Consider the following 72089-nt stretch of genomic DNA (forward strand, 5'->3'; position numbering starts at 1 on the left):
AATCAGCCAATATCATTAGTTCAAATTGAATTTTGAAACCCATCTGATGGGTGATTTTCAGGAGAAACTAATGGAATATAGACTTTCCACTGCACTGTCCGTTGATAGATACATATCAGTCTGATAAATATTCCTGTGGGGATTGTGTGAATCCACTTTTGCTGCAGCTGGTTGAGTGAAACCTACAGTGCCCAGGGGGTGACAACAAGATGTCTTAAAAATGATCAACAGTATTTTTGTAAGTTGCTGATTGTTGATTTGAATGTTGCTTTTTTTTTTTTTTTAATGGAGTAAAGAGCATGTGTGTTTTAATGTGCGGTTGTTTCCTCAGCCAGTAGTCAGTATGGGTTATAAAGTGCAGAGGAGATGCAGGTGTGCAAGTTTAATTCTGTATTGTAACTGAAGTAAGAGAGTAATTTGTGTGCTTCATTCTTTTGTTTTCATGGTTTATGAGAAAGTGGAATAACTTATTAAGCAGGTCTGTGTGTGTGTCTGTAGGGCATTATTGGTTTACATACAAAGCAGGCAACTTACAGAGTTTACAGTATTGTGTATTGATTGTTTGTGAAATATATTTACTTAAACAATCTCATCCTGTGAGAAATAAGCCAAACTGAACTGTGATATTACACCATACGACATAGAGGCATCCATGCAGGGCATCATGGGTATCAGAGAAACACCATGTGGGTGGTTTTATCTGGTTTAATGCTGTTTTTGTTTTTTTGTTTTTTTTTACATTCCTCATATATAGATGATCCTGCTCGACAGGACACAAACATAATTAATACCACTGCTTTAAATTCTGCTGAGACTCTGTTTCCAGTGGAGTTCAACTGTATTGGTGACCAATAAGGAGATGAATGTTTCCGATATAAGTGATGTTTACATTCTTGCCGCTCACTTGAGATAATCAAGATTAACGTGTTTAATGACAGAAATCAGCTGTAGTGACATGTTATGAGCTTGTAATGAAGCGTACGTGTTTTGTATATTTCTGGAACAATGAGGTTGATCTGACAAAAACAAAATGTACTTATTCATGACAAAGGCAGTTTATCTGCATGTAAATGAAGCCCCTTTGCTGTGCTTTTTAATTCCGCTCATTGAAGCAGCCCATTTTGGACTTAATTTTGACGAAGAGAAAGTGATGGTGGGTAACCAAACACATAATTACAGGGAAGAGGAATGAGCTGGAGCCTTTATACTGAGTGTGTAGAATGTAAAATATGTTTTTCTGTATTCATCTACATTTATTTATTTACTCCAGACAGAAAATAATTACTTAAATAAAAATGTATGATAAATGTATATTAGTCATTTATTTTAAAAAACAAAAAATGGCAAAGCCAGACTTAAACTGTAGTGTATTCCCAGAACACAGGCAGATTTTTTATTTTTTATTTTATTTTTTTTCCTGGTGCTTTCCTGGTGGTGGTTTTTTAGAGCAGGGTTGGATAAACACTACAAAAATGTGATTTAACCGGAACGATGTCAACAAACTTGCTAATTCTAATTCTAAAAATTCTAATTACAGATTTGTTTTTGCATAAGCTGTTTAACAGTGTCTGTATCTTGTTAATGTGGAAACATGACTAAATTGCTAATTTTTTAAAGGAAGCCTTGTAATGTTTATCCAGCCTCAGGAAGATTATGTAGGTAGTGATTACTTTAAATGACCATGAGTTCTCTTTTGTTTTATCTTCCCTTATGTTCAGAATTGTAGAATGTAATTTGATGCTATATATTGTTGAAATATGGAAGATGGTTTAGTATTTGGATATTTGGATATATAAAAAATATTTTCTCTCAGCTTTGTGAAATGTAAAATGTGAAAGTATTTGGCTCTAGCTGTTCCAAGGGGCTTTTTAGTGGGGGTGGGGAATGGGTGAGATGGAGGAACTGGGCTAAAGATTTTATGTTCAGCAAATGTTTTTCCCACAGATCAGCTTTATAGTAGCTTCAGTGATTAGAAACTAAAAGGTTTGATATAGATGAATTGTTTTCAGATGCTTCTCGGATCCAAATTGTTTGCTTCTGACACTGGCACCTTGTTCACAGGCTTTTTGGAGGCTCCCAACAGACTTGGCACTAAGAACTAGAGCAGTTTCAGCCAAACAGAGAGCTCTCATCTGCAGATTAATGAATCTTTATCTCTTCACTCCAAGTTGGCGTCGGGTGGGCTGATCTGTGGCTGTTGGGAGCCGTGAACTGAAAGGACAAGATTATGTGTACTTTTGATAGAACCACAGAGGAGGAAGACACAATAAATTATTCAGCAAGCTTTTTCCAAACTCTGTTGTTCAGTGGGATAAAAACAACATTTAATATGGTGTTCTTAAAGTATCAGCCATTAATTCCACCTATTCAGAAAATCCGGCCCAGTAGTAGCCACACCTATCCATTGATATGTTGTAAGAAATTTAAACCTCTGTGTATACTTGCGTTGCAGATACATGCATGGAAACATGAGCTGTAAAATATTAATGTTAATATAACAATGCTAAATATTTGAAACCTTGTCTCCTCTTTGGGAATACCATGTTGCTCTGATTCCTCTGTCACAGCATCTCCTTGTTTTTCTCCCCCGGGGTCGGAGGTGGCAGGAACTAAGATCTGCCTCCTGTGGCCTGTTGAAAAGGGATTTAAAAGAGTGCCGCTTAAACCTCTGCCACCCAATCACAAACAGAAAAGTAACTGATTTTCTAAGTGTGTTGGCGAAGGAATACACAGTCTAGGTCTTTTGTTGAGCACTTCTCCTCTCTGCAGAGTTTCTGTGCTAAACAAAGCACTTAACTATTACCAGGTAGCTTTTCCAGAAGCCCCTGAACGGTGACTCACTACAGTCAAACTCCCACATTAGAAATGGAAGGAAACAGTCTTGGCCTACTCATTAACTCTAATCTATAGCTCCTCATTAATCCTGGTTCTCTGTGTTTTTTCTTTTCTTTTTCATACTTGGATGTAGCTCTGTGTCTCTGGGAGCCTCCAGTCAGTGTGACCACCACACAGCAGTCAGGGGGAGATGGGATCAGGTGCAGAGGAGAAAACTGTCAAACAAAAAAGGATTTTGCTTTTATTTGTTTTGCCATCGTGTAAGTGCACTACAAAGTACCTTTGAATCATTATGGAAATCATTATTAAAAAAAAAAAAAAAAAACAGTTTGACTTTCTCTCCTTTTGTCATACAGAACATGTTTTCCACCACTTTCAATAGTGCACAGGACTTAAAAACATCTGGTCAGCTGATATTTACAGATGATATGTTAAGTTTGCATTGATTAAATATGGTCACTGGGCAGTTAACATCGATGATGGTCAACATACCAAACAAAATTTCTTTTCATGAAGAAGACTGAATAGGTGATAATGTTAAATCTATGAAATATTAAATCTATAATACCATCTCCCCAGTGTCGGTCAGGCCTCTGCAATCTTTAAGAATTTCTCTTTATTTTTCTGCATGGATTTGCTCCTTAAAAAGTCGCTCCGTCCCGCCAAGCACACTTCTTCTTGGCAGTTTCATGACTCAATTTCCACAGTCGAACGGTGTCTTACAGAGTTCTGCAGCAAGTTGTTCAGTTTTTTACTTAGGAAAGCAAATGGATTGTTCCTCCGCAGATGCACTTTAAATATCACGAGAGAAGAAATTGGATCAGTTCTTCTCTACTTCTTAGATCCATGCTGCTTCATTAATTGTACATTGTGCCGCATTCATGGGAGACGTGAAATGTATTTTCATCCTTCAGTTTGAAAAATATCATGATCGTGATTATCATTGCCCTTCATTAGGATTGACGTCAACAGTGTCCGGTCCAGTCTCTACTGGGTTAATTAAACCTGCTAGTTGAACAAATTCCCATTTTTAGAGCCCAAAATGAAAATGAACTGTCTGGTTCTCCTGACAGCCCGGTGGACCTTCTAAAGGGCACCTTGACAGCTCTGGTTATATTTGCTTCAACCTCCATCTCCTTCACATGTCAGCATGACATGGCAACCGATATGAGAATGATATCAGCCGATGGATCAGCTCCCAAAACATTTCATTCATTTAACTGAAGGCAAACAGGTCAAGAAAATGAAGTTAACCAGCTTTCCACCATTCACTTTCTTTTATTCTCTCCCTCAATCTGCTCAGCTCTTTTTGTCTTCACCTCTCTGTACAGAAAATTCTTCAAATAAATGGAAGATGAAAAGGCAAATGGCAGGAGTACAAAAATAGAGGAAAATAACAAGCATAAGAGGCAACAAGGGTAAGAAGTCACTGATGCAACACATTAGCAACAGATAAACCTGTTCCTCTCTGGCACTGATGGATTCATGCAAGTCAATCTATTTCAATGGATGCTCATGTGTGCTCTCTCTGACAAATATGGATTGATTTATTGCACAGTATCTGTCTCAGATTTGAACAATGAGTGTTTAGGCTCAGGTGTCATGGGACAGCAGCTTTGTGCCATTAAGTTTGAATAATAACGCTGAAAGGTCACAGAATGGTCTGATTGTTTTCCTGTTTGCTGACTATGCAGTTGCACATCCCCTTTTTGATTATTTGAACAAAACAGTTTGGTTAAATACATTTTGTTTTCTTGCACAGTGTCAGATTATAACGTTGTGACTTTAAGTACTACTACCCTCAGGCAGAATACGGCTACCTGTTTCGCTCTGATTCCAGTCTTTATGATAAGCTAAGATAACTGCTGATGGTAGTTTCAGATAAAATCGATCTTCTTAGCCCCCCCAAAAGAAACAAACAAAACACACACACACAAACAGCCGAATGCATTAATGAAATGAAATTTATACATTCATTTTCAAAAATTTTGGAAAGAATTGGCCTCATACTGCATGAACGAATATCATATTCTTTCATGTTGATATTTCAAGTGAATAAAACTAAAAAGGAACACACAGACAGCACAGGTTTGATATCTCTTGTTTTAAATTGTGTACGTTCTGCTGTTGCTATACAGCCAACATTAGCATTAAGACATCTTCACTAACCTGTCTGGCCCTGAGCTTTGTCTTTGCTGCCCGTACAGTAGGCAGTAGTTAGACCTATCCTATCCAAGGATTTGGATATCATTTTATCTCTCTTATTCACATTTGCAACATTTGAAAATGAATAAATATGCTCATGCTGATAAGAAAGACTTTAACGAGGCGTAAAAACATATAAGTGAAAATGCTTTCCCCAGCCCACAAATTACTCACTCTGAGTTGTTTCTTTGATCTAAATGGCATACTGTGATTCAGCACGGTGGGCCCTATATATAAATACTGTGTGAAGGAGGGAGTGTCATGGCAGCGTATGGTTAACGCTGAATGTCAGGCTGTGCATTCATGTGCATGGGCACATATTTGCTGTGCGTATACATAGTGTTCATGTGTGGGCGTGAGCATAGGTGCATGGAAGGTGGAAACGTTTTGCTGCACGGCGCTCTGCTTCCTTCTGTGTGTAGGTGTTTGCATACGGCAGAGGTAACTGACCATGAAGGCACTCCAAAGGACGTAATTTAAATGTGAAGGGTGTAACGTTAACACCACAAGGTTTAAGTGGCCAACAGCACTCTGCTATGGAGGGGCTCCACCCACGCCTCCGATTCAATGAAACACTGCCCTGGTAGATCAATGCTGTTGACAAAGTGAGATAGATGTTAGAAATGACACAAACACTAAAACCCTCATCAGGCCAACGCACTGATAAAGAGTGAAACATTTATCTATTTTGTCATATTAATTCATTTTTCAACCCAAGTTTGGCCACGAACAGCCTAAATTACTTCTCTGTGGCATGAAAAACATAAGGAGGCTATTGACTTTTAAACTGTGTTGATAGATAAATGAACAGCAATTTAGTCCAAAATATTCAGCAGGTACTAAACCACTGTGAACATGACTGGAACAGCCTGAACCAAGGACTGGAGGAAACAGTGTGTGAGACGATAGGTTATAACTCTGTGTCCCTGAGGGGAAATCAGTGGTGCTGCAGATATAATAAATCAGGGGACAACACATGAGATAATCCAGTTAGTGAAAATGATAAAGAGCATTAAATAAAAACACATTCACTAAATAAACAAGTAATAGTTACAATTATATTAGTGGGTGCAAATTAATAACATTGGCGTAAATAAATGATGTTGCACACGTGGCTGTAGACTCTGAACTCTCATATTGCACTCCTGGAAATTTCAGACTGTTACCTGTCGTGTTATATATGTCGGAGGTTGATGGAGAGAGGCACAAATGAACTTTTAAAACACTTCTTCACACACTTGGGGATTCTGAATCTCCTGATGGGCCGTCTTAAATCCTCTGTGCTCCTGATAGAGCTGATTGCTTGTAGAGTGTTTGGAGGGATTGAATTTCTTCTCTCCCTCTTTTTTTCATGCCAATCTTTTTAAGTGGAGCCGGTTTAGACTTTCATTGAACAGATAAGTTCCCATACTGCCTATATTCCCCAATCTACCAGACTTTCTAGCACTATCTGACAAAAAATAGACCGTAGTCTCTGGTTGACACTGAACCGTCTCATCCCTGTCAGGAAACGTAGTGGCTGCTGAAGTTTAGAGCACAGTCTGTGAATGTGAGTCTGCCAATTTAGCATGCTATTCAGTTGAATTCCCAGATACGTAGAGACCAGACCTCATGGATGGCCAGAGGACTGTTATTATCACGCATATGTTGCTTTCATTCATTCATTCATTTTGAATTTAGATAAACACAGGCCTGTTTTTCAAATTACAGGGGTGATCAGGGGCAAAGAAAGGATTTTTTCCACATGAGAGGAAGTGAAGAACCCAGACAAAAGAGGTTTAGGTTCTATGTACCGTATTAAAAAGATGAACACACACGTGTGAATCTGTGCTGGAGGCAAACCAATTCTTCTCAAACAGCACTTTTGACTTGGAAAGCTAAAATTTGGCCTTTTGATTTTTATGTAACTATATAAATCTTTGATGGTGTTTATTTATTATAACACCACAGAACATACTGCAGTCAAACCTTTATGGCTTTTGAAGATAATTGGCTCTGCTTCTGCATATTTAAACACCTAAAAATATGTGACACGTGAACATGAATTCATTCATAATAAATAACAGAACAAACTTCAAACAGCCTTTGTAGCACAGGTCAAATTAACAGACAATGAAAGGAAGAACACACAACAGCGCTCATTCCTGTGCAGGTACTTGGATCTTGAGGTTGCAGTGTGACTGCATTGACAGTCCTGGGAGCTCCCATTTAATATTTCTATTACTGGTTAACAACTTGATAAGCTTTGAGAACCAGCACAGCATACAGCCGGAGTTTATTTGTGAGGTATTATTGCTGTTGTAGTTGGAAATGTTGAGTGTCTAAGAAGCGGATCTCCAGCTTGTGTTTGTAGGAACCGTGCATGAGAAATTAGGCGAAACAAGTTGTGAGCATGGGGAGCAACAGTAATGGGATGAAAGACTGAAAGGACTGAAGGAAATGTACGACAAAAGAAGATCAATTTGTGCGACGGGGAGAATAAAACCCAGTAAGCGGGGAACAAATCAGTAGCAAATATGAAAGAAGTGAAAGTCACTTCAAGTTTAATTTCCTGTCAGTGGAGGTGAGAACAATATCAAGATTGAAACATTAGTTTCGATAAGTCACTGTGAGAAGGAGCTGACTAGATGTGGGCTGTTAGCATTTAGAACATCATCTCTCCATCTCTGCCTCTCTGCTCCCTGCTCATCTTAGGTTGTGTTGTTGTATAGGCACATAGCCACACAGACACACATACATTTAGAAACATTCACCATTTTGCATCAACTCAATAACACACATGTGCCCACACTAATGTGCACATACAGTCCCCGCCACACAAACACAGTGTAATGGCACTAATGAGACTGCATGACTAATACATCTTCAGTCCCTTCTTCAGATGAGTGCTTATTATGGTCTGTCAAGGATGTGAGTCAGTCTATGTCACTGTTACTATGGTGATCAAAGCCTCAGGCACTTTGCTTAAGTGCCCGCTGGCTAAAAAAAAGGCTCTTTAACCCTTTTAACAACAGACCAATCAGGATCCAACTACACCCACACACACCACCCGCAGCCAAGCAGGCAAGTTGATGCTGTGATCTCCCGTCAGAGAGGAGCGGAATCAAATTCCCCCAGGGTAATTATCAGAACAGGACAACATTACAAAAATGTTGAGAGTGTGACAAACAAGAGACAATGAAGAAAACCTTTCTGACATATTGACACAAACTGACAGAGAAGGTCATGAACTGTGCTGGTACATTTAAACCTTCAAATTACCTCAGTGCGATCTGCGAGCTTCCTACGTGATGGGCAATTTTCTGCTCCTGGTTTGGTGTTGTTTGGTCTTTCTGGCTCATCACACAGGGCACATAAACCCTGTTGTTGTTTCAACTTTGCTACATGACCAAATTACCAATACAGATTTGTTTTTCTTTTAGCAGAGCTGTCCTTTATAAATTCACCAACCTCAGCAAGTGAAGTGTCAATTCTAAATTACCAAGTGAGAGATAGATTCCTTTTGGCATGTCACTCATAGGTGTGACAAGACAAAATCATTTTTTCATCTATGAATTGTGTTGATACTGAAAAATAATGTACATGGGCACTGCAAGGATATGGACGTCCAAATTTTGCATTGATGGCACAACATACGCAGGTTGAACAAGGAGTAGTAATCATTGCTAAGTTTTATTTCAGGCTCAATGTAAGACAAGTTTGTGGGCTTTGGAACAGGCACATTTTGAATTAATACTGTCACTAAAAAATAAATAAACAAAACAAAGATTCATCCCAGATTATAAAAATGCATAATTTACTTTTTAGATGGATATAAAGCAGTTGATGAGTTCACCGTGTTTTATGACATGGATTTCTAATTTAATCAACAATATTAAAGAATCCACATACATCGTAACAGTAAATTAGTTTGTGGGCCAACTATTTGAAAAATAAAGCAATCAGCCAGAACTTGCTGGAATCACACAGTAAATGTCAACTTTGAAATCGCTCACACACTTTTTAGTTGCACTTTTAGTTCCACAAACAATTCAGGACTTTGAACATTCAAACTCGTCGCGTCTACTGCGCATGCTCAAACTGCCTGTCATGTGACAGCACCACCGAATCCAAGAGGCGAATGACCAGAGCAAGAGAAACACTGTCCTGTGCACCCGCGTTCGCCCGCTGATATCCGGGTAAACAGAAATGATAAGAGAGCGGCTGTGCGGTTACAGAAGGAAAGACAGAAGCCCAGGTAGTGAAAAAAGTCTCTTTTTGTATTGATCAGTGAAGTGAAAAATGTCCTCTAAGAAGGTCGGGTCAAAGAGTCTGCCGGCTAACACTGCGCAAGTGCGGCGGAGTGTTCCTGCCCGGATGCTCATCTCGTCGCGCAGCTCTTTGGTTAAAGTTTCGGTGTGCATAAATAAGACTCAGAGCACGGAAGTCAGCTGAGGACTGCAGCACTTTGTCTCAGAGGAGGCACACCTGGCTGTGTGTGTGTTTGTGTTTGTGTGTCTGTGCCGACATGAGGCCCGGCTGTGTGCTGCTGTGTGTGCTGCTGCTCTGGGCCGGAGGCTCCCGAGCGGACACGCCGGCCAACTGCACCTATGAGGAGCTGCTGGGGACCTGGCTGTTCCAGCTGTCCAAAGTGGGGCAAGAAAAGACCATCAACTGCTCCTCTGAAGGCAAGAGCGGCCCAAACACCCCTCTGGTCCAGAGATGGAGCCCTTCAGTACTTTGGAAATCATGTGGCATGTTAGTGAAGGCGGAAACTGCAGCAGATTATTCAGATTACTTCCTCGTTTCTTAGTCCGAGTGAATTTAAGACTCTAAAAAAGCTTGATCTAGCTCTTTTATTTAGTCTTCTGAGCTAACTTTTATGGCATTTTGTTCATAAATGGATCTTGACGTGGTGCAGGTCCGCCTCAGTTCTTGGCCAAGCCAAGCCAAGCCATTGGTGATTTGAAAGGTCACCATATTGTGGAAATCTTGGTAATGTTTGCAAATGACTGTTGATGTATAATGTCCCTCCTCAGCTGCAGTGGAGAGCTCGGTGACAGTGACTCTGGAGAAACTATCTGTAGCCACAGATGAGCTGGGGCACACTGGCTTCTTCACCATCATCTACAACCAGGGCTTTGAGGTGGTCTTAAATGGGTACAAATGGTTCGCCTTCTTCAAGGTAAAGATGGCTTCACACAAGTCATTTCTGTGACTGATAATCTGGTGTAAAAACCTTCCACTTCATGGCTACTCAGTTTTATCTGGAGGCTTGCCGATGTTTTGCAAATCATTATCTCGGTTGCATTATTTGTACCGTGTTATTCATTGGGCTTGAGTCGTAGCTCAATTATTTTTAAACATTCACTGACATTAAGGGCTTAGTTTCACTATCACTCAGTTTCCTGGCTCTACTGAGACTTGTGGGATGAACAATGTTGGAAAGCAGTTTCTTCAAGGTGAATCTCTTAGTTGTGTTATTTTTCCTCCCTCACATGACACTGACTGGAAGGACGTGTCACAGTCTGTCTATCTGCAAACCAAAGTTATGTTTTTGGGGTTTTTTTCGTCCACATCTGGTTCAACTTCCTCATTTTTTTTTATTCTTATTATAGACTTAACCAGGATCTTGTAATTCCTTCTCCAACTTATAAATCATGCTCTGACTAATTTACTGAAAATAGATTTTACTTTGTTGAATAATCTGAAGATTATTTGTTGCTTGTTAAAATTCCTGATTATTTGGAGAACTCTGAGAACAAACTCTATTCTCTTCCTCTCCCTGCGCTTTCAGTATTCTGAGGAGGGCCGTAAGGTGACCAGCTACTGTGGCCAGACCCTCCCAGGATGGGTCCATGATGTCCTGGGAAACAACTGGGCCTGTTTTGTGGGGAAGAAAGTTAAACCTGTACCACCACATACAAATTACAAACCAGTCTTCAGCAGTGGGTAGGTAAATTTATGATGGCTCGGTGCATAAACAGAATTAAAAGTATCAAAATAAACAAATAAAATCTTCTTCATGATGCCTTGGAAATTACCTTGGCATCTGACTTCCCACCTAAGAAGTGAACCATTAAAAAGCTTAGTCATTACTGAACATGTGATACAAAGGAGGCAGATTTGATGATTATGCTGAGTTGACTTTTTGACTAAGTTTCTTGTAAATCTGTGTCCTAGGTCTATTTTTTTTTTTCCTCACTTTGATTTTTTTTTTTTTTTTTTTTGAATGCCATATAAAAAATACGCCTGAACAAATAGTTTTCTTACAGTTATTTTTCAACGGATTAAATGGCCAAATCATTTGCATTGACTTTGTTGTCCAAATGTCTGAGTTTGGGGCCAATAACTAAATGAACAGCATGATAAAGTTTTAGCTAGTTTTTAGTATCTTTCTGATAAACATCTGCATCACAAAATGTAAAACATTTGTATTTTCAATGTAGAAACGTCTGTTTGCTTTCACCTCTACCTCATCTTGACTCTGAAACATTTATTGGTTTTTGCATAGTGAAAAGGATCTATAATATTTCAGCTTTTTGATGCAAAGGTCTTCACTAAATGTTGGCTCTCCACTGATAATGGCGAACTGTGGAATTTCTGTCTTTACTGAACTCTTGTAGTTGAACATTGAATGTTCGTCTCGTAGAAGGGAACTTTTTTTTTGTTTTTTTTAAACTACTTGCATGCAATAACATTCACAACGAAAGTGTTATTTCCCTTGATCAGTGTGCCAGTAAAACTCTCAAACTCAGGAACAGTAGCACTTTTCCTTACATACAGGAAGCTGCACAACTGCCACTGAATTAAAACACAGAGGTTCACATGAAGTCTGAATGTTTGTTTGCCAATATTTTCATTTCTGCTAAAATTTTTGATTTTAAACTGCATCACTTGCATGAAGACAGCATACTTGTAATAAAAGAAAAAGGACCCCCTTCCTATGTCTTCATTAACTAATGTGCTCATTAGAAATTTTCCCTGTATTGGTCTGAATGAAAATGTAAAACTTTGGCTTAGGTTAGCTGTGGCTCTCGAGGGAACAATTCAGCTTGAAACAGTTTACAAAGCTATTCCTGACATTGTTATGAATAACTGGAAAATGGCTGTGCGAGGCTTCGCTATCTAGTTTAACACTATCCAATTTAAACTAACTCAGAAGCTGAAATACATCGAGCAGCAACCTGAGTGACTGTCTTAAGTATGAAAACGCCAAAACATTTCACAACATGTGTTTGTGGCGCAGACATTAATAAGGCTGGTTATTGATATTTGGATGAAATGTTGATGAGCAACAGTGAGGAGAGCCCCTGTCAGCTGAATCCTGAAGGTAGGCAAACTAATAAGAATATAATACTTCCATCACACAGTCTCGTATAGCGCTGCTGTCATAACAACCCTTTTTAAGCTGGCAGTGAACTTTGAGGAGTGGGTCAACAAAATAAAACTTTCTTTTTATTGCAGTCCAACATGGCAACAAAATGTAATCTATACTTCAATAAAAAGACACATGACTAGTTTCATTATGTTTGTTATTTTGGCACAACTGTATAATTTTATATATTTTATAACCTTTATTGTATTCTTTTATTAAACCCAACATTTCCTGTCTCCCCCCCCCCACAGTTTCTTTTAAAAATAACCTGTGACATTCTTCACCCTGCAGGCTGCTGCAGAGACCGTACAAACACAACATGGACTTCATTGATTCCATCAACTCGATTCAGAGTTCCTGGAGGGCTGTTCACTACCCAGAGTTGGATCAGTACACACTGCAGGAGCTGCACTACAGAGCCGGCGGGCCCGCATCCCGTATCCCCATGTGAGCATTTGACGTATAACTTCAGTTGACACAAAGAGATTAATCTTAAATCAACCCTACATTCATTTCATTTCCTGGGTTATTAAGATTGCTGGAACCACTTCACTGCAATTTCTACTGTAAAATACTCCAGTGATCAAATGTAGTTCTTTCTTTTTACTCAAGACGTGCTCGTCCCATGCCTGTGACAGCCGACATAGCCAAGATGGCAGCAGCTCTACCTGAGTACTGGGATTGGAGAAATGTTGACGGCGTCAACTTTGTCAGCCCTGTGCGAAACCAAGGTGATATTAATTTGTTTATATTATTTACTGCATATTTATTCACTGCATTTAAAAAGAAAAGCAGTTAACATTGCATGTACAGAGATTAAAGCAGGTCACTTGTGCACACATGATGCAAGCTGGGTAAACACGAACATTATGAATCAGGGGATAGAATCATACCTTTCCACTGGAGCAGCCATCAGTCTGGGCGGGGCAGAGACTGACTAGCACAGCATCAGTTTCTCTGGTTCCCTCTTGGCTTGGGCTGCTTTCTCCTTCTCCCCTGTGTCTCTGTACAGCCTAGTGTGGTGTGAGTGGAGATTATATGTACTGAGTGTCTGAGAGGGTCTCTGAAGGGCTCGGTTTAAGGATTTGGAGAGGGCTGAAGTGTTTCAATTGAAGACCTTTAAGCCACTCTACAGAGCCATGAAGCTTATTTTGCAGGACTGTTATGAGTCAGGAGGATTTTGAAGGTTCCATTTCAGTTCACAAAACCAGAGGTTATACTGGTCAGTCCGGTGAAGACTTTTAAAGGATGATGCATGTGTGACTGAAATTGGAGCAAATTAAAGCTTCCTTATAAAGTGCTACAAGAAAGCTTTTTAACTCTTGTAACATTGTTTCCTCTAACTCGTTTCAAAGACTGATTACAACTTTCATGTTAGACAATATTAGACCTGCAAATGTGTTGTGCTATCACAGAGCTTGACATTAAATGAATGGTTGTTGCACCTCATTAGTCCTGAGACGTTAAGCCCAGCACTCTTATAAAACTGTTCGCAATATCACCCCGACATAAGTCTTTATTACCATTAAACCACCCTGCAGGTCTCTTCAGTCTGTTCTGACCTAATTTGGTTCTACAGAGCTTTCTATTAAGAACTCGGTGTGTTTCAATAAAGATGGTCGCCAGTGGCTTCAGTCAGTGCATCATTTTCTGTGCCTTGCTAACACAGCTAAGTGTACTCTGGAAGGATCATTACAGAGACTTCAGTTAACAGAATACATTTTATTAATGGTGCCCATGCTTTTAAAGTGCATGTAATGTGATTAAGGGAATATTGAAGTATAACTCTTTACTTGCAGCCATTTAACGTTAACTTGAGGGGGAAAAAAAACAAAAATTGCATGATTTGTTTGCGTCTTGTTAGGCTGCACAGCGGTTTGTTTTAGCTGTGCTGTGAATCTGTTACAGCTTCATGTGGTAGCTGCTACTCCTTTGCCACCATGGGAATGCTGGAGTCTCGCATCCGGATCCTCACCAACAACAGTGAGACCCCCACCCTCAGCCCACAACAGGTGGTCTCCTGCTCTGAATATTCTCAAGGTAATCTGTTCTCTCCTGGCCACAGGCGTTCATTGAAAACTTAAAAAAAAATTTTACATGTCCTGATCGGCAGCTGGGGTAGGCAGTATGAATGTTCCTGGCGCTGAATCAGTTTTACTCTGTAAAGGAGGAGTCTGACGTACTGGGGGGGGGGGCATACAAACACAACAGCAGCAACAACAAAACATTCACTGAAAGCATTTGATGTCAAGTATTGCCACAATTACCCAAACCAGAAGCATTCTGGGTACAAAGTTTATCTTAACGACCTGCCTAAAGGGTTTCAAAACTAAATAAACTAAACTAAATAAAAACTGAATAGAACTTTTCCATTTTGAACAACATGAAACATTCTTTTATGAAAGTCAACCAAATCTTAACACCCATCTTTCCTCTTTAAGGTTGTGATGGCGGGTTCCCCTACCTGATTGGAAAATATGTACAGGATTTCGGCATTGTGGATGAATCCTGCTTTCCATATATCGCAAAGAACAGTCCATGTGGCGTCCCTCACAACTGTGGCCGCATTTACACAGCAGAGTACAACTACGTTGGAGGCTTTTATGGCGGTTGCAGTGAGGCTGCCATGATGTTGGAGCTAGTCAAAAATGGGCCCATGGCAGTGGCCTTTGAGGTACATCACCAGCTCATTTTTTCTCTTTACTGCTATTCCTGTATTTGCATTTTGTGCACTCTTTTGCTCTTACAATGCAGCTTCCTGTTGCAGAAATTGCCATACTGCCCATTTTTATATAAATGTATAGCATGTCATCCACTTTTGATGTAAGCTATCTGCTAATTTGTTATTATATGCTTGTATAACTCCCACAAATATTCCTAATTAATTCCTTACTATGCACAATTTTGTTTTAATCTCTTATAACATTTGAGCTTCACAGCTGTAGCTTGAATTTACCACAAAGTAAAAATGATAAAGTGCCATATCTCTTTAATAGGTCTACCCTGACTTCATGCACTATAAGGAGGGAATCTACCACCATGGAGGCCTGACAGACTCCTTCAATCCTTTCGAACTGACCAACCACGCTGTTCTGCTGGTGGGGTACGGCCACTGCCACAAGACGGGACAGAAGTTCTGGATTGTTAAGAATAGCTGGGGCACAAACTGGGGCGAGAACGGCTACTTCCGAATCCGCCGTGGAAGTGATGAGTGCGCAATAGAGAGCATCGCAGTTGCAGCCAAACCTATCCCCAAACTGTAAACACAGGACGGGAAGAATGGGTGTTCTGCAACTCAGATGTTCTCAGTGTTTTTGTTTTTGTTTTTTTTTTGTTTTGTTTTTGTTTTTTTTTGCAAATTTAAAGCTCAAATCATTTGTTTTATTTTCTTTTGTTTCATAGCAGGTGAGATTGTGCAGATGTCGGTTACTGCAGTGCATGAAAAACTGCATAACATGAAAATCCAGACACAGATTTCAGTATTCTATAAGACGACAACATAAACAAGCAGAACAAAGCAGCTCCCTTCCTGCAGTTCAGGTCTTTACTATAACGCTGTCAAAAAGGCAAACCAGGCCAACGCTTTAGTTTTCACAGTGCACCACTGCTATGAAATCTACAAATGTGAAATCCACCCAAAACCAAAAGAGCAAGTTCTGTTTCTCCAAATTTTTAAATCAAAACCACCAATAATATATTTTTAGATTCAGTCACCCTGACTATATTTCAAGTTTCCCTCTGATGAGCTGAAGTGTTGCCAACAAAGCAGCTCTGCTAGCTCAGAAAATGGGAGTATCATTAGCTACGAGCTTAAATGGGACACAAGTTTCTGTTTAAATTTTTAATTATATTGGCACATATTCTTTGTGGTGTTGGCCCTTTTGCCTAATTTCACCTTTATCTGATACCTGTTGATAATTCAATTTGAGGTCTAACTGCCAACAAAGGGATGAATGCCAATGGATTGATGCAAACTGTGACAAATCGAGATGTACAAAAAAGGGAATTCACATCATTTGTTTGTTTGTCAGATGCAGGACTTTGACTTTTTTTTTTTTTTTTTTTTTTGTCTCAGGGAAGCACAGGTTCTTTTACCCTTTCTTCAAATTGAAATCAGCACTGCCATGTTTCTCTGTGAGCTAAATTTTAGTTGCTGTGGAACATTTAAAAGGGATTTTCTTGATTCATGAAGAGATATGACTGACTATTATCTCTGTTCTGCCTCCTTTACCATTATCTTCTAATGGAAGCATTGCTCTACATTGTATTGTAAAATTTGCACTGTTTTTAATCTTATGGAATAAAAGCATTTTAAGAGTATTGGTTTTTGTTACATCATGTTTGTAAGACCAGAGTTGTTTGCCTTCTTTGCTGCTAACATCTCTGTATGTTCAGAAACCAGTCCTCCCTGAAGTGGAGTCACAGTAACTCAGTTTATTTGGAAAGAAACTTTCTGCATTTAATCTGAGTAAGACAGAAATGAAGCTGTGACTGCTGGAGTAAGCGTACTTAGGTTTTTCTGTTTCATGACAGTAATGTGACTTTTTATTCACGTCATTTGCCCAAAAGCTATTTGGTTTAAACATAAAAAAGATAATTTTTTTTTCTATTCCACTATCATTAATTTACAAAAGGGCCGTTTACAAAGTCTCATTAACATTTGATTGGAGGAGTATTCTGCTGAAGTCTTTCTGACAGACTGAAGCTGTCACAAGGTCCGGACTTCCCGGTGGGGGCCGGCTCGTCCCTCCGCCCCCCGCCCTGATGGGGCTCCATCAGCTCCGGTCCTCGGTCCTCTGCTCTGCGGCGGATTCATGCCCAGTCCTCGCCCTCCTCGGCCGCCATGCAGACCAACCACCACAAGGAGCGCCTCTATAAGATCCTGGTCATAGGGGACCTCGGAGTCGGCAAGACCAGCATCATCAAGCGGTATGTCCATCACAACTTCAGCCCCAACTACCGAGCCACCATCGGGGTGGACTTCGCCCTGAAGGTCCTGAACTGGGACCAGGAGACGGTGCGGCTGCAGCTCTGGGACATCGCAGGTACAGTCCCCCTTTGGCTTGTTTATTACAGGAAGTGTGTTCAGACGACTTACTTTTTCTTACTCAAACTTATCCAAGCGATAGCAGAGAATATTTAGTTTCTGAAAATGAGATGTAAAACAGTGTGCGGGGATTTTTAAAGGAGTCGGTGGCTAAAACAGATTCATTCGTTTCCCGATCGAGATACTTTTAGAAAATGGTGCTTTATTATAATTAGAATGATTTTCCTTTTTCACATGCAGCAGAGAATGGCCCCTGTTTGATAGAAAATTCAGTAGAATCAGCTGGAGGGTGTTGATTCATTATCATCATGTCTCAGGTTTAGTGGTGGTGAGAATGATGTTCAGATTCCTGTTGATGCTCAATGAGTGAATAAATCTGCACATTGAGATGGATGTAATATACTTTAACGTGGTAACTGAAGCCATGGGAGCGGGGACAAAGTTATCCCAATAACACACGATTAAAAACAACTACAGACTGTTTTTCTTCTGGAGTTCAAGCCAGAAAGGCCTGAGAAAAAAGCAAAAAACAAAACACTGCCTCGTGGATGACTGACTCATTGAGGTCCAGTGATAATTTTGTCACTGTCTAGCTGACCTGTTGGTGTTAGTCCACAACACTGGTCTACACATTTCACCTATTTTTTTTATTTACGTTCCCAATGAAAATAATCAGAAAAGCCATGAAGCCAAAAAAAAAAAAACACACTGGTCTGGATTATTGAAATCATTAGATCGGTTTTGTTGATATAAACAAAATATTTATAGCTGCTAGCTTCTGCAGGGAAGTTTCCTAATGTCATCGCTTGGAAAGTAACCCCTTACTGAGAGTCACATGACCTTATGAAAGAGCATCATGACACCACATGATAAAACAGTCATGGCACATTATGATTTTTTTTTTTGTATAATCTACTTTAACAGCTGGTTGCTTTGATTTTGAAATGGCGCAGTCCTTTAAAATTTAGAGCTAACAAGGAGCACAAAACATACATGTTTATTATCCTGGCTCTGGTTCTAGACTGGATGTATTTTAACCTTTATTTCACACACGCATCCATTCTGGCTTACACACATCCATTTTTACATTAACAGGAATTTAATCTCGCCCCAATTTGCTGCTCATTCCTTCTCTGAAAGCCTCCTTCCACTGGTAATCTGTGTTGATTTGAGATTTTGATCTCAAAACGGAAGGCTCCGTCTGAGCAGACAGAAACGTATGAGAGTGAGAAATCATCATCTCTTTTGAGCAAGGAATGCATGCAGATTGCCTTTGGCAGACACAGGAATACCAAATAATGCAAGCTTTTGACTGAGATAATGTCGGGTAAGATAGCAAACCTGAAGGCTACAGCAGTCTCATCTCACATGAGTGTCGGCTGAGGTTTGGAAGAATCCTCCGACCTGCTGCTCTCCCCTTCTGTTCGCCCTCTCCAGTAAGTGCAAACAGTCATGTGTCTCAAACTCATGTGAGGGAGATTTGAGGCCCAAGCTCCTCTGTACAGAAAGCTTTTATTTTGAACTAATGATGAGTGTCTCACTCTGAGTAACCTCCTATATACTTTGCACTGTTTATGCTTTCGAGTGTGCATTGGGAAAACATAAATTAAATAATTTATTTGAGTGCCGTCCATTAACTATTTCTGACTCTAAAATTAGTCTAAATGTACTTTGTGAAGGTTATGTCAAATCAACAAATATGCAGAGCCATATATATCTAAAGTAATATGTGCCTGACATTTATCACGCACACGGCTTTTGTATTTTACTTCACCCAGCACTGCTGCACATTTTTTCTCATACTACAGATGTAAGAACTCACTTGCTGTTTCCCAGGACAAACTAAAACTTCAGCTATTCTATTTTTGTCTGCCGTATTTCTTGGACCTGTATTGACACAGAGGCGGGGCTATGGCTGCACATTCCTATAAGTGATGTGAGTGAGTTGGGTCTGCTACTTCTCTGCTTTCATACACTATTCAGCCTTCTGAAATCCCACAGATACTTGCGTTGTATGTATGTGGTGGCTGTGGCCCAATTGATATTTAGACTCAGCATCTGTCAGGAACTTTGGACATTGTCAATGACAAATTGCTCCCTTTCATCCTCATTATTGCATCCATTCATATTCTTACCGAAGGACTGTTTTCTGCTTAAGTGAAGCATTTGTTTCGTTGTTTCACATAAGAGCTTTACGGATGAGAGTTTGTGCTTTCTTGGCTTCTGACTGGCTCCGTTATTGGTGTGTGCGCCAATATGGGTTTATGAACATTTGAATCAAAATGGGTGCAGTCGAACTGCTGTCAGTCCAATGAGATGATCAAACTACACCCACACAATGTTTTCAAGCAGAGTAACTGAGTTTTTACCACTTAAAGTCATAATAATAATAATCTCAATACATCTCGATAATAATAATGTACGCTTGGAACGCTTTTGTCCAATACACACTGGTATGTTTGAGTGAGCTAATACAGCCAGCTATAAACATAAACAAACTCCTCTTCAGTGTCTTGTAGCTTTGTTTTGAAGGACATGCTTAGGTTTTAGGTGAGCCCACAGTGTGGACCTGCCATTCGGCCACAGAGAGATTATATTCTGTAAATCCGTAGCTGGTACTGTTGGAGCTCTAGCCGGAGATGCGGATGGGAAAATCTACATGGATACTGCATTCCAACACGGCTTATCAAATAAATTTTACCCTCAGGAATTTCTACAGAGAACTTCTCTCTGCAGCTCCTGTAACACTAAAACTTGTGAATGAGTGTGAGTAGAAATGTAGAAAACACATCAGACTGGAGCGTGATAAAATGAGTCCCATGACTCGTCTGTCTGCTGTATGTGACACTGGATCACTTCTCTCTCTCTCTGTGTGGTACTGTCCTGTATACAAAGTGAAAAAATAATTATAATAACTACCATGATAGAGACACCAGACTGTAGTCATTTCACTCTTGTGTGTCTATCTGTATTTTTGTTTGTATGTCTCTTACAGGTCAGGAGAGATTTGGGAACATGACCCGTGTGTACTATCGTGAGGCCATGGGCGCCTTCATCGTGTTTGATGTCACACGGCCTGCCTCCTTTGAGGCCGTCACCAAATGGAAGGAGGACTTGGATTCCAAACTGACTCTTACCAATGGGAAACATGTAGCCACTGTGCTACTGGCTAATAAATGTGACCAGGGTCGGGACGTACTGACAAATAACGGAATAAAGATGGAGCAGTTCTGCCAGGAGAACGGCTTTGTGGGATGGTACGAGACATCCGCCAAGGTGAGAAAGATTGGATACACTCAGACCTAAAAACAAAGCAGTGACATAGTAAGTAGTATAGTAGTATAGTAGTGTCAATACAAAGGCTGCTTTTCAATATTAGCATTGACGTCCTTCCTGCACAAATGTGCTTTGGAGGCAGCTGACTCCAGATCAGCTTGACTATAACAGACCCACCAGCAGATCACACTGTGGAAATGCCACCCCAGGGGCACATTCAGGATCCAATGAAACCCTTTAAATGTGCTGAGTTCAGCAGGCTCTCGGTCAGTTCAGCATTTGCATATGAATGAAAGCTCAATCATTGAGCTTGACTGTGTTTTCTCAGAGTTGCATCATGGTGTGTGTTCTCCACATCTTATCCCAGCTCTGGAGCTCCATCATTCAGACAGGACGTGCAGAAATCAGTCCACTGGTTTAACCTGACGAAGAAAGCAGAACTGCAGCAGCTTTACTTTAGATGAGGTCTGCCTGTGTCACGTTAGCTCAGCCTTGCAAGCGCTGGAAAGAGGGAGAAAACACAGTGTGATGAAATGAATTGACCTTCAGCGGGTATGTGATGCAGATGCAGTTATTGCAAATGGACAAATATATTGAACAAAAGACCAAGAAAATTGCATTTCGCTGGTCAATGAAAAATAATAAAGCAGATGTTTGAACTAGAAAGATATGAATTGAACTTGTATTGTTACTGCGTGTTACAGAGCCATGCTGCCAGTTTCTGTGTATTTCAGTCTGTTTCAAGCCCATTTAACTTTTATATTTTGAAGAGCTGCAAAGCAAACAGGCAAACACCTTAAAATGTGCAACACAAAATATGAAAGCAAAATTTTTTCTGAAAAATCTAAAAAAGCTTCAATCAACTTGAGAATGATTCAGGACCCTTTGACGCAGACAGAAATGGGAGTTTCAGTTGAGCTGAGGATTCACCCACCTACACACTAACACACTGACACACCAGCACAAGCCCCAATTTTAGCACCTAATGTGGAGCAGGAATCTCACAGCTGAGTGGCAAGAAAGAAAAAGACTATGACTTATACACAGACACACACAAGCGTGTTCATATTCAAAATTTTAATGCATCAATATCCAATTATAATGTTGTATATTATTGTGTTTTCACCAATTTAGTTCTTGTTTGCCCCTTTGCCCCAAAGAGTGTCCTCACTAACACAGCAACCAACGCTGATTTTATTGATAGAAAATATGAAAAAATTTGAATGAGGCTGATCGAGAGAGGATACAGGTTGGGTGTGTGATGAATAGAAGATTTAAACTGTTTTAATTTAGGCTCAAAACGTGTCGGTTGTATCCGTTAATGATTTTGTTATAGTCGATGTTGGATATGCTCTATGCACAAGGCTACGCGGGGAAGAAGGAAAGTGGGCAGCAGGTAGAGAGCAGCTCTTTTTCTTGTTGTTTTATTTTGATTTAGCAGAATTTCGTTTGTCAGATCGAACACCAAGGGTGTCACATTATAACATGGCTCCCTCAGAGGGGTTTCTGTTTGTGTGTGCGTTTCCGTCTCATCATCCTTCTCGCCTCATAACAATCTCACCCAGGATCATTTCTATAGTTTGCTCCGCTGTCAGCTCTCATCCAGTTTTAAATCATTTGTATGGAGGCTGCACGATCTCTGGGTGTCATCAAAAGTTGACAATTTGTTCTTGCTTTTCATTTTGATGAAGGTCTTGTAAATCAAATAAGACAGCTTTCCCAAAACTATTACTGAAGTCTTTCGTGTCGGCTGTATTAAAAGGCCATTCTGACGGGCACACAGCACATACGACCTTCATTAAACGTCTTCTTCCCTTCTTCTTCTTCCTTACTCTATCTGACTCTATCTGACTAAGGTGAGATCCCTTGAAAATAACCTTCAGCAGGATGGCATTAAAATTACTGTCACTTTGGAAAATCAAGTGCAGAGGAGTAAAAGTATTTGTATAGTTTATACAATATACTATTGATACTACTAGAAGAGAAGAGAATGAGCAGCATTTTAGTCAATTATTCCTTGAACAGAAAGAATTTTGAAGCACTTTTTATTCAAGCATTTTATGTGAAAGACTGTAGTTTAGACACAACTTTCATTCATGTTAGCATCAACTCTTGAACACAGCAGTCATCCCATGCTGACATGCACATGTAGAGATATTGAAAATAAATAAGCAATTCATTATTTCCTCCCCTTTTCATTCTTACTTTTTTATCTTCCTTTTTCTTCTTGTGCTGTTTCCTCTTTTCAGGAAAACATCAACATTGATGAAGCAGCCAACTGCCTGGTGAAACACATCATTGCCAGTGAGAAGGACATGCTGCAGTCAGAGGTCTCTGACACCATCACCCCCCAGTTAGAGAAGGACAAAGGTGGGACATGCTCCTCCTGCTTCAGATCCCAATAACAGATCCCGACCTTTGGGAGTCCTTTTGTACTTCGTTACACTCAAAGTTGAGTTTTTCTGGGAGCAAGAGACAGAGGGGATAAAACTTTGGCAGATTTTGAGAGAAAAAAAAAAAAAAAGTATCACTACCGACATTTTCCTCTTGTAGCAGATCAGGTGGTGGGCGGATCGTGTGTTTGTGCGTTTGCGCGTGCATGCATGCTTATACGTGTGTGAGAGCAAGTGGATGACAGAGAGGCAGCAGGTTTCAGGAGGGGATGGCCTGAAGCACAGAAGGAGTGATATATGGATGAGAGCTATGGACCTGTAAAAGGAGAGGTCACCTTCTGAGTGGCTTCAAATTACAGCAGCCCGAATACCGGCCTTCTCTTCCAATTCAGCACCTCCCTGTCCACTCCCTCTTCTCTCTTGTTTCTGCCTCAGCAATCCTTTACAACACAAGATGTTTCCCACCAAGTATCCAAAGCAGTTTATCGTCAGTCTGGATAACACTACAGTGACACCATATTATTTCTTTAGCTCTGGTTTAAGCTTATTTTGTGTGCTTATTTTTGTGGTACTGACTTTTGGTCCTTCCTTGTGAACAACTGGCTCCAATAATGTAATGTACAATTTAACTGATGCCTTTTCAATACATCCGTTTATTTAATGTCTACAATAGTTGTATTCACTATATATTTAATTTATAAGTGCATATAAAAGTAAATATATATGATCCTTTCTTCACTTATCTAGAAAACAAATAATTTCATTTGAAAATATACTGAAACCTCTTTGACAAGCATTGTGAATGTGATACAGGAAGTAATGTTAAAGCAAAGATAATGTCTATTTTTTAATGATATATATGCACACACACACACACTTACATACAGGTTATGGAACCAAAGACATACCAAGTTTTCAACATGTTAATCTAAATAAAGCAAATCTACTGATGTACAGTTTGCGTACATGTGATTTTGTCCTTTTTAAAAAGGCTCTGCACTTTCTGGTGTTAACGTTTTCTCTGACTAATGATTAGCTTCACCGTCGTCGCGTAGGGGTAGGGGCTATGAATCTAGCCCTTCAGATCGAGGGTAATATATCCTTTTTTTCAGCTGTTTTTCAATGTATGTGTCACTTCTCACTCCTGCTAATATGCTGGAAATCCGATTTCACATGTAAAAAGTTGGGATTCTTGTTTTCCTTCAGTAAACTTTCACTGACCTCTCATGTGACCACAGCCAGACAGCAGACTATAGACCTCTGTGCAGTGCTGCCGTAGGCTTTTATTCTATCTGACAATACACACCTTCAAAGACACTGAAGGTCATCTCATATATTAAGAATTCCTGCCTTTGGCGGACCATTTCTCTGACACCAAAATACCTTCCAGTTTGGATCTTGGATTGTCCAACATGGAAATCTGGATCCCAAACAGAACAATGTCACTACTTTCCAAGAATCCTCAGGTCAGGGTACAATATGTAAGATTTAGCTCTTAATTGCTCTAAATTGTGATTCAGATTTTTCTCAATATAGTGGAAGATTGTGTTTTCAGAAGAACATCGCTGTCCTGTTAACCTTTATCATTATTTTGCCTCCGCCAGCTGACTCCTTTCTGCTGCTGCAGACAGGAACTCTTTCTAATTGTTGCTCTCTGAAGATGGTGTTGTACGTTGTTGAATACTGATTTATTTTTTTACCCCGAGGGACAAAGACACAATCTATTGTTTAGGCGAGTCTCTGGTGGGTGTTGATTGAGGGGTTAGGGCATGCACTGAAGAGAGGCACTGTCAGACTCTAATTTCTCATAATTGGAGCTAATTTTCAGCATTGATGCAACAATTTCAGAGAGAAAACAAGAAGGCGAAGGGAAAGAAAGGTTATACGCAGAGCGATGAGGGAATTTTACTCAGTTGTGTGGTAGAAGCCAACCTGCTGCCCCTGTGCACCCGCCCACACACACACACACATATGATCAGATGATCAAAAGATTTCACAGATTATTATCTCACTTGCTGCTGGTCTCTAAGACAACAAGCCACCATGAGCGTCACTGTTTTGTTTGTCTTTACTCACAGGCCCTGTCCTTTAATTTTTCCTCAATTCCCTTTCCCATGTAACAGAGAGAAAGAGAGATCGAGGAATCATAACAGGGGACCATAATCACAAGACTTCTCAGTCTTACAGGATAAGGAGGAAATAAGCTGCACATGATTTCAGGATGACTTAAATTTTTCTCTCTCTCAGCCCCCCCTCCCGCTCACGCACATACACATATAATAATTTACAAACAATGTGCCCACCTTTAAACTGTGCTATATTTTTAGCCTTTATCTGGAGTTTCCAAACATTATCTCTAACAAACCTTTCATGAAGAATCACATTCACTCTCCACTGATCCAAAATACAGGAGCCCCTACTGGACATTTATACATTTGTTTATACATTGTTACATTTGTTCCCCCATGAGAGATAAAGGATATTTATCTTCCAGATGCATTAGAATAAACAATAAAACTTTACGATGGTGGCAATAAAACAGCCACATTAAAAATACAGGCTCTGAGCTCAGATGCAGTGCTACTATACGGTCGTTAAACACTGAGAAGTGTTAGAAGTGGAGGCTTTCACACTACACAGGATCAATAGCAGCAGCTAGGGGAGACTCTGGACGGATGAAAATAGATACTGCATCTCCAAGTTTGATCGATAAGTGTGTTTGTTTGTCTGTACGTGTTGTAATAGCTCTGTGTGTGTGTGTGAGTATGAGACCTCACAGCAGCAAAGGTCTCAGTGAGTTTTAAATGGAGCCCTTTTTGGAATATCAAAGATGCACACTGAATGACTCATCATTCACAACCAGCTTTAGCACCAGACCCAGGGCTCGCAGGCGCACAAATGCAATATTGATCGTGCTTGAGATTTTTTTTCAACAATTGTATCAGGTACTATTTGACACATTCATGCAGGCTTGGCATTGTTTGTGAATTCTTCCCACCCGTGTCAGCACTGTTACTTTTAGATTAAATGCTAATTACAAGCTCGCTTTGTTTTTGTCTCATAAAGCCATAATTAAAAGATACCAAATGGTCAGTCATGTAGAAATGGGGCTTGATTTGCGGTGGCTGAAACTATGAAATGGATCAAGGGCAGGCGTGTCCTTCTGTATCGTAAAGTACAAATGCTCAAACATACCTGCTGGTTAACCACATCATGGGTCAGCCTCCTGAGAAGACTTGCTGCACTCACTATACAATCACATGACTGTGTGTTAGAAACATGCACATGATCGCGACCGAGAACTTGAATCACAAAATAAAAGCATGAGATATGTCTCTGTCTGGGCTCCCAGACTGTGCCCACATCCAACACCAGATGAGGCGAACAGCAGTAAGGCTGTAAGTGCATGAAGGTTGTAGGAGGACAGAAAGACCTTCAGACACTCAAATCTGTTTTGTTTTGTATGCTTCCTTTTTCCAGCTCCAACTTGGCACTTGTGCCAGTCTGTGGGCTGAGAATACATCAGCAGGTTTTTGGTTCAGATCAGACGCTCAGGAATTTGCCATACTTTAATCATATCTTTTCTTCGTAACGTTTAAGTTTCAGACCTGTGTATTGCTGATGAAGAGTTGCAAGCAGTGTGGTTTTAGTTTCTCTTGATCAACATCACTGTCAGAGCAAAGAGACATTTGAATGAATAAAATAAATTTACAAGTAAGTTTAGCTCAAATGTGTTTACTATCCTGACCACAGTCAGGATGGTTATGGGCGGACCCACAGTCCTGGTTCAGCAGTTTGGAGAGCAGTGTGACACTCCTTAGTGTAGAATAAGAATGAGGCTGTGCCGTGGCTGGAAGATGCAACATTGAATAAACACATTTTTTTTGTCACATTATCCTACATGCCCAGCTATTGTTGCAACAGGAAAGAGAAAATGTCAGAATAAATTATGACAGTGCCAATTTAATGGTCTTCTTTTCACAACAAGCGTCTCTCTGCTCAGGAAGTTAATTGCTGCTGCCGTGTTTGTCTCTGGAATGGGTCTTTTGGCCAAAGCCACTGTGTATGCATATATGTGTGTGTGTGTATTTGTTTGAGGCAGAAAAATGTTTGCTGGTTACTCTTTGCCTTGGCAGGAAAAAAGCTGGTTGGTCAGCGATGCACTTCACCTCTGTGCCAACTGTCTCTTCTCTGGTGGAGCTGCACAGAACAGCATGTGAACGGGACATCCATGTTAATGTGACCTTGTGGTGAGGTGTTCTGTCCGAGCAATTATTAAAAACCCGATAAATTCTGCTGTGTGCAAGTGTGTGTGCCTGGTTTCACACAGATGCAGAAACTGTGTGAGGATTTGCAGACTAGAGCAACTCTCAGTGTCTGTACATCCAGCTCAACAGCTGCGCTTTAATATCACTGCACACAGACTGCTAATCAACAAACATGGCCTCTACATCTTCTTGCTCTCTTTGATCAAAAACCGGGTTAAGAAGTTAAACTCTGGCTAATACACTTATTCTCTGTAAAACCAGGAAGAGTCAATCCTTTGAAGTATCCTGTCAAACGTTCAGCGCAGTGCTTTCTTCTGTGATGAGGAAGTCCTCCCAGGTAACCACATTTCAGTATTGCATTCAGGAATATCCCGGAGCACGGACGTTGATGCGTGGGGAGGCAGACAGGATGGATTGACGGGTGGTCAGAGAGTGGGAGGACAGGGGAGAGGGAGGTGGGTGGATGAGATATAACTTGCCAAAGCAGCGTGGGAGTTTGAGGGCATGTTCACGTCTTTGTGTTTCATTTTCTCTGTGTGGGTGAGCGAGCATGGGACAGAGTGATGGCTCACGTGGAGCCTGTTGTCATGGCAACAGGGGATGTCGTCTCCTGCAAGATCTTAGCTGTCCCACAATCCTGCAGACCTCTCTGTTCTGTTTGTCTGTCTTCATCCTCTTTTCTTCAAAATGTGGTGAAAGATTTCTTTACCTTCCTCCTCTCTTTAATAGAGGTAGTAAATTACAGTGAGGCTGCCAGGATGTATATTTCTGCCTGCATTCTGTGTTTGGATTTCTGCTCCAGTGACCTATATAGACTCATTGGTGTGGTATCCTAAAGGGAGCTATAACTCATTGTATCCTATATCTTGGTGTCTTGAAGTACAAACACATGGATCATTAATTCTCAGCTTAACAGCTTTGGCATCAAAACACAAAGGCATCTTAGCTCTGTTAGATTAGTGACCCTAATGCCACGGAAACAGGAGCTGATTTCAATGCATGCACCAAGCACCAAGAATATTTTGTCATGTCAGTTTGTTTTTCTATAATCTACCGTTGGATCAAAAGGGTCCAGCCTATTTAAGCCCAGTATATCACAATTTTCCTCTCACATCTCAATTGCAGTAATTAATCCACAGACACAGATGCTGGCCCATTTCAATTCCCTGTTGCTGCTGTTTTCTGCATGGAATAAAAAGTCAGATCTAATTCACCGTACTTTACCTGTACCTGAAGATTGGAATGACATAGTTCTCTCAGGAATTGGTGGAGAACAAAACAGAGCCAAAAGGAGATTGAAATTTGGATGTATATATTTTAGGATGACTGAAACATGTCTTCACGTGAGTGCTAATGTTGCAGCTGTTTCTTAGCAGCTTGTGTTCACAACTTGTCCTGCTCCTTCAAGGTGGAAAATGAATTTAAGTAATTTTTCTTCAATATCACACACACATTAATGGAAAAGTAAATGCTTGCAAGCCAACCAAGCTTCCAGCTCTCATGGTTGTTTGCTTTTGAATGCATGTCATGACCAGAGTGGATTAGGGCATTACTACCAATGCTACACAACACAAGAAGGTCAAGGAATTTGACCTGAATCAGTCCAAACATATAATCTCTTTACAGTCGCCAGTCTGTTACAGAGTCTGGTGCCGTGTTTTTTTATTTACATCCAGTCAGCTGACAAGCTGGATTAAATTCGCGAAAAAGATATTTGTACAAAGGTTAAATTTTTCAGTTTTACTGTATAATTACTGAACATGGCAACAAGCATGCCTTCTCATGATAGTTGAACCACATCTATAGCAGACGTCAATAAAACAACAGGATGGGACAGAGTCATACATAAAATCATTCAAACGTTACATTTTAAAAATCTCTCTATATTGAACCTATTTATTGGCACATGTTAAACATACTTTTGTATGTCTAAGAACATGCAAGTAATGAGAGGTGTGCACAGTTTAAAATTACATAAACTTAATAAAATGATTGAGAGTAAATCTGACATCAAAAGTTCAATTTTATTAAAAAAAAAAAACAAAAAAAAAAACAAGAAGAAAAACTGAATTGTGTCATGTGGTGATGCAGTACCCAACTGCATCATCAGACATTTTATGAAATGTTGTCTCTCATTTCCCCTCTGTCTCCACTGTTGACTCACTCTCTGCTCCTAAATCAAGTCTCTCTCTCTCTCATGGCGCACACACAGACACACACACACACTCACACACCAATATACACAGAGAGAAGGAGAGAGAGAGAAAGAGACTCGGACATTCAATGTGATTTATAGCCGTATTAGCCAAAATCTATATACCTGGGAGAGGGAATAAGGGAAAAACAGGACGAACACTGGAGACCACCTGAGACCAGACAATGTTCTCATCTGTCTGCATTGTGCAGCGTAGAGGGAAAGAAAAGACAGATCGTGAAAGGGAATAAGAGGCAATGTCAAATATGTGAAAAGTTGTGCTTGGTTTTGTTTAGTGTGATGCTTGTTGTACGGGGAAATGACTAATGAAAAATATGAATATTTGAGTCCCTTTTTCCATTTATGACAGTATGGACATTTAAAAGTACTCAACAAAGTTGATATGTGGTGTATTTTAATCTACAGTCACAACACCTAAATGTTTATTTTGGACTTTTTGTTTCTGATTAATCCAATTACAAAAAAACATCTTAATAAGACAGTTTTAAAGATCCTGACAGCAGACTAATGATCTTTGGGGGTGGTCAGGTGAAGAGCTTAGTTCAGTTTTTTCTCATGTGGAAGGATTCTGTACAGAGGTACGATTATGAATCTGACAAAGCTCTCAATAGCTTATGATGTGCAGGCCCTAAGATGGAAACGTATCTGTATTATTATTATCATCTCCATTGGTAACATAATTAGCTTTTAGTGAAGCTTGTGTCTATTTCTCCGCTCTTTTGGTTCATTTCTTCCTGCTTTTACCTTCGTCTAAGATATTTCAGTCAGTTGTCTCCATTTCGTATGCTCAGGGTAGGCTAATTGCCTGCTGGGTCCAGCTTTGTTGTTGATGTACAGACATGAGGGTGATATCACTCTTCTCATTTAACTTTGGCAAGAAAATAAAATGTATAGCCTAAAATGTTACAACAGTTAAGCACAGTTCTCTGTAGTTCTCACAAATCGAGACACATACTCAATGTATGCATGTAGAAAACATATTGTTTACACAAAGGCAAGCGACACAGTCAATGAAGACGAGCCTGGAGGATGAGACGGCAGAGCACCTTTGAAAGCGTGTGCCCTCTCCACACATCTGTCTGTTCATGCCCTGGGGGGGGTCTCCCCATTGACAGACACAACAGTACCTGCATGCGCTCCCATCTCCCCTCCGCACAACAACATCTGTCTCCACACATATGCCTCACAACATAAGCCCTCTCTCGTCTCCATCCCCGGATCTCACTTTCATGTCTCTTTCTGTCCTCATCTTGCGGTCTTTGATGGAGTGCCAGGGGCTGGCAGATGCTCCGGCTGCACAGCTTCATGGGAAAACTCTCTCCTTCTGCAACTGTCCTTTACAAACTCGCTCCAATTTAAATACACTGAGATACATGCTGAGAGAGTGATAGATTTGCTGTCATGGAACGGCACAGCTGAACTCGCCCTCAGCTGACAATACAAAGCTCAGGTTTCCATGAAAGTATAAAGACCCCTTAAGATCTGCAATTGTTACGCTGCATTATGATGCAAGACAGCATCTCTTCACAATTCCCAAAGGCACTGAGACCGTCAGTGCTAAAGGAAAAGTCCATGTCATGCCAGTATCCTCTTTCACTGTACATTACTGGAGACCTTTTTATTATTGGCTGTTGCTGTCAGTCCTGCGGTTAATGGAGTAAATGTAGATGACATCAAATCAATATGGTCAGCAAAGTTTGAAAGCACTAATACATCAGCATCAAGTTTCAAGGTGCCTTAGAATTCAATCATTCTTTTTGAACTCGACATTTAAAATCACATGGAGAAAATAACACCACGGCCTGAAAATACTGAGTTGAACTAAGAAAAGAAAATGCAGCCTGAGGCGCTTTTGTATCCTGATAACTTGTGTTGAAAAATATTATGTGAGGTCGATGCAGATATAAATGTGAAGCACTAACTATGAGCATGAATTATATCTTTATTATTTCCTTTTTTTTTTTTTTTTTTAATCTTTTTCAAAGACATTTACGCTTCAAGTGTTTTGTTGATTGTCTTCCTTCCTGAGGTTTTTAACCTCAGTTGCCTTGTTTTGGTTTTAAATTTATGCAGCAATTTTCAAAACCAATGACACTTTAATGGACAAGTAAACAGTAAAGATGCTAAACTGCACTAAAAGGCTGTAGCTGCAGATGGAGGGAGAGTTAAAACTGGTCCGTTTATGGTTTCGTTGGGGAACACAAGCTGTTCGTGTAGACACTTCACTTGTCAGGCAGTGTGCTAGCTGAGCACATGGAGTGAGATCCAAAGTCACATTTGTTTTTTATTCATTTTAAATTGGCTCTGTAGAGTGTCAGGGCAGCCTGCGGCCCGAAAGTCTGCCAGTGACTTCTCAAAATGAAAAGCGAATGTGGTTTGATTTAAATGGTCAACATTGACGGTAACATTGCTAAACTCTGCTTTCGTCAATAACTTGTTTATTTAACATCATTTAATCATTCATTTAACACGCGGGCACTTCGGCACCACCGCGGGCTCGCGACCGAAATCAAATTTGACTGCGCAGGCGGCAGGCGCGTGCGGGTTGACGCCAAAATGGCGCCGGCGCAGGTGTGGCTCAAAATGCCGCATTAAAACAGCAGCTGACTGTCCGTGCTGGGAAAGCTTTCGGCGGAAACGTATTTCCTGGAGCTCACCTGTGTGTCACCTCAACAGGTGAGTGAAAACAAACACAACTCAGTCTGCAACACGCTACACAATTTACCAAACCTGCAGGGCTGTTGAATGCCAACTGTGCAATTTGACATTTATATTTACTGCTTGATACGTTGGTGCCTGATGCTGCTCCAGATGAACGTGACACAAGTAATTGGTAACGTCATCTATTTGGAAATGCACGTAGCACTGTTGGCCATTGTTTTGTACTTTAGTGGTTTGTTTGAGGAACAAGGTTGTAATAAATTTAGAAGTGGTTTGTTTTATGCAAACGGGATGTTGCGCTTAAAAGCAATTCAACTGTGGCTGAGACATAAAAGTTTTAAGGTTTGTGGTGTTGCACTAATGTGTTTAATATGCTCAGAGTGATCTTCATGAGTTCGTGTGACGGCCACGCACAGTGAAAATTAGCTCTAATGCTGCACAGGTTGCTTGAATAAACCTTGCCACAAACATCTGAACTTGGAGGAATAAACACCCAGAGACGCATTTGTCAGCCAGACACTGATTTATTATGCGCAGATGGACATGAAGAGTGAACCACAGATGTGCTTGAGCACACGCATCTCTTATAAAACTGGGGATTCAATCTGAGCCATGCACCTGTCTGAGAGCGGATTTAGACCAGGAGTCTCCCACCAATCAGTCACACTGCACTGCCCAGCGCACAGTCACAAACCCAACCTGTCTATTTCCTCCCCTTGTCCACATTCATACATATTGCATGAAGCCTGTGCACTGCCACTGTGTGTGTGTGTGTGTGTGTGTGTGTGTGTGTGTGTGTGTGTGTGTGTGTGTGTGACCATGACAAAAACATGTAGGAGTGAGAAGAGAAAGTTTCACTCGTCTTAAATGAGGGCCACAGATGTCTTAGATTGCCAGTGCAAATGCTCCTCCACGCCTCCTCATTGTCTCGCCTTATATACACACACACACGCGCACACACACACACACGGTCTTTCAGTTAGAGCTGCCTGTTTGCCCTGTCACTCTGCCTGTCTCCTGCTGTCATTTCCCTTTGGACCCAATCAGAAGTGAGTAATGGAAGACAGCTTATAGCCTTAAGACGCACACACCATGGGAAGGAGAGCGTTGGAAAGGGTGAACAGCAACAAGGCAGAGGTGGAAGGAGTGGTTGAGCATGTGTGGAGATTACAAATGTGGAATAAGGGGTTGTGGGAAATGGGAGAGGAGTGTAATAGGAGGAGAAGGGAAAGGTTAAATGTTAAAATGGGCTGATTATTGTGAAATTGTGGAGAAAAGAGTGTGAGGAAAGGGAGTGTAAGATGTAGTTGCCAAAGTTTGCGACATTCATTATACCATCAAAGGCAAAAAATTGAAGAACAGTAAACAGCTAAAGGGCTGCACTTGTTTGAACTACTTTGTACTAACAAACTTTGTTTGTATAAACTAGTTCAAGTCAGCTCAACACTTTGTTGTACCAAATGTGTAGCTGAACTAGAATTAGAAGTGGTTTTGGCTATTTAGTATGGCTAATCTCACCTAGATATTTCCAACTATTGGTACAAGTTTCCAGACTAATGTGTTTGTATCAAAGCATTTGTGTGCAGAATGAAACAGAAGTCGCTGTTCTTAGAAAGCATGGATTCTGTTCCTGGAAAGTGGGAACAAGGGGTGTGTTATGGATGATGTTTGGTAGTCTGACAGTCATATAAAAAGAGAAGAGATATGGAAAAGTACTGGTGCGGTGTGTGTGTCCCTGCGGACTGACCTGGGAAGAGAGAGTCAATGTAAATTTTCCTGACATTTTAGTTATACTGCCATTAAAGCTCAGTCTGACATTTGAATTACCCATTGATTTTTCACTGACTGCTCCGCTGTCATTGCTACAGAGTCAGACTGATAGCCCGGAGTGTGTGGTTGTTCGTGTACGTGTGAGAGGCATTGTGTCTTCCTGGAGAATACCCCTTCAACTGCATGAGTGTGCTTACGTGAGTGGTTTTATATCCAACTCTGTGTGTGTCCCCATTGGCTTCTTCTATCCAACCTAGCTGTGTGATTTCAATCGTGTACATTCCTGTGTGGGGAACAATCGGTTGATGAATTAATGTTCCCCTCCTCCTGCTCTCATTCTCTCCTTACTGTCTGTTGATCTGTTGGGTGTCTTTAAATAATTTTATAAAGAGTTTGGTCTAGACCTGCTCTATATGTAAAGTGCCTTGATGTAACTTTGTTATGATTTGGCTCTATACAAATAAATCTGATTTGATTTGACTACCCACTTGCTCTGTCGGACCCCAATTTTCCAGGTTTCATCTAGGACTCTTCAGGCACAGAGAGAGAAGATGGTATTAGCTCAACAGTTGTAGAAAAATGGTGAAAGGGTAGAAAACATATCTAGAGGCACAGAGCACAAATCCAGCAGCTTTAAAGGAAGCAGAATGTGTTGCTGAAGGTGGTGAGTTTAACAGGTTCAGGGGGTTTATACAGCATCATTTCTCTGGAGAAAAGTGCCAGAGGTGGCGTGGGAAATTAAGCATACAATAGCCAGACTGGGTGGACTGTTGTTTTAACACATGGATTATAAGTGCAATTACTGCCTGATCTCCTTAGGCTAGTGATTAACATTGTCATTTTTAAAGAGACCAGAAGCCATATGTTCTGGATCATTGGAAAACAAGAAATGCAGCTCTGCGGATCACTTTGTGGTGGTGCGTGGGTTCAGATAGCATGGAAGATACCAGCCTGGAACAAACTTCAACATAATGATGGGATCCTAGCCCAACGCATCTATAAATGTTTCTGAAAGCAGATATTCCCTGCATTAAATTCTAAGCATTATAACAAAACAAAATTAATAGATGTTGCATAACTTTCATATCGCTTAATCAACAAAAATAAGAGGAAAAAAGCAGAAATGTGTGTACATCAGTGTATCAGAGACTGTAACACAACCATCTTGTATATCATGTAAATCACTGATTGATTCATTCACTCGTCTTCTACCACTTTTCCTTTTCTGGGTCACAGGGGGTGCTGGAGCCAATCCCACATTGGGTGATGGCAGGGTACACCCTGGACAGGCCGCAAGTCCATCACAGGGCCAACATACAGAGAAACCTATAAACCTATAAAGTATTCTTTACTTTCATATAAGAAATATCCAGTAGGCAGCCACAGGTGAGCCATTGCCTTTCAGAATCTGATACTTTCTGTAATCTCCGAACCAGAGAGCTCTCAGCTTCAAGGGCATGTTGTGTCGGTATTATCACATCATCCCTGGGCCAGGGGCGCACTAGCTGACTGGGAGGTGAAAGAAAGTGGGGGCAGGTGGTGAGCACAGCAAGACACCTGCAAATACAATACATGACTGGTTTCATTATGCGTTAGTCCCACTGAACATGTCTTCTCAAGATGAATTCTCCACCTTCTGTAAACCTTCTCTCGAGGCTAATTACTTATCTTGCATCAGTTGCTTAAGCTACACATGGCCAATCATCTTAGCCATCGGGTTTCTAGGAGAAGGCAAGGTGGATTTTTGGAAATGTACTCAGGTCAAATAATAAGCAGCACTTAAAGATGAACCGATCAGAATATGATGGTCAAAGATCAAGGTTACTTTGATGTAATAACAAATTTGGCCAGAATTCATCCTCAATAATAATGTCACAATTTGACTTAAATGTCTTTTAGGATAAGATAAAAATGATGGCATTATTATATTCAGATGGTAAAAACAAATTCATTTTGACACTACAATATTACATCTGTCCATTATTTAATGCCATAGCTTGAAGATAAGCAAAAACTTCCATTCACTCAAACAACACAATTAAATATTCCTTCTAGGCAGGTTGCATTAGCTTAATAATACGCCAAAACAAGTGCTTGAGGATGACATCAGCACTATAGCAGCACTAAGGCAACTAGTAGAAAAGTGAGTAGTACATTGAAAAACAACTAATATTTGTAAGCACGTTTATTTATATAGCACCTTCCCCACTGGTGCAGGTAAAGATCCGTTTACTGTCCATGATGCATCAGCAGTCACAGCTTCCTCCTGCCACGCTCCACACATCTGCCCAGATGGTGTATTTTTATCCATTTATTTTTTTATATGGGATGTTGACATGCTGAGGATTGTGCAGCCTGGCTGAACTCTGTTTGTCATGGCGATGTTCACATATGGATGTCAACAGAGAGAATTGTCGCAGAAGGCAGCAGTTCTGGTTTGTAATGGAGATAGTGTTTTCATCTTTGATAGTGACACAAGGAAAGTTTTTTATTTTTTTTTGGTCTCTATCTCTGAAGTCAAATGTTCTCAGTCCCTCAGCAGATGTGTGTTAGGCAGGGAAAAAAAATACCACTTATGGTCTTAAATCTCTGGTCCAGCATTGCTCTCACTGACATTATACACGGTGGTTTCAATGTGGACAGCCTCAGGTGCGCTCCTTGGTGGACTGCAGTTATTCATCTCAATGAATCTCCCCATAGGAATGAATATTGAATCACTTTTGACAGTGCCATTCCTCTGGAGCCACCCACCATCCTCCTTTTCAACCCCAAGGTAGCATCAGTAACTGAAGGACTTACCTGGATTGTTATTTAGAACATTAGTATTCATACTTGGACTGGTTTTTTTGGCAATAATATGTGAAAGGAACTGTTGCAGTAGGTGTGTGTCCAAGATAAATGTAGACTGGTCATCACACGCAGCTTACTGTGTAAGTATCGCATTGGACAGGTCATATTCGAAAAGATGAAATAGGATAATATTTATTTCTGTGGGCACTGTGGGAGTTTCCGGTGTATGTTCAGTATGAAGTGGTATGCATCCGTACTCATGGTGGTGTATTATCTGGTGGGCCCAATTAGAGTCTTTAAAGGGGAAGAGGATTGATTATGTAATTAAAATGTGGAAAGTTTTGTCTTCATATTGTACTGTATGCACACATATGCCCTCTGGGGAAAATTAGGCTGGAACAGCTCATCATTTACTGCTGTAGCTCTCCAACTAAATCTAACAGTTACATTCTCCTGGCTCCATTGTGTGTGTGAAATAAACCAATTTTTCTTCTATTTACTGCAGAACTGCGACCCACACCACACCATTATGACCACTGAGAGTAAAATAAGACATCAGCCATTAACTGGCTTCACTGTTTCAGGTTTCTGGCTGAAAATGTTGAGTGTTTTTGATTTTGCTGTTTATTTTAGACTGCTGAAAGTCTAGTCTGCTGAAAAGAACATTTCTAGTTGTTATATTTACACTAAGGCAGAATGCCTAAGCCATCAGGGTGGATGTCGGTTTATGCAAAGCATATGCTCACTCATCTGATACTAAAAGTGACATGTCTTCAATTTTGCAGAAGTTTGCAGAGTCTTAGTAAAACTGAAATTATGCACTTTTTGCTGGACATTTTAAGCAGCAGCAGGTTTTGGCTCTTCCTGTGGAAATTACCACTTGGTGTGTGCACATACTGATTTATGTCTTTGTATAATTATCTTATGTATGTCCGTTTTGGTATGACCAGAAAAATCACTTTAGTATCACTCCAACAGCAATGTAACATAGTCTGGATATAAATTCATTATTTTAACTTCAGAATAGTATTGTAGAAATTTTGGAGGTGCAATTCCTGTAGATGCATTATAGTAGCCAATATCTGTGTCATTTGAGGAAAAAATATAGGTCTTGACAAATCAATCTTCAGCTTTATTTTTCTTCACCCTCACTTTTTAGACATCACAGATATGTCATACCCTGCTTATTTTATAGCATTGCAAAACCTTAAGCAAAATTATAAGCAAATAAGCGTTATTTTAGAGATGAAGATGGAAATAAAGTTGATAAAGTTGTAAAATTGGACTCACTAAATATGTCATTAAAACATCCTTACATATACTAGTTTAAATAAAAAATGGTGATGCAATTTGTATCACAGTAAATGTGAGTCAACAGCATTTTAATTGCAGCATGAGCATGTCAGCTGACTTGAAAGAAGAATTGTTCACTCACATCACTTTTTTCTCATCTGCCTTTTCATACTTGATGAATAGATGAAAATGTACCTTTGACCTTGATTCGCTGTGGCATTTTGAGGGAGCATACAGTTCAAAAACATTTGCAAAACATATTATGACTCTTATGAAGCTTAAAGCAATGACACAACTACAACATCACAACTGGAACATTTGATTTTATAGCTGCGGCTTCAGACACAACTGTAAGAAAGCGACAGTTTTTCAATAATCAATAAATTATCTAAATAATTGTTATGCATTCTCTGCTTGTCAAAACTGCAGAGATGCAGATTACAAAACACAGACCAACTGTATTCATGCGCCATCAGTGCTGAATGCAAATCCCCTCATTGCAGTAAGTGAAGTTCTACAGTTGCAGTTCGGCTTCTCATTCTTGCCTGCGTAACTGTGCTGAATGAATAATCTTGGTACCACAACCATTTATTTTTATGTCAGACTGCCTGCTCATGGGGAGGATTGTTTGCATATAAAAGAAAATCTATCCCAACCACCTGGATTTGCATTAAAAAACCCAAAACAATTTCAGTTGTATATATTTGATATGAATTATGAAATACCAAGATTATAGATTAAGCTTCCCGGAATTTTTAGACTTTTAAGTCTCAGTTTTCCCTTTTTTTTTTTTTCAGAAGTAAATAACCAAAAACTTTTTTTTTTCTCTTCAGAAGTTCAAAAAGTTCATTCCTGTCAATTATTCCTTAGCTACATTTCCGAGATCAGAAACTGCCTGTTTGATTTGTGCCATGTCTTAGAAATAAGTCCTACAAATGTCATCAATCTTAAACTTATAGTTCAGTGGTTATTTGTGTGCTGGACTTGACGTTGACTCTAACTTGGCACTTTATCAATGCCTTTTTAAAAACCATAGTTTAATTGTTTGGAACATATAGTGAGAGTATGTGATTTTCCTTTAAACTACCAAAGTGTAAATCATCTTACAACTGCAGGAAAATGTGTTATATTGTCATGCCCTAAATCTGTATGCATTTTCGGTGTGATCTGTATCTTTTATTTGAGATTCAGTGGTCTGTACTGACTGTGGTGAACATATCAGTCTCTGACTGGGGACAGATTTGTCTGTTTCTGCCATTTAAAGATTTATATGTGAAGGAAAAAAAAACATTATACCACTTGAGCAAATTCCTATAATCATTTTAGGAAGAGTATCATCTTTGATGGATTATGTCAAGTAGTAATAATTTCCTGAAAAGGGGAAAAGAATTGTCCTTTTTTTTTTTTTTTGTGGAGCACAAATTCTTGGAAACTGGCGCTGAGTTCATTAGTCATGTGGCTGATGAAATATTAAAGAGCAGTAGATATAATTTATCCTCCAGGCTTCTCTTCCACCCATGTTGTCTATTTCCCAGATGTCTGCCAGCATTTCTGTTTCATATCTGATGACCTTGTCTGTTTGTGTGCATGCCGCAGACTGGTGTGACAGAGTCAGCTGTAGTCTGTTAGACTATTTCTAGTAAGTGCAGAACAGTGAGTCCTGGATTGTCTAAATGTCTCATTGCTATTTGGGCGTTGAGCACAGTTTAAAACGGCGCAGTTGCTGAGGTGTCAGTAAACAAAAATACAGAGACACACAAAAAAAAACACTCTCAGAAAGGAAAAGGGACACAGCATGCAAACACCACATACAGATACGCAAAAGAATCAAAAACAGAAGTACAAGCTTTAAAGTTTCTTTCTCAGCATCTCTGAAAATTCAGTCAACCAAATAAGCTATGCTCTGATTTGGGTTATTAGCCATGGGTCTGGATATCAGATTTCATAAATGAATGAAATCCACGATTTGGACACACTTTCCCATTATAATGAATAGGAAAGTGTGTCCAAACTTTTGACTGGAAGTGTAAATGACATTTGAGATCATTTATTTTTAACAGTACTTGGCTTGGATCATAAGGTATCAGAAACATCCTGAGTAAAGGTTAGCAGCAGGTCAACTTCCAGCTCCTCCCCTTCCACCCAGTTCTCATCAATGAAAATTGTGTTCAGTTCGTTTCGGCGGGGAGGCCTACTATGGCTTCAGGTCAAAACCTCCTAAATGACGTGACATTGAAGGAATCCTATCTGGGAGTATTAATGGTGTTGAAGAGGACATCATAAACGCCACCTTAATGCTTTTTTAATCCTTCGTCTCAGAGGTATCAAACTAAACGATAGTAAATTTATGAAGTTTGATAAATAGTAAAGCTATAGAGCTACCCTACCAGGTCTCTCTGTGGTTTCTAGAGCTATACTCCACGAGCTCTGATGCACAGGAAAAAACTAATAGGAAACAAACCCAGACGGGCTCTTGGAGATAGATTATGTTGTATGAGTCATTTCCAGTCAGCCCACTCGCCAAACTGGCTTTCTGATTGAGGAAACAAGGGAATCATTTACTATGTGCTGCTTGTTACCCTTTTCCCATCTTCTTCTATATAATCACGTCACCACCAATGCTCTCAGTTTTTTGTCTTCATTTTACCTCTTTTCTAACCCTGCAGCTCAGCCTCACCTGTCAATCTACCCAACTGTTTTGCCCCTTCAATGTGTGTGTGTGTGTGTGTGTGTGTGTGTGCGCGCGCATGTGTTGCTTCGTAAGGAAAAGAAATTATATTTTCTTGATGGTGAGGACATTTTTGCAGGTCCTCGCTCTCTGTCAGTCTTAAATGTCACTTCGGTTTGGGTTAGGATTACTCATTCAGTCATGAGAATCGAGGCAACGGACTGAAGCATGCATTATGTTGATAAATATCCTGGATTAAAAAAAGAAAAGAAAAAAACTGAAAGACAAATGTGGAATCACTCAGTCTTTCTCCCACCAACAGTCCCGTCTCCATATACAACAACTAGCTCTCTTGAAGTCTCTATATGTGTGTTATGAGACACAAATTACATATTCAGTTTCATCTTTCATCAAGACATTTACCAGTAGACAATCAAAATGCAGATTTTTATTTTCTTATTTGTGTGTGTGTAAAGTATTCACTTGCTTCACTTAAGCAAAGGTGGCTACACCACAGTGAAAAGTACATCATTGTTATATCTATACTCTATAAGTAGTATTTTCCAGGTGCCTGATAGAGGAGATCTTTGCAGGGACGCGTGGACATATGAAGACTGGCCTTGACAGACATTTCCCTGGCTGAGCTGTTGGTTTCATTTGTCGTTGGAGCAGAACAACTACCACCCATGTTATCCCTATTAGTGCACAGAGTTTCACGGTAATTTCCATCATAGCTCCATCCATCTTACGCCTGGCAGGAGGTCTAATCAGCCTGAATGATTGAAGGCACCTATAGTTCTTAGGTGCCAAGAGACTTTAACTTACTAATTAACGTCTGCCGTTTGTTGTGGAGTCAAAACATAATATAGTAAAATTTAATATTAAGTAAATGAATTACCTGCGTTGAGGTCAAGCAGAAGTAAAAAGTTGCATATGATGAAAATACTTCAGATGCAAAAGTACTTCAGAATTATACTTAACTTCAGTACTGCACCGTTCTTTTCTGAAGAATTATTGTTGCTACACACAAATTTTTCAAAATGGTGAAATACTCAAAAACAGCATTGACAATGAGCCTCAAGTGAAAAACTTAAATGATGACATTTTTATCAGATGGAGGGTTGCAACTAATTATTAGTTTTCACTATGGAAATGGTATCATTACTATGGTATGTCAGCAGAATGAAAAACTATGAAGAGTACAATTTTATTTATTTATTATATATATTATATTTATTTCAAAAAGCAGAACCTGGAAGCAGATTGTTTTCTTGTTGTCATTAGTCGTTAGTGAAACAATGAAACCAATATAGTTGCTGATAGCTTTCCTAATTTTTGGCTAATGAATTAATCACCTAATTAGGATCAGTTCAGTCTTATAGAGATGATGGCCTTAGGACCGCAGTCCTTCTAGGAACCTGATTTATTTAATTTATTTAAAATAAATGTTGACATATTTCCTCACTGTTGGAATTGGCTCATAACTTCCAAGTCACAGTTGCAGTGATACCAAATGATCTGGACCAAGAGTGTCATCTAGTGGCAAAACAAGACAATGTTGTGTTGTGGCGTAACAGTCATCACAAGTAAGGCTTCGCAGCTCAAACTGTTAAGTCTAATGTTAATTGTCTCAGGAATCGAAGGGATGTTTTGACTCCATAATGAATATGTAGGTTTGCTGGGACAATAGTCCACAATGAAGACACATCTTGTACCTTCCATTTTCCCACATATATACAATAAATCAGCAGCCATTAAAATACAATGAAATCTCTCTTCATAAAACCAAGGTCTATATCAAAGTCTTTCATTTTGAATATAAGCATCTCCTCGATCATCTGTTGAGTGCAGGTCCAATATTGTTCCATTACATCAGAACATAAAGCTCAACATGATGGAAGACTTTTACAGGGTATTACTTGATTTTAAAATAGTATGTGCTTTAAAATATCCGACCTGTCAGTTATTAAACATACAGTGCAAGTGGTCTGCCAAAAAAGTAAATTCAATCCTTCACGCCCCCTGCCATGTACTCCACGCTCTCTGATGGTGAATAATCCTCCAGTCTCTCTCTTGGCCAGGCCTTTGGATTTCAGGCTCAACTTGTTAGGCTGTTTGGCCCAAGAGCCAGGCTTTACAAATCCTTCTTGTACCATATTGGCTCTTGGGCCAAGACCACTACGTCACCCAGAATCCCCAATGGTGGCCATTACTCAAAACTACTGCAATAGCATAAAGTCTGAGCAGAATGGGAAAATGATTTCAACATTTCTGAAAAGGAACAGCTGCATCCCTCTGCTGTTGGAGGATGACAGATTTCTTTTTTCTCGCTTCCTCTCACTGACTTCTTTCGCTGCAGTCTTTTTTCTGTAGTCCTGTCCCTATATTTTCTTCCACCTCTTTTAATATTCTTGTTTTTCTTGGTCTCTTGGTGCTTATTTCAACCTCTTTCCCCCTTCTTCTCAGTTAGTCTTTTTCTCACACACACGCATACAGAGCATACACTGAATTGCACACAAGGGAGCCCAGCTCTGGAAATACATTCCCAGGAATATTAGTCCAAGGAATTTTAATAGCACCCTTTCAAATTTCAGCTTTATAAAAAAAACAAAAAAAACAAAAAACAAAAAACAAACATACTGTTTGCTAACAAAGTGGAACAAAGTATGTTACTGAGTGTGCTCGTGTAAGTTTCATAGTATGAACTGGTGTCCAAATGCCACCACAAGAGCGGATATCCAAAGGTTAAACTGTAAAGCTGTCATTTTAAGTAAGAACTGTGGTTTCAGGAGCCATTTTCTTTTATTTTCAAGTTTGGAAAATCTGCATTTTTGAGAGAACTGTTAGCTATTAAATGTTTGAATGTGTGACAAGTTAGTGTATCTCCAAATTATCATAGAAAGAATGAAGCCACTGCCTGGAGGGAAAAGTGTGGAGATAAATGACCTGTGGCATACAGTGAAAAATATGAACTGAGATGGATACTCGTATACAAAAAAACTCCATTTAGGGTATGAATCTGAGCGTTTTGAACTCTTAACTCCTCCCTCTTTTGTGTGTGACCGTGTATGTTTGTGAACATGCTGTGTGTGTGTGTGCGTGCGTGCGTGCGTGCATGTTTTTAGAAGAGCCACATCTGGAAACAATAGAGCAGTAGATGCTGTCACTTTTCCTTTACCTCAGGCTTTTGAGTGAGTTCTTAAACAAACACTCAATTCACTCACAGTAAATTACAGGAAGACTATCTGAGCTGCAGACTTAGAGATTTGGACTCTCTTACGCTCTGTCTTTTTTGCCGGCGCACACATGTAAATACACATAAGCATGCCCAGAATTAATCAGTTTCTCCAGATGCCATTTTACCCCTGCACTGGAAAATTACAGCCTAAAGTGCATTAAGTGTAATTGTAAAACCAAATTACATCTAATTTTGAAGTGATGGGAGGTGTGTTTGTGTGTGTGTGTGCGTGTGTGCGCACGCTTGTGTGTGTGCGCGCGTGTGTGCCATGCTTTTGTGATTGTGTGTTTGTGAGAGAAGTTGGAAGTTCATGGCTGATGAGATGTGATAGATGGTGCAGTAATGTTTACACAGTATAATTATCTTGTTTCCACTGTAGATTCAAAACAAATTTAGTGGTTATGGAGTGTTTCTTGTCCTAAGCAGGGGTAACTGGTAAAAATGAATGCAAAGCACATGAAGGGTGAGCCGCTGCCATATTGAGGTTAAGAGTCAGCAGGGTATCAGGGCTGCAAAGAACTGTTAAAGCATCAGCACTGACAAACCATCAAAACATAGTGTGCCAAATTAGACAAGAGGTGGCAGCATTGTTCAAGCCACCAAGTGGACACAAACTCAGGACGTGAGCAGTTTAGATGAAAAGTGCTGCATGAAGACAGAAATCAATCAGTAATTTTATATGCTTGGGTGTCGCTGTGCCACAGTGGCTGTAAGGAGGCAGGAAATGTGTACTGTATACACCACCAAAAATTTTCCACACAGACATGCCTACAGAAAACACACACGAAGCTGTCTGCTTATTGGAAACCAAAAAGTTTTTATTCATCTTCTTCTGATACAAAAGTGATTTTTAAATAACAAACAAGTTTTAAAATTTTTGTCACTTTTTTTTTACAAGGATAAATTAGCAATTTCTTTACAATACACTGATAACTTCATCAAGACGCTGAGTTTTGTACAAAAATGAACAGTCTAGACCTTGAAGGCTACAATCAGTGTTGGTGAACTGGCCCCAACAATGATTCATCTCTGGGCTTCTCAAAAGTGTTTACAAATCTCAATTACCAGTGGTTCTCAATCTTCATCAGGCTATGGCACACACTTGCTGTATTTCAAGGCACAAATACACAGTGATCCGTTGGAAAATGTCACCTGAACCTCAGTGTGATCATCCAAAAGACTGCCAAAACATTAAGGCAGTTTAAGGGAGAAACTGCATTAGCTCAGAGGGGAGGTGGTCAGAGGTTAATTTAATTCAGTTCAACTCAATGTAATGTTTGTTTGACTTTGGAAATTTCATGAGCGTGCCAAGGTATGCTGGTTTGAGAAACACTGGTTTTTCAGGGTTTAAGTTTCACCAGAACCCTCAAAAGTATCTTCGAATGCAATATGGGTGAAGTTACATTGAACACATTTTTTTGAAAATAAATTTCTGTCCCATTCTAAATATTTAACAAAAAAAAACTAAATTAATGACAGGCTGTGTGAGGCACACACTGGTTTCAGGGGAGACAGAGGAGGACAAAGCTTGAAATTATTCAAGACCTTATGCATTAAAATGATCTCTGTCATGTATGTACAAGATGTAATGTGACACAGCCCATGATTATTACATTCAAAGAATCACTGAAACCCGAGAGCTTTGCTAGGTTGATTGTCAGGCAAATATAAGGAATACAGGAGCAGTTGGTGAATGCAGCGGTAAGACACAAGGAGTTAACTTATTTTAATTAAACTCAGATATTGCTTGTTTCTGTCAACAAAACGTGTTGCTTAAGAGAATGAATCGAAATCTTGACGCTTTCATCCATGAAATGTTGAAATACACAAATCTTTTTCCAGGGATGACTTGATTGTCTGGGAAATGAGCCATATAGATGAGGTTTATAGAGGAACGGGCAGGTAGCATCAGACAGACATGTTCTGACATGCTTATTAATCGCTCCAATTATACAAGACACAGGTGGAAGTGGAAAGCATAGAGCAGACATAAATTGACAGCTACATTCTCTTATGTGTCTTTCTTCTCCTCATAGTTAATGAGAGAGATGAGCAGATGTGGGAACTGATTTCTGGCTGTATATACCAGTATGCGTGTCTTTTGGCAAGTGATTGTCAGATAACATTGAATTTTTTAACCTGCTACAAAGAGGACAAAGGCAATAATTTAATTTCCTGTATTTCATCGTAAGTGAAGAGCATACAGTGCAGGGTTTCCAGGAGGACTGCACGAATCACTGGATGTCAGCAGAACTTCCCATAGACCACTAGAGTAAAACCCACAGGCTAACATTTCCCAGGCGCTTTACCGCTTCCATATTTATGGGTCAATAAAAGGCACAGCTGGGATAATCCCAGGATTCATTGTGATGTGATCTACCACAGGCTTAACCCAAATGTACAAAAAGATTGAAAAACAATGGTTCTCCATCCGCCCTTGCCTTCGTTACATTTTTATGAAAAGCGATCGTTGCACATTTCATAACCCACATTAGTCATTATTTCTGTGAAGACAATTAAAACTGACCAAACTCTCCCTGTTAAAAGGTCTGTGCATATTAATATGCTTTTTATTGATCAGTTATAACCCTAATCGCTTCCTCTTGTGACAAGAACAGAAGTTCTATATATCAACTATAGTGCATCATTACAGCTTGGCACTAGTTTCCCAAGAAGCAACAATACCTGTTCTTTTTATATAGCACAAAAAAGTATAGTTAGAAAAAATGCAGTATAATATTTGAACGTAAACTCACTGCATTTCATTCATGTCATTACCTTTGGTCTGGTACTTCATTGTGATTTTATTTAAGAATGTGAAGGGGACTCTCGAGGTGTAAGCTGCTTTTGGGAAACTTCAGCCTACAGCCACATCATGTATGCACCAGGACCCTCCAGTGTAAAATTTAAAGACCCTAAAAACACACAATGGCATAGGAGTTTACCGTATCCAGCAGGTTAAGTCTCTTCTGCTGAGTACTCTGGAGAAATGAGACAGAGAGGTAGACGTGGTGCTACACAGCTTAGTGGTGTCTCCTGTCTGCATATTGATGCCTCTGTTCTGCCTTTTCCGTGTCTCTTTCTCCTCAACTCATCTTTTTTTGCTTTCTCTATCTCTGGTCAAATGAAATCTGGCAGAGGCGTGGAGGCTGTGGTTGGACTCAGTCCTCCGTCTTACCTCCTTTTGGAGGCACAGAGTCAGTTACAGGGAGTAAGGCATACTTATAGACTTAGCAATCTTTTCTGATGCCTTTACATCCAGTGGCTTCCTTGAGAATCTTCTATGAATCCTGTCTCGCATTATTTTTCTCCTTCTCGCCTCTTGATTCTCTTTCCTCGCTGTCCTTTGTAAGGGCGAGTTTCTGTGTGAGAGAAGCCGGTAGAAGTCTAATTTCTGTCCATTTCCTCTTTATTTTCCTTACACAACTGTCTCATTGCCTTTTCTCGGTTTAATCCAGCCCTCCCCAGGAGCCCTCTTGCCCCCTCTGCTCGCCCTGCTGTCTCTGAGCAGGCGGGCAGAGCAGCGCTGCCAGGTATGGAGGGTTTTTGCTGACCAGATCCACATACCGGATGTGATACCTACAAGCAGTGACATGAAGATTCGAAGCATCTCTGATGCCACATATGAATCCCTGGTGCTGGCTTTAAACTCCCCCCAGTGGGACAGCTGGTAGAGGTAACAGCCAATGACAGTAGAGGCCGGGACCGTGTAGAGAACTGAAAAAACGCCGATCTTCACCATTAAACGCTCAAGCTTGTCTGTTTTGGCACCGTCCTTCTGCAGATTGGAACGGATCTTGAAAAGAGCCACAAGGCCGGCACAGATGAACAAGGTGCCTGAGGTGTGAAAAGGAAAATAGAGAAAACCAAATGAAAGTTATATGAAACTGTAAAAGGACTGAATTATTGAATGAATTCTTCTGACATGTAAAAACATAGTATTTTTAGCTTACGGTTGTAACACATTTCCACATATTTCATTATTGAGTTGTAATTACCTATAAGAAGGTAAGAAGCAAGCGGAGCCACTACAAAGCCTGTGAGCGCCTCCTGCTGTTGGTTGCCAACATAGCACAGTCCTGTCAAGTCATCTGCATCCACCAGCCTCATTATGAGGATGACAATAGTTTTTACTGCTGGGATGGCCCAGGCTGCTATGTGGAAGTAGGAGCTGTGCATCTCAATGGCCTCGTGGCCCCACTTCAGTCCAGCAGCCAAGAACCAGGTCAGGGTCAGAATTACCCACCTGGAGAAGAGACAAACACAGGGAGTAAGAGAAACGGCAAACGCTGCGATTGTTTTTTTTGTTATGATGAGTACTCATGGGTATCTCAACAATCTATAGATGGCATCATAATAAATAAAAATCCTAAATAACCATAAATAATGATGTAAATCTAAATGCTGCCAGACACTGACCATATAAACAGGATTATTTCCATTTATCAATTGTCCTATAGTTTTGCTGTATAAAGAGTTTATGCTTGTAATTATAATTAACTCAAATCCTGAAGTGGGCTGTTTGTGAACGTTCAGTTCAAGCATGTTCAAAACAGGCCATGAGGTGTGCATATTCATTCCCCCCGGCACATTTTGTTCACAAATGTGATTCATGTGGTGTATGGATCATTTGTACATCTGCTCCAGGTGAGCCTGTGTAGCACATCATGACACCAGATTGTCCTGAGTAGCACATCAAAGGGTTGTAGTCATGTTTCCGAAGAGTGTGATGTCCTTGAGCTTTTCAGCTTGTTGCATTTCCGCAAGAGAAGTGAGAGGACAAACAGGAAAATGAGGGCAAAGTGAAAAGGAAGAGAAAGTGCTGTTGCAGCAGTGCGTTTCCACTTCAGCTGTGGTACAGAGTGATGCACTCAAAAGTGGTATTTTTACACCGGCTGTTCCTTGTATATGAAAATGAGTCCATGTAGTACAGAGGTTATGAGACAGGATAGTTGGTTCTGACGGAAAACAGGATACAAATCTTGTGTTCCAATTGTTCCAATAGTCAAGCTGGGAAAAGAGGTGAAGGATTCATGTGTGTGTATTTGTACTAACCAAAGAGATGAGGCCATGCCAAAGAAATAGAGGAGAAGGAAGACTATTGCACAGCCGGTGCTCTTTAGCCCTTCCTGTACTAGAATTGGAACTGCTGTGGCATCCAGGTCACAGGAAACACGTTCCCTCCCCAGAGTCAGACGTACCTAGAAAATGAAGAAGAAAAATAAATAAATAAATGAAAACATTAAAAATGTAGCAAATTTAATTGCAGAAAAAAGGGTACCTAATTTTTTATGTCAATAAAATAGTCATATATTAATCCTTTGTAAATGGACATGCAAGGAAAGGAGTGGCTGCCCTAGACGAAGCTATGTACTTTGTACACACATTATTAAATGCAAATATACCAATAACGAATAATCAGTATGTTTATTTCGTCTATCAGTTAACTAACTTTTGTCACATCTTCTTCTCGTGTTTTGGTTTTAGTGAACTATTTAGTGTTATGTAACTGATGGTCCCACTTACCAGGTATGCAACACTGTACAGATTACAGCACATGGACAGGAAGATGATGGGCCGCTCAGGGTAGGAGAAACGCTGTGAATCCAGTAGGAAGGTCAGGACAGTCAGAGTGGTTGACAGGAAGCACAGCACAGCCCACACCGCCATCCAAGCGTCTGTGAAGACTTTGGCCCCTCGCCGGTACAGCCCGCTGTCGTAGCCGCACTGCAAGGTACAGCTTTCAGTCTGTTTGAGCCAGGTATACTGGTCAGGTGCCGATCCCAGGGCCTGACACTCTTCCTGATGGGGAGGATGGCGGACCGGCTGGTATGGTGGGTCCTCATCTCCCGGACCCTCCATACACATGTGGTTGTGGTCGTTTTGAGGTGGAAAGAGGCTGCAGTTGAGCACCTAGATGAGGTGTGAGATGTTATTTTCTGTTGCTACTTAAAGCGGTGATACTTATGGAAAACGGCACGTCAGGCTAATCTACATGCTTTTTAATTGTCCTAAAAGGGTTACACCCAGGTGTTCCTGTGACGGTGGGACTCACCTCAGGCCATATGAATCCAAACTCATGGAGCACTGGGAGGCATTTTCTCTTGACGGACAGGCACATACTACCACATGGCCCGATGGGGATGGGCACCTTGTCCGTGCACATTGGCACATACACTGAGCACAGGAAAAACTGGAGAAAAAAGAAGATAAAAAGTTGCAAGTTGAACACTTTAATCTGAATTATGTTTTACAACCCTGGATTTTTTTTTATCCTCGAGATTTAACAGCATGCAATAAACAGTAACCACAGAGCAAGCTTCGAGAGAAGAAGCAATGACCCAAGAGTCATAAAATGAGCTGAGATTGATGATACCGGAAATATTTTGAATCTCACACACACACATATATATATATACACATACACATATATTAAAAGCGACTGTTTTTTTATATTGAGAAAAAAGGATAAACAAACACACAAAGGAATGATGTAAGAAGAATGAAAAAAGACTGTAATGCTCATTCAGTATTATGTCAGATTTTGGTGCATGGCTTGTCGACTTTGTTCTAGTCAAGTTAAATCAAGCTGTGAAGCAGAAGGTAAATCATGTCTGTGGCAAAGTGCTTGTTAAAAAGTGGAAACAGTGCTGTGAGTACCCCGTGGGCTCATATTTCTATATATTACAACAGGATTACAGCTGGTAGATGACTGCACCATGCACTCACACATGTGGATCTTCCATCTCCTTGCATATACCACTCACTATCGCGCTGCTTTCTCTGCCTTTTACTTTCAATATGTTGCATCACCTCTTCTAGTTGTGATTCTCTATTTTCACTTCTAATCAAAACTTTAGAACTTGAGTCAAGGCACCACGGCCAACACTAACCTGCTCCAAGGTTACACATACAACTCTGTGTCTTTAAAAAACAATCTGTGGTCTTAACAACACTAAGGCCATGTGCCATGTAATGCTGCATAATCTCCCCTAATCCAAGGTTCTGTTTTCTCTGTCTCATGGCAATGGTTTCGAAATAGATATGTAAGTCAAAGTTCTAAAGAAAATGAATGTCTGAAGTTGCATTTGACAATTTAAAGTAGTTGAAATATAAAATGTGGAAGAAGAGAAACTCTAGGCCTGGAAAAGGTTGCAATTTCTCTGGATTTTGTGCTGGCAAAATCGGTTTTAAACAAAGGTGTGAGATTGCGCAACACTCATGATATGAGAATACAAAGAAGAAATTGCATTTCAGTCACTTGCGTTCAGGTAAATTAAACCAATGTTCATTTCAGAAGTAAATATGTGGGTGACATCAAGTACAAGAGCACTTTACAGTGAAAGGTTTCTTTGTGTTCCTTTTCTAAAATGCCAAAACAGTTATTGGGCCATAACAAGAACAAAATGTTTGAGACTTTCAGGCTTGATCCTGTGATACAGAAATCCCATCATAAAGTCAGCCCTTGAACAGAGCCCAAAGAAGATAGGAATCCAAGAAGGGTGTCAAGGTTGGGAAATAAATACACATGGAAATGTCACACAACTCTTACTTTCTGTGAGGATTCATTTGGAAAGTAAAAAAAAAAATAAAAATCTGTGCATTTCTGCACTATGTGGACTATGATATTGCAATGTCAAAATCTTTTTGTGGCTTTGGTTCCTATGCTAGGGGCCTTTCTGTGTGGAGTTTGCATGTTCTACCCATGTTTGTGTGGGTTTCCTCCCACAGTCCAAAGACGACATGTTGGGGTTAACTGGTGACTCTAAACTGTCCGTAGGTCTGAGTGTGAGTGTGAGACAGAGTGTTGGTCTCTGTCTGTTTCTGTGTGGTGGCCCTGTGATGGACTGGTGACATGTCCAGGGTGTACCCCGCCCTCCCCCAGTGTGAGCTGGGATTGGCTCCAACACCCCCTGTGACCTGGAGACTGATAAGCGGTAGAAGTTGAATGAATGAATCATTCTTTTATTAAATTAATTAAAGGTAACTTTATTCTGACTGAACAGGATCTGGGCTGTAGTGTGGCTTTGTCCCAGCAAATGGAGCAGGCCGGTTGATATGGAGTCAATATTTAGCTTCTCACTCCAAATAGAGTGTCTCTGGTCCCAAACTCAACCACATTGATTACAGGTGTCCTGAGGAATTAGTGATATAATTCAATGAAATCACCAATGTTTCAATGAAATGAACAAACAAGTTAGCAAAGTTTCCCTTTTAATGTGTGTGTGCATTTTCTGTGCCTATTCAGAAATATTCAAAAGAATGACATTGTGGTATTTCTGTAAATTCACATAGTGAGTTGTGTTTATTGTTGTCGTGACAGTAATGTAACACATTCTGGGTGTTTTCCCCGACCACTGGTAACCTGAGCACTGTCCCTTCACTGCTAAAAGCTTCTCTAGTTACTCGTCAGGAAGCCTCCCATTAGAGCAAATGTTAGGGGATACGATTTCCCATTCCCCTTCCCTCCCTCTTTAGTGTGTGTGTGTGTGTGTGTGTGTGTGAGAAAAAGGGAGGGAAGGGGACTTGGAAGGCCAGATAATCTTAAGAGACAATTTTCAGCTGCAGAAGGACAGTTTGGTTTTACGCTGCAGTTGCTCCTTCCTGTTTCACATCCTAGCACACAAATGGCCCTTGAGCAGGATATCAATTTAGCATGTCAGATTTTTACACACACAGCAGTAACTCACTGTGACATTATAGCAATGTACAGCATACCAACTCCAGACAGGAGTTGCAAATTTCATTTTTATAAATAATGAAATGAACAAACTCATGAGAATGACCTCATGATCATGTATGCAGAATATCTAGACTGCACATGATTTCAGAAAGTCCATTTCTCAGCACTGGTGCTGATATTTCCAAAAATATGCTCTCCACTGAGACACCAGTCGTTCTGATTATAGCTTTTAAGTAAAATCTCAGACAATAATGCGCTCAGTCTAATTTTTTCTTACATGGTGCATAAGGCAAAACAAGCAGCATTTGTCTTAGCACACTGAGGGCAGCACTGTTAACAAGAAGACTACAGTATATTGCCCCGAAGACTCAGCTGTTGCTGTGTGGGGCATGAACTCAGAATGTCAACAGACAGAAAGGGCATTTTCATTGAAATTAGCATGACAGACTGGCACAGCAGGAAGGAAGGAAGGCAGGGAGTCCTCCATTTATTCTATAGCTCTATATATAACTGCTGGAATGGGAATCAATCAAATGCTGAGCCGCTCATTATGACAGGCACCATCAGTCTGAACTGTCTGAATAGTCGACTATTGCTGGTAGCTCCATGTCATGTGCTCTGAGACCATACTGTCTCTCTCTTAGACACACACACACACACAAATATAGCAGACCATTTAGACGTGGTCATTCCCTTATGAGAATGGGATCACAGATCCTAAATGTGTGCATTTCTACAAAAGCATTAGTGTCTGGCCCGACTGCCACACACTGGATGCCATCCCTCAGTACCTTGAGTTGGCTGGAGCAGCCGTACTGTATGAGCGGGGTGAAGGTGGTCAGCTGCAGCTCGGCGTCCGACTGCAGCACGTTGCCGACCAGATTGGGCATCTTGGTGACGTTGTATCCGAGACCCTGGCACATGCTGATGCGGATCGGGTCGCAGGTCATCTCCTCCACCTCATCTCCAAAAGCCCGCACCGGGCAGAGCCGGCCGACCAGCCCGGACAGGAGGAGGAGGAGGGCTGCCCGGCTGAGCGACACCATCATCCCGGGCATGTCGAGCCTGTGAGCGGCTGCCCCGGACTAATGTTGGCACAGGTATTGTGTGCTCTTACACAAAGTTGTGTTAAGTGGCCGTAGAAACCTCCCGGTGCGTTATTATAGTCCAGCGGGGAGGGAGCGCTCGGGGTCCGTGTGTTTTGGAGGCTACGGTCTCCCGATCCGAGCCATTCAATACACCCAAATATCCAACGATCAGCTGTGATTCATTGCGCGTGAGTGACGGACTAGAATAACGCGTGCACGTGCAGCGGAGCGGATAAATCCTGCGGTCCGTCCTGCTCTGGTTCCGCTTGGTAAGTCCGTTTGGAGGAGCGCAGCGCAGCGGTCCGGTTTTGCGCCTACTGGCTGTGAGCGTCCGGGACTAAACTTTATTGTGTCTGTGAGGAGAGACTGTTTTGCCTGTCCAGAGGAAAGCCGACCAATCCATGCGCGGGAGTTGGGTTTCCCTGACCAACCCCTGACCAGGAGGGCGGGATCCGGGAGAAAATGGAAGAGCGAGCCTCAGCCCCTCTCCTTCGCCTCAGCCTTTCCTTCCCGTCTCCTGTCTCCTCACCTCTTGCATCCTTTGCTTTATTTACTAATTTTCCTCACCGTGCCCACCCCCGCCCCCTCAAAGAAAATCAAGTGAGCAACTAACTGTTCCCCAACTAATTCTAACAAAATCCAGAACCTGTATTTATGCAGGCAGATGTGGCTCACATATATTTTTATTGGCCTTATTTTTAGAAAACATGCATCTGAAAAAGTGGATTTTTTTAGTGTGTCTGTGTGTGAGTGTAAGCATATATTTATTTTAAATTTAAAGTCCCTAATGGTCTTTTAAGGCTGTCTGGAAGTTCACCACAGGTTCCACTCCCTTTCTCTAAAGACCCATCAGCTTTAAGTGCTCATGACATTGTAATTGAAAGTAGAGCCTTAAGAGATGCTGAAGCTTTGGAAATCTGTTTTGCATTGCAATGAATGCACATACTGGACAGGTTTTGTTTGCTTGTGGGACCCCAGGAGAAAGTTTCGCTTTTACACCATGAAACTAGCAGTGAAGTGTTGTTTTGGCTTTTCTGTCTTGCAAAAGTGGAGTATGGCTGAGAAAGTGCCTGGATTTGTTGAAAATATTCACCAGCAGAAGGGCTCAAGGAGTTCTTGATTTGTGTTTTCCTCACTTTGGAGACTTTATAGGCAGCTGACAGGTGTATTTAATTCAGCTTAAGACCTCCATGGGCCTTTTCAAATACTACAAATACCTGAAGTTACTATAACCAGATTTTTAAGAATCAAATGAGTTGAGGCAGAAGAAGCAAGGAAATTTAATCAGAACATTTTAGTGCGATCTGCCTGAGAGTTCTGAATTTGAACTATTTATCCTCTTATGTGCATACACTTGCATTATTTATTTGAATTTTGTGTGTTGACCATTTGATAGAGGTGAGATAACAGCCCTGGTATTGACATTCCACACATGACCTACAAACCCCCCCCCCCACACATACACACACACACACATGCACAAACACACTTTCTCCCACACACTGGGAGCTAGAACAACTGATCCTCAAAGTGTGTGCTCTATTTAATCCTAAAAAAGATGTAAAAAACACAGACATTTTACTTTTATGTTAATATTATAATAATTTGACTGAAAATAAATAAAGTGATTTCTGTGTGGTTTTTTTTGTTTTTTGTTTTTTTTTTTTAAGTTTTGAATGAGGGAGTCACATAAACTCATGAAAAATATCACAAATGTGGTCGGCTGATCTGATATTGTGCTGCCATGTTTTCCGTCCTGGATTAGACTGTGATGTTAAGGCGAAGCCAGTGTGACAATTGATTGGCAGCAGCAATGACCTCTCCACCCAGCCACCCCTTCACCCCCACTACCCCCCAACACACACACACACCTCTGGTCACACACATTCGCATATGCACCATCCCCCTTTTGCTGCTCTTTGGCTGAACTCTGGGTTAAGACCTGAAGTAATTAGCACTGAGTTGAAACAATAGTGTGCCCTGGAGCTGATGGTTATCAGGGGCGTGGCGTGTGTGTGTGTGTGTGTGTGTGTGAGAGAGAGAGAGTGGAAAAAGAAAGAAGGCAATGGATGTGAACAAGAAATTGAGACATTAGAACCAAAGGGATGCAAAATTAAAGACGTGTAAATCTGAGCTGAAAGTGAGGAGGGAAAATGACTGGTGATCCTTTCTCGGCATCACAGAAGCATGAGTTAATCACATCAGTTATTTAAGTCACTTCTTTTTAATGGCAGAAAAAGAATAATGAAAGCAGAGAGAAAGAAGGTGTGGGGCAGAGAATGACACTAGCACATTATCGGCCCAAGCCACCAGCACACTCTGTCCGCTCTGTTTTCTTTCACAGTAGAGTGTGAATAGCAGGGGTGAGCGGACAACACGTAGGGACTGACAAACTAATGGCCATCACACTGAGTGGATAATGACCACAGTTACTCTGTAAGCCATAAAAGTTAATAACCCTACATTCCCATTAAAATTGACTTGCCTGAATTGACATTTGGTTGATAAGCAATGATGGAGCCAACAGATCTGAAATCTGTTTGATACTACATTCAAGGTCATGGTTTACATGAGGTAAGATATGATTGAAGTTGGTGCAGTGCATGAAACCTGAACATTACGTGCCTATTTTGTCTGATCCAAACAAATTATTTTAGTACTCTTGCTCTGCTTTTTGTAAATCCACAAGGAGTGTATTCTCTGGCTGTCCCACTTCAGTGCGCTAACCGTTTCCTGACCAAACCAGCAATCAGCAGCAGGAGGAAATCAGGCTGCCAGAATTCAGTTTACTACAAGCATAATATAAACATTTATTGACAGTGAATGTATTGAAAACTGTCTGTATAGTAAATATGCACTGGAAGTATATCAGCAGCATTATGTGAACAGTGGGAGGTTTAGGAGAGCCATGCGTGTGACACATGGTGGCAGTCCGACCAACTACAGTGATTACATTTACTGTCAGGTTTACTTTTTTTTTTTTTTTTTAGTTTATCTGTCTTCACTTATTAACCAATGACAAGTTGCATTATTTTCACTCTTCTGCAACAGATGCAGGATTGGATTGGACTTGCAGCATGAGGTCTGTGTGAGAGTTTTTTAGCCGTCCAGCAGTGCTGATTTCCACTGCTGTAGGCCAAGCTAAAATAGTCATGGCTTTCTAATTATCTGTGCCACACAGTTTCCTCCAACACAACATTCATGTGATTCTTCTTGCGTGTTGAAGCCAACAGAAAAAGATTCAGTGGTGTGGTTTTCCTTCCCAAATTACCCACCCTTGCTCAGATTTTGATGGTTTAATGCTTAAGAGCTCTGCCTTTGGAAGGACATGTGCCCCAGCTGGCCTGTGATCAAACCTCACCAGAGTCTTAACGTCACTAATCTCTCCACTCTATCACTGCCACCTTTGTTGTTTCCACAATAACAAAAATATACACGCACAGAATGTCGGGTTCCACATGAGGCAGACGGGCATACAGCATTCATTGTTGAATTCAACTTGAGTCCACAGTTAGTCACGACTTGAAGTTAAGAAGTAGGCTAAAGAAATGTTTATGGCTTGACAGAGACATTAATTTTGAGATTGAAATGTTATCAGGCAGTCTCGTTTGAATCACATGAATCATGGACTCAGACTTTCTCCATGTAATAATAATATTTGTTCTTGTCTTTGCGCATAAACATACGGGCTGTGTTTGTTGGCAAACTGCTGCTCTGAAGTGGCGCACCAATGTGGAGGAATTGATTTATGATTATTAATAATGTAGTCTCACAGGAGCAGACAGCTGTGAAGCTGAGTGGAGCTAAAATCAGCTACAGTGCAAGTAGAGGCAGGGCACTGCATCTGTCCATAATGATTTAATACCAGCTGCCCAAAACTGATTTACATCTTGCCACTAACAGTCTTTATTTTTGACCCTTCACCGTCTACTCTGTCTATTAAGTTTCACATTTTCCTCAATTGACTAATTCATTTCAAATTTAAAAGAAAAAAAGTTTTTACTGGATGAAAACCATTATCTAGCTTGAGTTTCAACTGAAGGGGAGAAGGTTCCTTGGCAATGGTGTCTTATATAAAACCTTTGCAAACATCTGAGTAAAGTCAGTTTCAAAGTGTAACTTTATTTTAGTTTCTCTTACGATGAGATTACCCCTTTTTCTCTTAAATGAGTATGCTCACATTAGTTTGGCTGCAGCCTTGTTACAGCCGACTCAGTCTCGCTGTGGGAATTTAACCATGCTAACCTTTCAGCTTGGCAGGTTGAGTGAAAGGCAGTGCCCTCAGGACAGAAAGAGAGACACAAGTGTGTATCAGTCACCAGATAGCATCTTGTGGCTCGATGCCCAATCTGCAGTCCTTGAAGTGTGGTATTAATAGGACCGCCAACTCCTTGGAATGGTGTGAGTGTGCATAACTGCAAAGGTTCTGCATCTGAGAATTGTGATGTTACTTCCATGAATTTGATATTTTTAAGTGTCTGTGTGTATGGATGCAGATGTTTAAGGTGTGTGTGTGTGTGTGTGTGTGTGTGTGTGGGGGGGGGGGGGGGGGGGGGGGGCTGCGTGGTGAGTGGTTACGTCATTATGGAGGGAGGGGGGTTTCAACAGGTGATCCATCCCCTCTGAAACAGCAGGCTCATGTTACCTTGCTGTTGAGTACCATGCACACTGACATAAACATAACAGGAGAATCTCTTTTCATATTTGGCACAATTATAAAAGTGTGATTGTAAAAATGCACGTGCAAATACTCTCCATGTTTGTGTGAAATTTCCAATCATGACAGCAGGCATTCATGTGCCTGTATTTAAAGTTGTGTTTAATGTCTTCATTAAACCAGACGGTGTGAGTGGTACTGACCCCTTCGCCTTTTTCATGTAGTAGTTGTCATACTTGATGTGAAATAAACTATAGATCTTGATAGAAACAAATGGAATAATTTATTTTGTTGAACTCATTGAGTTTCGACAAATTGTTGCAGATCCCGATAATAATCTGGATCCAATGGAAGAAGATACTAAATCCTCGTTACTCATACGGTTGTACTTGAATGAATGAATGACTGAGTGAATGAATAGTAAGAAGCAGTGCATAAGTCAGCAGTAGGATTTAAAAATGCTTACTTCAGTATTTCATTCATCATGCGACAACCAAACGTGCACAATGAGAAGATGATTGTGAAATGGCAATGATGCAAGCCACGCAGCTCTGTAGTGCTGATCCTGTCTTCATTAAGTAATAAATACAATGTTGGATTGTTTGGACTTAGCAGCGTTGTGTGCTGTACTGTTGTGCCATTCTTTCTGCAGTTGTGATTTACGGTTTTTCTCTGTAGCTATTCTGTCAGCTTTGTTCAGACTATAGACTGTACAGTATATAGAAGTGGATTTAAACCCTGAGGCTGGAATGTGAAGTCGAAGCAGAAATGCCCTAAAACTCTATTGTATGGGAAAATGAGCCTACTTCTCATTTGATTTATTACCTCACTGAAAGTTGTTCTCACAAGTCTCAGTCTCTAGTTTCAAGTCTTCTTCAATACAGCATGATGTTAGAGGAGGAAATGACAGACAGGAACCTGCCTGACAATCAGGATAAAGGAAAAGCAGGTCAGAAACACCACTCACTCACTCCTCAGCTATACTTCCTTGTGCTATTTTTTTCTGGTTTTAAAACAGCCAAATTCTTAACCCCAAGCTCTAAAACCTCCAATTACAAACCAGTGGGTGGTGTCACTGTGTGCGGCTCCTCGATTAAGACTCAAAGCTGTCCGTTACAAGTACATATTTTTACAAGGATTGCAGAAATTTATCACAAATCTTTCATTCTGGGACAGATAAGTTGTATTATTACTCATAAAGCCATCAAAGCCATCTCTAATCTCCTCAATTAACTAACTCAGATTAAGTATCTTAATTAGACTGGCGCTAATAAATTTAGCTTATAGTCACAGAACCACAGAAGCAATGTGGAACTATAACCACACCCACAAAGTTAATAAAAATGTCCTAGAGTTGCTTTCACAATATGGCCACTCATTATGTCAATTTGCCTTATTTAAACTGAATCAAAGCCAGTACAGTGCTTAGTAGCATGCAGTGAGAATCAGAGGCGTAATGTGCAAGGAGACTTTTCTGCATGATCAGAATTGACCACGTAGTTTACTTCAGCAACGTCACATTGTGGCTTTATTATCTATCAAGGAATGCCACAGGCGACCTGTGCAGTCAGGGTCTTGCTTTGTGTTTTCTCATTTAATCCCACCTCAAACAGTGGACAGTAGTTCTCCATATGCCCAAAACACTGAACAACCAGACAATAAAAATGATCAGCTCATTTTCTTGAGGTTGGAGCCCACTTATGGACATAAACTTTTATCTATGAGTGGTTTTCGATGGAGGACATTTTAAGGAATAGCTTATCTTTTTTTTTGTATCAGCCAAATGGGGCAAAAAATCTCCCAACAATCCTGCTTGGATATTATTCAAGCAGGATTTTTATAATGAGGACATACCCATGAGAATTGATATGGATGTGATTCTATATTCTCAGGATATCACCATGGGCCAGGAAGAGTCTCTTCTATTCATGGTTAATTCTATAAGGCATTAATGTGAGTGGTGACTTTGGCTCAAGGCTGGTCTGTTTGGTGACAGGCAGCAGACTGCAGATAGATGGTTCCTGTCCATGGCTGTAAATCGGCCTCTTGTTGGAGAGTTAACCCCTGTAACCCTGCTTGTCTGTAACAGCAGACTCCCCCTCTCACAGCCTAGGGCAGCTGATGAGCATTTCCCAGAAATCTGATGAGCAGGTGGTGGTGGTCCAGTTAGGATGTGCATGGATGTGCTTGGCTCAAAGGATTTGTCCCCAATGATACATGTGACTGCGTGGGTTAGAATTTAGCTCCCTAAAGAAAAGGAGGAAAATGAAATGATCTCCCGTCCATCGAACATCTGCACGTTCACCCAGTGAGGTTGAACAGATAAGTCATATCGGAGCAGAGCGTATCAGCACAGATGTCAGCAAAGTGGGCTAGGCGACCAGTTAGGTGGCTGTTGAGGCTGCTAAATGCATTTCCATGTGCTCTGACTCTTTTGTCTTTTTGTAGTGATTATTTAGAGTTAATAAGGAGAGACATGTATCATGTAACAGCTTTATCACAGTTAAGTGTGCACACACAGACACACACACACACAACACTGGGGAGTAGTTTTCCTCCTCCTCCTAACTTTCTCCAGAAACAGCTGTTTCTCCTCTTCTCTGGCTGGTGACTGGAAAGAGTTTTATCAATGTGCTGTAACTAAGTAACCACATAATATGGATCTCTGAAGCCCTGATAAGAGACTGATTTACTTCTGTGCTCTTGGGTGGGAGTACATGCATTCAGTAGATATTTGTACAGGGTTTCATATATGAATACATTCCCTTTACTTTTTCTTCTTTTTTTTTTTATTTTGCTCTAGAAGAGAGCAGATTTGTTACTGCAACGAATTATTCTATGATTGTGGAGCTTCCTTGGATGAGTTGTCAAAATGTCAAATATGCATTTATCTAGCAACTATCCCATCTATCTATCCCAAAACATTTTCAGAGTAACAGAGGTGCAGTTGTAGATGTGTCATTGCTAAAACATTGATGCCAGGAAGTAATGGGAACATTTTCAAAGTATGGGATTTCTTGGCCAGAATGAGGGGCCAGTACAATTTGCATGTTTCACCCAGTGTGTTTCCATGATCTTTGTTTTTGCTGTACGTTGCACAAAGCCAAGATCTTGAACTGTTTCATGAAAGTTTGCATAACTGACTTGTAGGTATACCTCTTGACAGACTACTTCTTTGAACCACTTTAGACGGAGCGCCTGTGTTAATGTTTGTAAACTTGGAACGTAATTCATCCGTGGACTCTTCAGGACCACCGTGGCACCGTCAGATGGAAATAACAAACAGCATTTGCCAGTTACATCACACTCATGCTGTGGTTTATCCTGGCAAAATGGTGTGAGAAAATGATCAGGACTTAAATTTGAAAAGGGTTTTCAGAGGTTTGGAAAAAATATGTAATAGCAACGTGCATGTGGGGGTATATGTGCGTCTCTGACACTCACTCTGTCAACTTCTGTGTTGAAAAGGTGAGGAGCTGACATCCAACATACAGCTGTGCATGAAGGGAGTGAAAAGAAGAATGATTTACTGTACAAGGAGGCGGGAGGTGTGTACTCTGTTTTGCCAACACAGTGAGAAATATGCAGAGAGGAAAGAGGGAGCAACCTCCTCAGAGAAACAATGTTGGAAAGAGATGGGACTGCACACACAGAGAGACAAAAAGAGAGAGCAAACAGGAGCTTCATCTAATCTTCTTTGGAAGAGTAACTAACCTTTTAAAATGTTACAAAAAAAAGTCATTCATTGTTTTCATGGGTGGGTTTTCTCTGCTCTGCTGCAAACATACCATCAATCGTATCTACCTCAGTTTGTTATTCATAGACCTCTGAGCTGACTTCCTTGGCACCTGTCTCTTCCCTGTCTTGCTGCTCCACTTCTTAAAATAGGACACATGTCTCCAGAGGAAGAGTAAACACCAGCCCTGCCGTGGGAATACAAACCAACACACGCACAGAGGATATCACCGCTCTCATACCCTCACAGTTCATTTGTGACAACATGTGAGGAAAGTCTGTGTAGCAAATATTTCATCAAGTTTTTACAACAGATATTATGCAGCTTTAATGTGAAGTCTGAGTTTCAGTTTATTGGAGTCTGAACAAGTTAAATCAACACAAAATAAGCTCTTATCACGTTGCAAATCCTGTAGTTCAAAAAGCATAAGAAAGAAAATCCTAAAGGCAGCCATGGCCCTGCCATGTTTGCTTGTTCATGCTTTCAGGATCTTGGAAAAGTGTTGAATACATGACCACAAGTTTGCTAAAGTCATGTGTCCGTGGCATGGAACATGAACCACATTCATCTCATCAGGTCACGTCAGCCTAAACTCGCTTACAGTTCTCAGGAGCACGAGCTGCTTAGAGCTCCTGAGAACTGGGCTGGCAGCCTGCATGGTGTCCTGTGACTTAATCACTGAAAACACTCCGAGAGACACAGTGTGTGTGTTTGTGTGTGTGCAGAAGGGAATTATTGAAGAGTACAAACATAAAACTACGAGAGAGAGAGAGAACAGTCAAAATATTTAAAGCGGGTTTTAAAATCAAGTTTTCCATCAGGGTGATTGTTGATGCTCACCAGAAAACCTTTGTACACATCACATTCACTGATGCTGTTTTCATAAAGCTGTTGAAATGTATGCATAGAGTGTAGGGAGTGAGTGTTTGCCTTGATGTGCACATCAAAAATCAAACAATACACAAACGCACGCACACACACACACACTCTGTCTGTTGGTCCCCTCCCTCACTTTGCAGCTCTCACATACGCCAACACTCTTCATTCAAACAGTCAGATTCCTGTTTTCTTGCCGCTCATTCAGAGTCTAGACAAGAATAACCTCAAAAGAATGTGTATTCAATTACAGACAGAAATAATCCCCATACTTATTGTTTAATATTTTAATAGGCAAAGTTGGCCAGAACAGTTTGAGTTTCAAACCGAGAAAATACGTAGATCACATTATTCACAATAATTGTATTAGTGACAACATGATAAAACTTGTAAAAATACAGGAGCTCATCACAGTTGCATGTGTGTCTGCTGACAATTATTTTTAGTTCATGTTGTGATGTATACACTATAAGCCTTTGTGGGTGTTTGTTTTTGACACCCAATGTGGGTTGATTCTCATACGTCACTCAGCATATGGTGTGTGTGTGTAAGTCGGTGCAGAGAAAATACTTTATACAAATGGCTTATTCAAGTTTGTTGCAACAGTGGGCGCCCACCATAACATTCTCACCATACCAGGTCCTCTTAGCTCGATTGCGGTTTTACTTGTGTGTGACCGTGTGAATATATGTGTGCGCGTGTTTTATGTGCCCATGTGTCTCGTCTTTGTCTCATGACTCCCTCCTGGCGTTACCACAGACACTGAATTATTCGTCACACACAAACACATGCACAGGCTGGGAGACAAATGGACCTCGCTGACACAGACAGAGATGTGGACAAGCTGCTTTTCTGTTTGATTGCTCAGCCAAGCCTCAAGCCACAATTACACTTGTCCCTGTCTGTTTGACTGCAGCAGAGATGGAGTGCTGTGCATTAACCGTGCTGTTGGCTGCAGAATGATGATGTGACATAGCTGCATATGACACGACGTGAGTTGTATTTGCAGGCTTTTCTTTCCAAATTGCCATCGGGGTAAAAAATTGACAAAGGGCACAAGAAAATGTTGTCACGGTATTTTTATTGTTGTAAGTATGAGGCTAAAACGCCATGAACCTGTACTTAAATGCAGTAGGCTGCACAGAGTAAAGGCGCTTTATCATTTCCGCTGTGGCTTATGGATTAATTCAGGCTTCAGCTCATTTAGCTTTTGGATTCCTTCATGAATGACTGTTCTAAAAGCTTATATCAAAAAAGGTAAAGGCATATATCACAGCCTCAAATGTCACCGCAACTGATCCTCCAAAGTCTTATCGCTCATGATAGAGCACCAAAGCTTTCTATTAAATGTGTGCGTGACATTTATTTAGTTCCTGAAATATCACAACAATGGCAATGAAAGGCCATGATATTAACTTGGCTAACATGTCTGCATGCTGCACAGGGTCACTGACTGAGGAGTGAGCTTGGCAGACAGAAATTCAGATAACACCAGTTTGCTGTGCTGTCTGATTCTGACGGCTTCAACATGCGGAATATACGTCAACAAAAGCAGGGCAGTAAGAAATATATATAAATGATTCAATTCCCCCACACAGTTTTTCCTTTTTTTTCTGTCCATATCTGCCCAAATATCCATAACACAGTGAGGAGGCTCCCTGGAATGTGTTACGAGGCAGTTTTCACAGACATGGTTTATAGTGCTGTTTACTCCTCCCAGCGCTTCCTGCGATTCACTGCAAACATCTGAAATTTTCACGAGAGCATAACGCAGGTGCAAAGGAGTTTTTAATGAATAAACCTAGTTTACATAAACTGATTGACCCAGCTTGTGTCTAAAGTGGACTGTGTGTGTAAATTGGCCCTGATAATTAATGCTGGATTTATAAGGCACGGCCTTGTTCAATGGCATTTCATCCTCAAACCTGTCACCTTTAAAACACTTTCTCCATTTTTGGTTTGAAAAATATGCTGTTTTTGACATCAGAGAAGATGTCAACAATGTTGACAACTTATAACAACGATTCATGTGTCATCTCTGAGATGTGCGTCATCTCACAACCATGATAAATGAATCTGGCTCCAGCTTGATAATGTTACTGCTGGATGACTTTTATTTATTTATTTATTTATTTATTTTTTACAAGATATTTTTCTCAGTAACTGCTGCAACCATGACATTTTAAAAATCTAAAATATTGAGGCAGACGTACGTACATACATATACAAGTAAGTTCTGGATACACAAAAATATTAAAATACTTTAATACACACACACACACACGCCTCCTCATCTTCCCTTTTTTTTTCTCTTTTTCTCAGGGTGTGTGACCCCTGACCCTGGTGAGGTCACTTGTGACAAGTCATCATCTTGTTTTCCTGGCTGCTGTCAACAGCTTCCATGAATTTATATGTTTCCAAAACCCTCCTTTTCCTTCCATGGGGGAAAAAAGGCCTTCACATACGTGCATTTCAGGATATAAAGTTTTCCAAAAAAAATGGTCAAGGATGAATTTGTGTGAGTGTGTGGCTGTATGTTCAGGGGTCTGGGGGGATTTTGGACCACAGATGGGAAAGTCATTGCTGAGCTGTACTGTGTTCTGAACAACTTATTGTCTCTTTTTCTTGTCTCTCTAACTTCTCTTACTATTTAACTTTCATTATTTTCCTTCTCTGCCTGACTGGTTTTTACATTTTTCACCTCTCATATTTCTATTTCCTCCTCTACCTATTTTCTTATGATTGTCTTTCTTCATTCTTAATCCCTGTTTTCTTGTTCTTGCTTTCCTCCCTTTTCAATCATTCCCCTTATGGCTGACTTTTCCCCCTCCATCTTTGTTTTTCTCTTTCTTCTCTCCTCTGTTCTCTCTCTCCAAGGCCTAGTATAAATGTACGTACCTGGCAGAGTGTTTTATTGCACTGTCAGGGGTTTGGGGAGGACTAATTTCTCTCATAAAAGCAGCTCGGAACAAGAAAAAAGGGGCGGCAGATGGAGATTGGGGGCAAATTTATTGGAATAGTTTGTTTTTTTTGGTTGTTTTTTTTAAACTGTGAACAGCAATTTTTTCCGCCTTTCCTCTTTCTTTCTTTTCTTTCCATCCTGGCAGTGGAAGTTTTGGCTCCTGTAGTTGGGACCAAACACACTCACACCTCTAAACCCACACAAAGAAACTTTAATGCAAACTTTTATGCATTATTACTGTCCAAATAAGACGCTAAGCGATGCAAAGATTTATATATATATATATATACACACACACACACAAACCCCAGAGCTTGTGCATTGTGGTTTTAAGTTGATGTGTTTGTTTGTTTTTCTTGAATGCTACTGCAACCACAGACCACAGTGTCCAAAGCCATGGCATTTTTCTGCCTTCAATTTGGCTGACAGCCTGCAATTCTCAACTCAACACATAGAGTGTGTATGTGTGTGTTCCATTGACCTCGTTCCCATAACGTAGCCCAGTCATTGGCAACGCTTGGAGGAACTCCACACCCAAAGAACAAGCTGTTAAAATGGAACAATTGTTATATTATAGTATATATTGTTAATTGTAACAATGTATCTGATATGCCCGGTCTTAGTTTAAATATGTTTAGTCATATGAATCACAACTGCTACAGCTGCTTGACTCTGTTTTCCCCAGCCACATGTCAAGCTCCAGCCTATTGTGGCAGCACTCAAGCTTATTACTTACTTTTTAGGAATAAATATTCCCCTATCTTTCCGAAAATTGTTATCCTAATTATTGTTGATGTTGGTTTTTAAACAGCTGGTTCCTTTGTAAAACAAATGAATTTTCAAGATGAGTTAGAGCTCATGGTACATAGGCAGGCCTGAATAAGAGCTGGAGAATGGAGAATCTACAACCGTCTCAGGATGCCCAGAGAAATGCGCACCAGCCTGACTGGAATAACTGAAACTATCATTTCTACAGTCACATGGACCCAGTGAGAGTTCATCAAATTAGACAAAAAAATCTGATCTTATGTGCCTATCAGCGGAAAAATTACTTTTGTCCTCCAAATCTGTGAAAAATCACCTTTGCAAAAAATAAAATCCTATCTTAGCCCTACGAAGATGTGGTCGAGTTCCTCCTGAAAGGGCATGAGAGGCAAATTTTTATGGATTGTGAAAGACCAGCGTGTTGGTTAAAATAACCTTTTGGTTTATGTTAGGCAAACAACGTGGTTTTGGTGGAAATTGCTACATTGTGATTAAAATAATAAGCATTTGTTGAAGGTTGGCAATCGTGGTAATAGTTTAAAGGGACTGGAGTGGACTGACGGAGCTTAAATGACTGAATCTCCTGTTTTCTCTCTGGGAGGACAGTTCTAGAGTCAGAGTATGCATTTTTAATCTGCTCTTCAAAAATTAATTGTGTTTTTCCACTTAACGGATAAATGTTCACATAATAAGGAAGAGATGTAGAAGATGCAAAACATTTAGTTGTAGAACAATGAAAGAAATTCCCCATTAAAGCAGCACAATCCCCTCTGGAGTGATGTGATGTGATACTGTTGCTGTTGGTAAGATTTTTTGAGCCAAAATGCTGAAAAGTCCGATTGCCTTGCAATTTTGTCAGTGAATTTTGAGGTGTTATGAAAGCAACTCTAAATCACTTTGGTAAAATGTTTCTACACTGCTAAAATTTCTAATGACCTCTAGCACACAGTCACGGTCTGCTTTTCTGTAGTCTAAAGCCCAAACTTATCCAAAATGGTGGAAAGTTGTGTGACCCCACAATCATATTGCTTTCTAAAGGTAGATATGTCAGTTTACCTGAAGGCCTGTTTTGAAGACACACAGCTCTGTGTAGCAGAGCTTTTGGTTAGACTGGAGATCCACCATGAAGTGATTAGTATGTGTGTGTGTGTGTGTGTGTGTGTGTGTGAGAGAGAGACATAAAGTTGTAGATGACCATGTGTGTTGTTAGTGCTCGTGCCCACCCAGTTGTACAGCCACCCAGGAGGAAAAGTGCTACACTGGATGCAAACCACAGTGTGGATACATGTCGTGTGTTTGGGTGGTGGGAGCAGTTTAGTAGAAATAAATTCTTTGCCTACAAATACATAAACAGGCACACACATCTCATTTTGTGTGAGGATATTTTGTCCTTGTTCTACTGTTTACTTGTGAACTTATAGAAATTGGGATTTTGTGTTTTATGGGAATTCTTTCACAGTTGTGCGGCAGATGTGTAGTTGTAGTTGCACGTTTGCAGCTCCGAACAACTTTTCAATTTCATTTGAAAACAGGTGTCTTCTGAACCCATTGTTGGGTTTCCATTGGCACTGACAGCAAAACCAGACTGTTGTTTGGTTGTGTATTTTCTTCGGTCAGTACTCATTTGTGTGCAGTCTTCTATGTCCATGTTACGTTTTTCCAGATTTCAGTAGTAAAGTTACTTTCACCTTGATCGCTCCCTCTAACTTTATTGTGAGACACTTTATTAAGATTTTAAGAAACAAACACTGCCTTTGTCTGCTAATGGAAAACTCTGAGTACAGTAACATACTTTCTGTACTTACACAGTAAATCTTGCAAATATGGAAAGCAAAGCTTTATTTTACCAGAAGGCGAATTACTTTGAAGCCTTAAGGGCTAAGCCTACAGTTTCTTCAGTTTCAGTGTGTGTGTGTGTGTGTGTGCATGTCTGAGGGGGGGCGGTGAAAGAGGATATCTTTTGCTTTTGCTGTGTAGAGGTTTCAGGAAATGCCGCTATAGGAGCCTGATGTTGCTGTAGGGTTTTAGACACACACACACACTGTTTGACAGACCAGTGTTTTATGGTCACCAGTTGGCCCGATTTCTTTTTCCCTTGCATGTGCCACTTATGAATGTGTGCGTGTGTATTTTTTCTCCTTTTATATGAGTCCAGTGTGCCCTTTTTTTTTTTTTTTTGTTTTGTGTGTGCGTGCGCATTCATGCATACACCAGTGAGGTCATTAGGAACAATTAGTTGTGCCACAGCAGGGCTAGTTATGGCCCTGCTGATGGATTAGAAACATCCCTCCTCCTCTCCTCTCCTTTCCTCCTCTCCCCTTCCCTCGCTTACTCTGTTTCCACACAACGTTGTGTGTGTCTGTGAGTTTGTGTACAAGTGTGCCAGGTTTTCTGTGTCCTCGCATGGCTGTGTGTGTGTGTGTGTTTTTGCATGGTTGTAAGTGGATTTGATTTCAAAGGTATGTCTTAGGCCCATTTGAATCATTAAGTGTGATTAGTGGAGAGAGAAGGCGGCCTCCTACCTTCTCTTTACCCACACAGAGAAAATGGACTGTACTACCAGCTGTGCCAGCGCCAAAAAATGGAAACAACTCGCTCTACCTCTTTCCCTCTCACTGTTTGTCTCTTTCTGTCTGGGTTCTCTGTTCACTTCTCTGTTAGTTCAGTCTGTGTCCAGCCAACGCAGATATATTCAATAGTTTTCTCTGCACGCTTCAACTTTTATGATTTTCTTATGACATAAAGCTCCTAAAGCTTTATGTTCCATACTGAAAAGTGTGAAATAGTATGATGCAGTGATTCGATGATTACGGCGATGCCAGCCAAGGCTAACAAGGTTTGGGCTATTACTGACGGAGCACTGAGACCTGGAACCACATAAGTATTAAAAACTGCTGCATAGCATAATCAACTACAGAGACAAAAATATTATTTTGAAAGTCAGCCTTTTAGCTGGTGTGGTCTGTGCCTTTATTTTTGGATCTTGGGTGAAAAGGCAGTATATTGCTGTGACATTTATGAATGTGGCGCGTACAATTTATGAAAAAAATATTGCTGTGCTCATATTAGGTAAATAACAACTACAGCAGCTAATATTGGGGTTTCTGAGGTGCAGAGCCACACACACAACTACTATCAGTGTATTTGTGATCGTACATGTGTATGTCAGTCCCTCTGAGTTGTACTGACTTTCTCCTTTCAGTCTCTCGTCAGTGTGCTGCCATAAATCTGCAGGCTGGGAGGCCATCCAGCTGGCTCTCCCATCGTTCCCATTGGATGGGTTAGAAGATTCATGATGACCTCGCTGTCACTCACTGACACATGCACACTGATAAACATGTTGTTTCCTTTCAGTTTATTTTAGAATCACAAGCTTTACATACACACACATTCACATAAAGACACAAGCCCTCATGTACACAACACACACACATCTACACTGCACACCTAACACTGCTGGCCCACTACCAAGAGAGCATTTACATCCAACAGCATCTAAAGGGGGAAAAATCACAATGAGCAGAGAGTAAACATGACCTGAGTGCCAGCATGTACATGCTAGCTGTGTGTGTTCATATGTTTTTCTTGTTCTCACCTTGTTCACCAATGGGAGTTTTGCAGAGCCTCAAAAACCCTGAAGGTGTTTGGCTCCCCATCACTCATTTATCCCCCTTTTATTCAAGCCGCTTTAATTCCCCTGGTCCTGTTTCTGTTTGGCTGATTCCAGGTTGTAATTCCTGTTGTGCGTGTGTGCCATGTAAAACAGATGAACAAAATGTTTGTTCCAGAGGTCCAAGCGCACACTTTGCATTGACACCTGCTCTGTCTTTCTTTCTTTACCTATTTGACTGCACTAAGAAGCTGAGAAGAAAAAATAACTAAAGCATAATTTGTCCTACTTTATACAGTATAACTATTAGTTCTTGTTAATTAGCTGTACATTAAAGATCATTCTCTATCTCATAATGTTGTACTTCATTTACAGTGTTGTTTTGTCGTGGCGGTATTGTTCTGGCTCCTGAATGTCACTCCCTCTTGTGTGATACAGATTAATTGCATGCAACCTTTTTCATGGACTTGCCCTGACATCGAATTTGAATACAGTGGATGAGGAAAAAGTAAAAATCTAAAATGGGATTACTTTTGGTTCTCATTGATTGTAATCACATATCCTCAATAGGTAGAAGTTGTCATTGCATTTATATGATGAATCATTTACAGTAGAGGCCAAAAGTTAGGGCACACTTTTCTATTTATTTGAATGAGAAGGTGTGTCCAAACTTTTGACCTGTACTGAATATGATTTAAATTTTAGATTTTCATGATATTGCATCAATCAGTGTATTGTTTATAATATTTCTATATTTAGTTTTCTCACAAAAAATCTTGAAGACCAGGACACCGTCTCACTGTGTTTCAGTCGAGGTGCCAAGTAAAGGCACTCTAATGTAATCCTTGTTTTTTAGCCTCCAATTCCTCCTCACCCCCTCTTTTGTCAGACTCTACTGTTTCTCTTCTCTTACCTCGTCCTTATTCTGTGTTGTTTCACCGCCTTCTCTTTGTTTTGGATAACAGTCATCGCTTCTCAGCACTTATCCTGTACCACACACCACAAGTTATAGTTGTTTTAAGATGTTATCTGGGTGCACTTAGTCCCCGTGTGTCTCTGCAGCTAGGATTCTTGTACATGCATTTTATGTTTTTCTGCAGTGGAAGTGTGTGTGGGTGTTTATGTGTCAACACTGCACAATTGTACTGCCAAGTTAGTCTGTGGTTTGTCTGCGCTTTTGGACAGTAGCTTTGTTAGGCAGTTGAAAGATGTGGAGATTGTATGTGTGATCATGCTTCTGCGTGTGCGCGTGCGCGTGCTAGTGCTGTGTTAACCTGATCCTAAGCTTGTGTAAAACTGTGAACGCTCGAAGAATCAGGCAAGCAATGAGGTCATACTGAGCTTTGGGCCAAAATCTCCTATCAATTACACACAGACACGCACGCACGCACACAAACATTCACACACTCAAACTCTGTTTTTTTTTTTTTTTTTTTTTTTTCTGGCACCCTCTCCTCTTTCAGTGTGGTATTTGTTTCATCTTGTTTTATCTTTAATTTTGACAGAGATGATTTCAATAGCTGTGTTTGGATGGATTTGTACTTGGATGTTGTTTCATTGTGTATTTAGATATTGCATTTTTGTCTTCATGAATGTCTTGTTTTCCACAGTCTATAGTGAACAGGAAACCTCGCTGATATGAGACAGACCAGAATTTCTAACAGAGGACTAAATACAGAGAGATGCCCTGCATATT

General features: G+C 40.5%; 3 protein-coding genes across 3 annotated transcripts; 2 read left to right on the forward strand and 1 right to left on the reverse strand.

Annotated features, from left to right (window-relative positions):
• Positions 1-9547: 9547 nt before the first annotated feature.
• On the forward strand, positions 9548-16717 carry ctsc (cathepsin C). The gene is made up of 8 exons (XM_029517369.1): positions 9548-9707; positions 10059-10204; positions 10817-10971; positions 12689-12844; positions 13010-13128; positions 14306-14437; positions 14839-15071; positions 15394-16717. Exons 1-8 carry the CDS (start codon positions 9548-9550, stop codon positions 15658-15660), a joined length of 1368 nt encoding a protein of 455 aa, XP_029373229.1. The 3' UTR covers positions 15661-16717.
• Positions 16718-17240: 523 nt separating this feature from the next.
• Positions 17241-23125, forward strand: rab38a (RAB38a, member RAS oncogene family). Its single transcript, XM_029518026.1, has 3 exons — positions 17241-17442; positions 20440-20720; positions 22970-23125. Exons 1-3 carry the CDS (start codon positions 17241-17243, stop codon positions 23123-23125), a joined length of 639 nt encoding a protein of 212 aa, XP_029373886.1.
• Positions 23126-44819: 21694 nt separating this feature from the next.
• fzd4 (frizzled class receptor 4) lies at positions 44820-54103 on the reverse strand. Its single transcript, XM_029518416.1, has 6 exons — positions 53491-54103; positions 50072-50209; positions 49543-49929; positions 49072-49217; positions 48015-48262; positions 44820-47853 (listed from the first exon to the last, which is right to left on the reverse strand). Exons 1-6 carry the CDS (start codon positions 53755-53757, stop codon positions 47435-47437), a joined length of 1605 nt encoding a protein of 534 aa, XP_029374276.1. The 5' UTR covers positions 53758-54103; the 3' UTR covers positions 44820-47434.
• Between the last annotated feature and the right edge of the window lie 17986 nt (positions 54104-72089).

Source organism: Echeneis naucrates, chromosome 13 (genome assembly GCF_900963305.1).
Source record: "Echeneis naucrates chromosome 13, fEcheNa1.1, whole genome shotgun sequence".
NCBI classification, from domain to species: domain Eukaryota; kingdom Metazoa; phylum Chordata; class Actinopteri; order Carangiformes; family Echeneidae; genus Echeneis; species Echeneis naucrates.

What these genes read in the sequence shown, in the direction of transcription:
- rab38a (XM_029518026.1), top strand. Translation starts at nt 17,241, where the DNA reads ATGCAGACCAACCACCACAAGGAGCGCCTCTATAAGATCCTGGTCATA. An exon ending in GCAGCTCTGGGACATCGCAG is followed by an intron (nt 17,443 to 20,439) that starts GTACAGTCCCCC and finishes TGTCTCTTACAG; the next exon opens with GTCAGGAGAGATTTGGGAAC. An exon ending in GGTACGAGACATCCGCCAAG is followed by an intron (nt 20,721 to 22,969) that starts GTGAGAAAGATT and finishes TCCTCTTTTCAG; the next exon opens with GAAAACATCAACATTGATGA.
- fzd4 (XM_029518416.1), bottom strand. Translation starts at nt 53,757, where the DNA reads ATGCCCGGGATGATGGTGTCGCTCAGCCGGGCAGCCCTCCTCCTCCTC. An exon ending in TTGGATTCATATGGCCTGAG is followed by an intron (nt 49,930 to 50,071) that starts GTGAGTCCCACC and finishes CACCTCATCTAG; the next exon opens with GTGCTCAACTGCAGCCTCTT. An exon ending in TGCTTCTTACCTTCTTATAG is followed by an intron (nt 47,854 to 48,014) that starts GTAATTACAACT and finishes TTCACACCTCAG; the next exon opens with GCACCTTGTTCATCTGTGCC.
- ctsc (XM_029517369.1), top strand. Translation starts at nt 9,548, where the DNA reads ATGAGGCCCGGCTGTGTGCTGCTGTGTGTGCTGCTGCTCTGGGCCGGA. An exon ending in CAGCCCTGTGCGAAACCAAG is followed by an intron (nt 13,129 to 14,305) that starts GTGATATTAATT and finishes AATCTGTTACAG; the next exon opens with CTTCATGTGGTAGCTGCTAC. An exon ending in CCATGGCAGTGGCCTTTGAG is followed by an intron (nt 15,072 to 15,393) that starts GTACATCACCAG and finishes TCTCTTTAATAG; the next exon opens with GTCTACCCTGACTTCATGCA.